Here is a 53,114-nt window from a genome sequence, read left to right as displayed (position 1 = left end):
CTTGACCGGAATCGAACCCGGGGCCCTTCAGGTTCGCAGGCTGATGTTCTATCCCCTGAGCCACACCGGCCAGGGCTTATCTGGGTGTTTTGCACAGTGTCAGGCTGTGCAGCCCGTGGCCCAGGCTGTGCGCACCCATCCAGGTGCGTGGGGCACCCCGCGAGGTGGGCGCGCCTATAGTTCACTTCTCTAGACGCCGGGAACGGATTTTGTTCCCGAAACCATTCCGTCCCCGCGGGGTGCCCGGCGCTGGGGACACAGCGGTACCCGCCCCGCTCACCCTGAACTTTTCCAGCCCCTGGCGGTCCCGCTGCTCCCGCCCCAAAGGCTCCCAGAACCGCGCACAGGAGCGGGCGGGAGCGCGCAGGGGGTCGGGCGCCGGAGGCCGGGAAAGTTCGGGAAAGTGGTCACCTCTGCAGACGCCAGGCCCGGGATGTCAGCCTCCGGCCCCGGCCTTCAGGAAGGGGGGCCGCGCGCCCCGGTAAGAGCCCCCAGGAGGCTGGTGAGCCAGGATGGGTGCCCCAGGGTGGCGGCTCCCAGGGCGCCCCGCCGGCCTGCACAGGGGGCGAGCGCGCCTCCCGCCCGCCCCGCCCTCGCCTTGCAGCCCCCTCCCGCCCCCCACTCACCTGCAGGGGTGCAGCGCAGCCCCTGCCCCGCAGCCAGCCTCCGAGCCCTAAGGCCGCGCGCGCTGATGCCGTCACCACGACCCCCGCCCCCTGAATAAGCCCGCCTTCGCCCCCGCAACCCCGCCTGCCCGGGCTCGTGGGGGCTGAAGCACGAGCGGGGCGGCGCCGCCGAGTCTGTCCGCAGGCGAGACGGGGGCGGGGCGACGGCGCGAGGGGCGGGCAGTGGGCGGGGCGACGGCGCGAGGGGCGGGCAGTGGGCGGGGCGTTGACATGAGGGGCGGACAGTGGGCGGGGCGACGGCGCGAGGGGCGGGCAGTGGGCGGGGCGTTGACATGAGGGGCGGACAGTGGGCGGGGGCGACGGTGTGGTGGGCGGGGCTTGATGGGCGGGGCCGCGCCTGGGGGCGGGGCCACGTGTCCCTGGTACCCAGACGCCGCCTGGGGGTCACAGGCCCTGCGCCCTGATCCCAGCACAGACTCATCGCATTCTGGGGACCCAGCGACCCGCGAAGCCGGCCTGGTTCTCAGGCGGAGCAGCCCAGGGATAAGCTCACCCTATAGATATACACACACGTGTGCACAGCCATGCTGTGTGAGGACATTTATTGCGGTACCATCTGCAGTAGCAAAAAAAACCCGGCGACAACCTCAAAGCCCTTCGTTAGGGAACGAGTTACATCAATGACACGAGGCGCTTACTATGTGGCCATTGAAAGGAGCCAGGGCGACTTCCGATGTCTAAGGTGAACCGTGAGGTGAGAAGAGGGGGTACAGCATCCCACGGCTGGGGGACGCGTGGGAAGGACACACACACGTGCCCGCACATGCACAGCTGGCAGCTGGACAGATACAGGAGGCAGGCACCGAGGCTCTTTGTGAGGGAGAACCCGGGACCTCAAGGGGGTGGGGGGGGACACCCACCCTCTTGCTGTGTTTAAATTTTAAGTTATATGTATGCACTTCTTAGATTTACCAGATATTAACATTTTCAAAACTAGAACTTGGGATGCTCTAATTGTGCAGACTTTGTACGTGAAGGGTCACAGCTGTGGTCCCCACACAGGGTGAATGAATGCGCATGTGCAGGCCAGGCAGGAAGGACGCAAAGGGGTGTTTTGAGCCAGAAGGTGGCGCTACGAGCACGGCTCTGACCCAGTGTGACGCTGGTATTTCATATACACACGAGAGCTTGTACACCTGAAAGGAGCCGACCGGGAAGCTCACACGCAGGGATCTCTGGGCGTAAAACCGTGCCCAGGACTCCCGCCGGTTGGAGCTGCGGGGTCGCGGCATGTAACTCATTGGTGGCGAATATTTGCCTCCAGAGGATGCATCTGAATCTTGGGAGCAGTCTAATGTCATCAGGCTGCAAGTTGGCTTAAAGAGTGAGCCATCAAGTGAGGCAATTCATCTTTTAGCAAGAAAACAAGACAGGCCCGAGCCGGTTCGCTCCGTGGATAGAGCGCCGGCCTGTGGACCAAAGGGTCCCAGGTTCCATTCCGGTCAAGGGCACTTACTTTGGCTGCAGGCTCCTCCCTGGCCCCAGCCCTCATCAGGGTGTGTGCAGGAGGCAACCAACCCATGTGTTTCTCTCACATCTGTCTTTCCCTCTCTCTTCCACTCGCTCTAAAAATCAATGGAAAATATCCTCAGGTGGGGGATAACAAAAACAAACAAAAGAGACAGAATCAAAGCAGGTTGCTGCTCTGATTTTTCTTAAAAATTGGCTGCAGACTGAGCCCCAAAAGGACGCTCAAAAGATCGGGTGCGGGGCTCCGGGTGCCAGGGGCTACTCTGAAGAAGTCCACGCTCTCTCGGACGCGGAGGTTCTTACTCGCCGGCGACACGGGCTCCCCGGTGCGGCGCCGGCGGTGGGCGGACGGGCCGGGCGCTCAGCTCTTCTTGCGCAGCTGGTTGTACTGCGCGCGGCCCAGGATGGGCTCCATGTGGCTGGGCCGGAAGAAGCTGTCGCTGACCCTGCGCGCCTTCTCGCGGGGCACGGCCGGGAACGTGGAGCTCAGCGCCGTGGGCAGGTCCCCTCTGTCCTCCAGGCCCGGCCCCCGGGCGCTGCGCAGGCTGCCCCGGTGCTGCGCCGGGCGCTGTGGGGGCTCCGGGCAGGTGGGCGCCGCCGATGCCCTGCGCTTCAACTCCTCGATTTCCCGGAATTCGCTCTCGGGCTCCATCAGTGACAACCTGGGGAGCTGAGATCAGGCAGCAGCCTCAGGGCCCGGTTTGGTGTGGATTCAGTCTCGCCTTGAGCCTCTGGCCCACCCCCGAGGCCCCGCCTCCCAGGAGCAGCCAGCAGCAGGGCACAGGCTGGGGGTGGGACAGGGCCTGTGGCGCAGCGGGATGGGGTGCGCTGCACCAAGGCAAGGCAGACCCTCCTGCAGTTTCTAGACCCCGGTGCCTCCTCCAGGGCCTCTCAGTGGGAGGCCAGTGGCTCCCTGACCCACCCTGGGGCCCACACACCGCCCCAGCCAAGGTCAGCGGTCCCTGCCTGGTTCTGATCGTGGTTCCAGTGACTGAGTGACCCCAGGTCCTGCAGGTGGGTGCTGAGGGGTGAGGGCCAGGCCACGGGGACCCCCATTCTGACCGGGAGGAGGGAGGTGGGGGAAGGTCTCAGGCCCGGGCACCAGGTCTCTCTATTCCTGGGGCTGGGCAGGGCCCCAGTCAGGGCCACAGTAGGTCAGCCTGTTGCCCAGGCCCCGGGGTCAGGAGGGTCAGCGGGTGCGACTCACCGGCACGTAGTGCACCACCGTGTCCACCACGTTGTCCGTCACCCCCTTCAGGGCGTCTGACAGCGACATGGCCCTGCTCTTGGTCTTGGTCGAGGCGACAGCGGGGGCCGATGTGAGGTGCAGCATCCTCCCTGCCGTGCCCAGCACCGCGGCGGGCGCCCACAGCACGGCCGAGATGGTGCCCTGGACGGCCTTCTGCAGGGTGTGCACCGCGCTGCCCAGGAGGCCCTGTGGGCGCGGCAGGGCTGCTGCCTGGGGACCAGAGCAAGGTCAGGGCCTCCTGCAGCATCCCTGGCCCTCCCCGCCCCCCACCCCAGGCCTAGAGCGGAAAGAACATGGACCCCTGGCTCTGCTGCTGTGTGGCCTCGGGCAGGTCACTTGCCCTCTCTGAACCTGTCTTCATCTGCGACTAGGCTGTTGACTATGCTACGGGCTGTCGAGGGGTCCGCTGCGAGAAGGGCATGGAGGTCCTGGCGGCTGGGCCTCTGCTTCTCACCCCTCTGGGCTGTGCGCCCCTCAGCTCCCTCTCACCTCACTGAGCTGCTCCTCGGCCTCCGAGTTCGAGTCCTCCTCCTTCTCCTTCTCCTTGGCCTCGTCCCCCTCGCTGTCTGTCTGGTCATCGTGGTCCGCCTCGCGGGCGGCGGCGGCGGCGGCGGCCAGGTTGTGCAGCCAGGGCACCCGCACCTCGCTCTGCCGCCGGATCACCACCTGCGAGGCCGCTGACGCTCCCCACTGGGCCAGACTGCTCTGCGGGCGCCAAGGCGGGGGGGGGGAGGAGGGGGCCTCTGGCATCACAGCCCCGGCAGCCAACATGCCTCCCCCACTCCCCTGGGTCAGGGAGGGGAGGTCACAGGGCCTAGCCCCTCATTGCCTCCTGCACGCCCCCTACTGGGGATTGAGCCCACAACCCAGGCATGTGCCCTGACTGGGAATCGAACTATAACCTCCTGGTTCCTAGGTCAGTGCTCAACCACTGAGCCACACTGGCTGGGCTTGGCTGAGCTGGATATTTTCATACGGAACTTTAGTAAGAAACTAAGGCCGAAAAGGAAATAAAGACAATATTAAAGCATCAAGGTCAGCAAACACATTTCAGCCATCATTTGGGTGATGCTTTCCCTCCTTTTTCACTCCCGTGTAATATTCCACCGTGGAAATGGACCACATTTGCCCATTCTGTTGACGGCCATTTGAGCTGTTCTCAGTTCTCGGCCAAGGGGACACCTGAGAGGAACATTCTGACCTGTCGCTTGGGGGACATCAGCTCCCATTCTGCTGGCGGGATCGCCAGGTCACCAGGGAGGTGTGTGTTTAACTCTAGTAAGTGGTTGCAGATCTTTAAAGAGTGACATCAAGTGGGCCAGTGTCCCATGGGAGGAGACCAGCAGGCCCCACTGGTAAATGCCCCCCCCCCCACCATGCCTTCCTACTGGAGCTGCAGAACCCAGCGCACAGTAGGTTCTCAGCTTGAATAAATGGGCCAGGTCTGGCGATGCTTTCAAAAGGATCACCCAAATGATGGCTGAAATGTGTTTGCTGACCTTGATGCTTTAATATTGTCTTTATTTCCTTTTCGGCCTTAGTTTCTTACTAAAGTTCCGTATGAAAATATCCAGCCCAGCCAAGCCCAGCCAGTGTGGCTCAGTGGTTGAGCATTGACCTAGGAACCAGGAGGTCATAGTTCGATTCCCAGTCAGGGCACATGCCCGGGTTGTGGGCTCGATCCCCAGTAGGGGGCATGCAGGAGGCAGCCGATCCATGATTCTCTCTCATCATTGATGTTTCTCTCTCTCTCTCCCTCTCCCTTCCTCTCTGAAAGCAATAAAAATATGTTTTCTAAAAACCCAGCCCATCTCTGCGGAAATAGAGAGATGGGGGGAGAGAGAAGCTGCCCCTCCCCGGCCTAGGAAAGGCGGCTCTACCTCGGGTGCTGGGGGGACAAATCGGAAGCCTCCGGAGGGGAATCAGAGACCTGGGAGCAGGCGGGACACGGCCCTGCTGGAGCTTCCCCTACAGATGGGTGGTGCCTAGTTTATTTACAGGTGACATGCCCTAGCGCCTGGACAGCAGCTGGGTGTGTGTGTGTGTGGGGGGGGGGCGGGCGGGGTCTCTGCTCCCTCACAGGTGGGAGAGCCCACAGCGAGAGCCCCAATTAGGGAAATGAAGGTGGGGTGGGACCCCGTGGGAGAATGGGTGGTGGGGGCCAGGCACCGCCCTCAGCTTGCGTCCTGGCCTTTCCTCTTGTCCTTAGACCGAAAGTCCCAGCCCAGGCTGTGGGGAGCGGGGTGGGGGGGGGCAGTCAGAGCTCAGGGCACACACTCACCAGGGGTGCCACCCCGGGGATCCACATGGCCAGGGCGTGGCCCTGCTTCAGCACCTGCTTCGTGGTCTGGAAGGTGTGCTGAGAGAGGGTGTTGGCCAGGTTCCCCACCCTGCTCAGGAGGCTGCGATCGGCCTTGGGGGGCTTCTGGGCCTGCTGGCGGCCCGGCGCGGGGGCTGGGGAGGAGTTGCGGGGAGAGAAGGGAGAGCGGATCAGAGGTGCAGGGAAAGCTGGGCTGGGTCAGGGTTAGGGCTGCAGCTGCTGTCCCAGCTCCACAGGCTCATGGTGACCTGGGCCCCCACTTTCCCCTGCTTGCAAATGGGAGACCACTCAGAGAGGATGGGTGCATCGGAAACCCCGCGGGGCCTCCCCTGCTCCGGAGCAGGGGCTGGATGAGCCCTTGCCCAGTTTGCTCATTTCCAGGGGCCACCTCACTCCCCAGGGAGGGACTGGCAGCCCCCGCGGGCAGATACCTGACTCGTCCTTGGCTGGCGGGATGAGGAACTCTACCACCTTCTCCATGCCACCCACGGCCAGGTCGGCGCCTCCAGAGGCCAGCCGGCCCACTCGGGTCTTGGCGGCATACTCCGCAGTGTCCTTGGCCACCCCCAAGGCGAGCTCACAGCTGGCCAGGGCGGCCCCCAGGACCTTGTCCGACGTGCTGGAGATGGGCACGCTGATGCTGTTCCGGGCGCTGCGGAGGCGGGTGGAGATGGTGCCCTTCAGCTCAGAGGCGATCTGGGGGAGCGGGGAGGAGGGTCAGGTACGTGCAAGGCCCAGGGGAGCCCGACTGGCGTGGCTCAGTGGTGGAGCATCGACCTAGGAACCAGGAGGTCAGGGTTCGATTCCCGGTCAAGGGCACATGCCCGGGTTGCGGGCTCGATCCCCAGTAGGGGGCATGCAGGAGGCAGCCGATCCATGATTCTCATCATTGATGTTTCTCTCTCTCCCTTCCTCTCTGAAATCAATAAAAAAAATATTTTTTTAAAATTTAAAAAAAAAAAAGGCCCAGGGGCCTGGCACCAATATCTGGGCCCTGGATTAAGCAGGGCTTAAGAGGGAAAGGGCTCGAACCCTCTCGTGCCAACCGCCCCGATCACCAGGCTTCTTTGCACTGGTGCTGCCTACTGAGACCCTAACCCCCCTGGGGTGCCCCAGGGCCGCTGTCCTGATGCCCTGTGCACACAGACGTCTGTCCTTCAAAACGCCCCTGTCTGCTCTGACCTCCCTCAGAGCACTGCGCACAGCCCGGCTGCATCTGCAGGGATTTATGGATGTGGCTGAGCTTCCTGCACGTTCTCAATAAAAAAAACGTGTCTCGCCCTCGCCCAGTTGGCTCAGTGGATAGAGCGTCGGCCTGCGGACTCAAGGGTCCCAGGTTCGATTCCGGTCAAGGGCATGTACCTTGGTTTCGGGCACATCCCCAGTAGGGGGTGTGCAGGAGGCAGCTGATCAATGTTTCTAACTCTCTATCCCTCTCCCTTCCTCTCTGTAAAAAATCAATAAAACATATTAAAAAAAAAAAGAAAAAAAGAATGTGTCTCTCCCATTAGCCGGGGACGTCCTTTGTGACAGATGTTGCCCTTCATCTGGAAAAAAGAACACGGCAGAGCACAGGCCTGGGAGCCAAACAGACCCACTCTCGGGGCCTCCCCTAAGGCTGTGTGACCAGCGGGAAGTCACCAGTTTTCTCATCTGTAAAATGGGGACAACCACCCCATCCCTAGGACTGACAGGAGGGTGACATGAGACAGCTCTAGAAATCATGCATCGCGGCCCTGACATGGGGGTGGGGGGGCAGCGGGGGGGTCAGTAACTGTCACAGACCAACTGATGTGGCGGACATGGGCCTGCAATCCTGGGATCCATGGGTGTGACCAGGATCTTAGGTGGCTGCGGACTCCACGTGGTCCAACGCAGGCCCCCGGGGGGTCTTGGGGGGATGGGGGTGTCAGATCAGGGGACCCACCCTGTACCTGCTGGTGCCAGAAAGCCTGCCTTCCTTTGGCTCCACGGGGACAGGAAGGAGCGCACCGCGTGGCCTGAGGGGCAGGCAGCCGCCACCAGCCTGGGAGGGCGCTCGCCACAGAAATGAATGACTCCCGGTCACGGCACCCAGGGCCTGCACCCCCCCCCCCCTCAAAGAAGAGAGGGGCTCACCTTTTCAGGGGGGTACTGGAGGGCCGGGATCTTTTCCTCCAGGTGGTCCAGGCCTCGGCAGGCCAGCTCATTGGCGGCTGTGACTGGAAGCAAAGGGCCGAGGTGGGCACTGTGACATCCTCACGGCGGCCTCAGTGCCAAGCAAAGCGCCTGGAGCCCTCAGACCCCCCGTCCCTGCTCCTTCCGGAGCATCACGGAGCCCGAGGGCCTCTGCCCTCTCCGCAGTGCGTGGCTCCGGGCAAGTCACAGCCCCCCTGACCCCAGTTTTTTGTTGTTGTTTTTTAATCCTCACCCAAGGACATTTTTCCATTGATCTTTTAGAGAGAGTGGGAGAGAGAGGGAAAGACAGAGAAACATCGATGCGAGAGAAACACATGGATTGGTTGCCTCCTGCATGCGCCCTGACCGGAATCGAACCCAGGATCCTTCGGTCCGCAGGCCGATGCTCTATCCGCTGAGCCACACCGGCCAGGGCTGGAGATGGGTTTTATTTGTACCCTTTCATAGGCTCTTCCGCCAGGTATCTTATTTTTCTTTACAAAACTTTTCGTAGAGAGCCCAGGTGATGTGACCGCCTTCTGACTGGGCAAAATGAGACCAAGGGATTATCTGAGGAGCGTGTAGGGGGGAGGCGGCTGGGGCCTGGGGCCTCCTCACCCCTGTGCTCTCCTGCTTGCTGTGCAGACTCCTCAGACCCTGTGATTCTCTAATCAGGATGGTGGAAAGTTCTAGGCTTCCTGGTATTGCTGGGGTTTCCCTCAACCCCCCCCCCCCACCCCCACCCCAACCCCCGCCCAGGGCTGGGCCTGGGAGGCAGGTTTCCATGGGGGCAGGACACTGATCAGGGGCAGGTCTGGGAAGGCGCAGGGAGGGGTGCCCTGCCCCTCCAGGGCCCTGGCCGGCAGCTCTCTGCTGCCCCCACGTGTCACGAGCTGGTACCACCAGCGGCTGGGCCCCGAGGGCTTCCCTGGCCTCCGCTCTCCACAGCCCTGGCAGGCCAGCCTGGTGCCCGCCGCCCCTGCCTCTGTGCCGGGCTCTGCCGGTTCCTGTGGCTGCATCTGGAGCTGAAGTGGGTGTCTGACCTGCCACGGGGCCCACTCCCACCACCGCCCACAGCTCTGCCCACGCCTCCTGCCAATTGCTTGGCCCATCACTGTGACCCTAGGAAAAGGCCAGCTGGGCATCTATGGACAAGAAGAGCAGTATCTATACCCAGCTCTGCTTCTCCATAGCTCTGTCATCCATGTCTACAGGTGAGAAGGCTCTGCAGTGAGTCAGACACACATATAAGCAGCCAGCTGGGAGGCGATCAGACAGACGGACGGGCGGACACACAGACTGGCAGGCGGGCAGGCAGGGAGCACGCGTGAGGAGGCGGGCGGCCCACGTGCCACGGGGACTCACACTGGGTGGACAGCCTGCGGACCACGGGCTCCATGCTCCAGGCGGCCAGGCTGCTGGCGCCCTGCACGCCCTTCTCGTAGGCGTTGCACACCGAGGCCACCAGCGGGTGGGCCTCCTTGGTGCTGGTGTAGGTCTTCTGGACGCACTCGCAGGTGCCGCTCACCACGGGCAGCTGCAGCACCCGCTGCAGCACGTTCTCCTGCTCCTGGCGTGGGAGGGAGACAGGCCAAGGCGTGGGAGTCAGCCTACCTCCCTCTCCTGCCCCCGCATCCCCCTACGGCGGCCCCAGGGCCACAGCGCCCACGGGTGAGGCCGGCCTGGGTCCGGTGACCTAGCAGGAAGCCAGGTCTCAGTGGTCTCTGCACCCCCGACAGGGAAACGGGCCACAGCCCAGCCCCCCGGGCTCCAGCCCACCCACTGACACCGTCGGGCGCAGAGCTTCTGTCCATCTCGGCTTGGGGGCTTTATCTAAACACTAGAGGCCTGGTGCACGAAATTCGTGCACTCGGCAGGCGGGGGCGGTGGGGAGGGGTCCCTCAGCCTGGCCTGCACCCTCTCGCAGTCCGGAGCCCTTGGGGGCAGTCGGATATCCTTAGCGCTGCCACGGAGGCGGGGAGAGGCTCCTGCCACCGCCGTTGCGCTCGCCAGCCATGCGCCGGCTCAGGGCTTTTGGCTGAGCCCTGCTCACCAGGGGCAGCTCCTGTGTTGCGCATCTGCCCCCCTGGTGAGCGTCATAGCAACTGGTCGTTCCGCCGTTTGGTCGGTTTGCATATTAGCCTTTTATTTGATAGGCTTTCTCACCCTCGCTGGTTTGGCTCAGTGGATAGAGCAGACTGAAGGGTCCCGGGTTCAATTCCCGGCCAAGGGCACATGCCCAGATTGCATGCTCAATCCCCAGTAGGGGGCGTGCAGGAGGCAGCCAATCAATGATTCTCTCTCATCATTGATGTTTCTATCTCTCTCTCTCCCTCTCCTTTCCTCTCTGAAATAAATAAACATATGTTTTTTTAAAAAAGGAAAAGTAGAAAGGTCCCCAGCTCTGACTCGCTTTGAATTTGCCACCGGTACATGGTTCTGCGGGGGAGGCGAGCTCCCAGCTGTGTCCGCGGGTAGGAGGCTGAGCTAGAGACCCTCCAAGGAGGTGTGTGTGTCCACTAGACCCAGGCTACAGCATCTGAGCCTCCTGTCTTGCAGATGAGTTTGAAATCTGAACCAGAAAAAGATTATGACTATAAACAATGAACATCTTCTTTAATGCTTTGGACAGAGTCCTCAGGGGGTCTTTTAGGCCAGTGGTGGGCAAACTCATTAGTCCACAGAGCCAAATATCAACAGGACAACGATGGAAATTTCTTTGGAGAGCCAAATTTTTTAAACTTAAACTTCTTCTAACGCCACTTCTTCAACATAGACTCGCCCAGGCCGTGGTATTTTGTGGAAGAGCCACACTCAAGGGGCCAAAGAGCCGCATGTGGCTCGCGAGCCGCAGTTTGCCAACCACGGTTTTAGGCAAAGCCAAGGAAGAGAGAGGTCCTGGGGGGGAAATACCACCCCCTCCCCCCCATTAGGATGGCTTCAGTGTGCACCTGTCCAGCTTGAGCCTCTGTGTGCTCTGCGATCAACACAGAACTGAACACGGCGATTCCCAGGGCAAAGGGTAATCCAAGCTAACGTGGGACAAGGTGAGTTTTGTGTGGCTTCATCATTTTTTGTTTCAATATATTTTTTAAATATATTTTATTGATTTATTACAGTGAGGAAGAGAGAGGGATAGAGAGTTAGAAACATCGATGAGAGAGAAACATCGACCAGCTGCCTCCTGCACACCCCCCTACTGGGGATGTGCCCGCAACCAAGGTACATGCCCTTGATCGGAATCGAACCTGGGACCTTTCAGTCCGCAGGCCGACGCTCTATCCACTGAGCCAAACCGGTTTCGGCTGTTTCAATATTTTTTAAAAATATATTTTAATTGATTTCAGAGAGGAAGGGAGAGGGAGAGAGAGATAGAAACATCAATGATGAGTAACTATCAATCATTGATCGGCTGCCTCCTGCACGCCCCACACTGGGGATGGAGCCCGCAACCCGGGCTTGTGCCCTGACCGGGAATCAATCCATAACCCACCCCACCCCCCGGGCTCATAGGTCGGCGCTCAGTCACTGAGCCACGCTAGGTGGGCAGTTTCACTATTTGAACTGTGTGTAAATCAGAGAGGCTTGGCCAGGAGGTTCCCAGGTACATCCAAACATGTCAAACCATCCCAAATCACGTGGGAAACAGCTGGACACAGCCCTGGGCACGCACCCCTCCTCTGTGCCCTGTGTGACTGCGGGGCGCAACGGTCACAGACCACGGCAGGAACAACGCCTGGTTACACAGTGCAGCGGCCCCTACTGCAGGGACCTCCACCTGGGCGGGCAGAGCGTGGCCCTCGTGCCGGGGTTTAGAATACAGTAGTTCTGTCCGGCCGGTGTGGCTCAGTGGTTGAGCATCAACCTATGAACCAGGAGGTCACGGTTCGATTCCCGTCCAAGGGCCCATGCCCGGGTTGCAGGCTCGATCCCCAGTGTGGGGCGTGCAGGAGGCAGCCCATCGATGATTCTCTCTCATCACTGATGTTTCTATGTCTCTCTCCCTCTCCCTTCCTCTCTGAAATCAATTAAAATATTAAAAAACAAAAGAAAGAATACAGCAGGTCCCTTCTCCTCTCCCTCCCAGCCGACATTTCTGTCCTTTTTCTCCAAAGTCCTTCGTTTTGAATGAGCATCTTCTCTACCCCCTGCCCCGCCCTCCCCTCCCCTCGCGGCTCCTTCCTCGGCCCGGGGTCCACCCCACCGCATGCATCCAGGCTACTTACAGGGCAGTCTCCGTCCATCAAGGTGGGACTCTTGTTCACGGCCATCGTAGCTCTTCACGCTGCAAAGCAGATGGTCCCGGTGCGTCAGCAAACCCTCAGCTGCAGACTCACAGGGTCAGTCCCTCCCTCTCGGGCCTCCAGCTGGGCCCAGGCTGCCTGGGAGCCGGGGTGCCCTGAGCAGGAGGCACTAGGCTGGCGGGCGGATGACACAGACAAGCAGCCACTCCTGGGGGGGTCCCACCGGGATGAGGTGCCCACAGCCTGCTTGTCAAGACTGGTGTTTCTGCCTGGCTGTGGTGGCTCAGTGGATTGAGTGTCGTCCCATGGACCAAGAGGTCCCGGGTTCGATTCCCAGTCAGGGCACATGCCCGGGTTGCGGGCTCGATCCGAAGGAGGGGGCGTGCAGGAGGCAGCCGATCCATGAGTCTCTTTCATTATTGATGTTTCTATCTCTCTCCCTCTCCCTTCCTCTCTAAAAATCAGTAAAAATATTTTTTTAAAAAAAGAAAAAGATTGGTGCTTCTTACAAGGATGCGGGATAAGAAGTAAAAAAAATGAAGGTCACTTTAAGAGTTAAGAGGTTCTGCCCTGGCCGAGTGACTCGGTTGGTTGGGCATCATCCCATATATCCGAAGGTTGCTGGTTCGATTCCTGGTCAGGGCACATGCCCGGGTTGCGGGCTTGATCCCCACTAGGGGTGTGCAGGAGGCAGCCGATCTCCCTCTAACATGAATAAAAACGTATTTCTTAACAAAGGGAAAGTCTTGCACTCATTCTTTTTAAGAAGGCCAATCTGCCAGTCCTCCCCTCTGTACTCAGCCAGGCGAGAAAGTAGTCACTCTTAAAACCAGCTACTTTCGACCGCGTTCTGGAAAAGCTAGTGGCCCCAGACTATCGAATCTACGCTCTTGGTCATTCACCCGGCAAATTCCCAGGAGACCCCCGACCCTCCACTTCTTTCCGTGGACTCTCAGAGACCCACCAGGTAAGGCAGGTAGGGCAGGTGTCCCGGGACCCCCACACTCACTCCAGCTGACGCCTCCTCTGTCCCAGAGCCCGGGCTGGAGTGTCTCCGCCGACAGAAACAATCCCGGTCGCTCCAAGGAGTCTTGGGCAATGCCACTGACACCTCCCAGCTAGAGGAGGGCAGAGACGAGAAAGCTTAGTCAGTCCGTTGCCATGGTTACTTGACCCCCGGGCCCCCCCGGGGAATACCCTAACTTCTGTAAGATGTAGCCAACTAGGAGGGAGGTAGATGGCGGAGCTGCAGGGGACCCAGGCTCAGGGCAGTCATTATTCCAGAGCTTTCCATCAGTTCCGTAACAGGTTTCTGGCCCCCCAGTTCTCAAAATCCGGTTTTTCCAGAAGGAAGGTGTGGGGGTACGTGTCATTAAACGTGGGAGCTCTGAAGTTCTACAACCTTCCGCTCCTCTTCCACAGAGGGTCCTGCAGGGCTGTTTTCAACTCATTTTCCAACCCCTTATTATTACTATGAGAGGGAATTTCTTTAAAAATTTGTATTGATTTCAGAGTGGGAGAGGAAGAGAGATAGAAACAACAATGATGAGATTCATGGATGGGCTGCCTCCTGCACATCCCCCACTGGGGATCGAGTCCGCAATCTGGGCATGAGCCCTTGACCGGAATCGAACCTGGGACCCTTCAGTCCGCAGGCCGACGCTCTACCCACTGAGCCACACCAGCCAGGGCTCTCAGTGAGATAGGGAACCCAAGCCGGGGTGGACTCCCTGACAGTCCAGCCTTTGCGGGAGCAGCTTCAACCTCTGTCCATTCCTACATTTCAAGGAAATTTTTTTCTTTTTTTAAATATATTTTATTGATTTTTTACAGAGAGAAGAAGGGAGAGGAATAGAGAGTTAGAAACATCGATGAGAGAGAAACATCCATCAGCTGCCTCCTGCACACCCCCTACTGGGGATGTGCCTGCAACCAAGGTATGTGCCCTTGACTGGAATCGAACCTGGGACCTTTCAGTCTGCAGGCCGACGCTCTATCCACTGAGCCAAACCGGTTTCAGCTCAAGGATATTTCTTGAACTCCACCTGCTCTAAGATGCCACCAGAACATGCCGATAGAGCCACCTGGATTCACCCAAGATTCTGTCACTGATCAGCAACCAAGAACTATGGCCTCGCACCCCTGCCTTAGCCACGGGTCAGGCTGAGCCCGAGGCCCGGTTCCTGGCTGCAAATGATGGAGGGCTCCGGTGCGAGCCCCGGTGTTCAGGCTGAGGAGGGCCTCTTAATGAAAACGGACGGGAGCAGGACAACGCTGACTTCCCTGCTGTTGGTGGAACTGGATCTACTGCTGACTCTCTAGGTTGTGTGCTGTGGGCAGTGGAGGAGGAGGCGGAGGGTGGGGCCCGGCCTGCGTGGCTCAGGGAGCATCAACCTATGAACCAGGAGGTCACAGGTTTGTTTCCCTGTCATGGCACATGGCTGGGTTCCATCCCCAGTGAGGGGCGCGCAGGAGGCAGCCAATCGATGATTCTCTCTCATCATTGATGTTTCTATCTCTCCCACCCTCTCTGAAATAAATAAAAGTATTTTAAAAAAAGAGAGAGGCAGAGGGTGGGGGAAAACTGAGCTCTATGATAGGTCCTTATTATCCAGTCTGTACCTGTGAGACAATAAAGCAGGAACTGGGAGGTAAAGAAAGGGAGAGTCCAATGGGGAGTCGTATCTGATACGTTCACTACTTATGGGTCCGACCCAGACTTCAAGAACGAAATGGGTAATGGCGGGGGGTTGGGGGGGGAGAGGGGGAGTGTCTAAGGCATGCCCTCTGCCCTCGGGCGGGCTCAGGACGCATAGCCAGGGGCTGTGTCTGGAGAGCAAGCCGGCCAAAGGGCAGCTCAGCCCTCGGAGGAGTGGCTGTGGGCCAGAGGGAGGAGAGGGCGCTGGGCCCGCAGCGCTGCTGACATAGCCGGTCCTCTGGCCGAGCTGCCGGGGAGCCAGGATGTGGGGGAGAGGTGAGGGAGGTGAAAGGGCCAGGGGAGTCCCTTGGGAAGGGTCCGCGTTCCGGCAGCAGCTTCAAGGACACGGTTACCTTCCTCCCCCATCTCTGTCCGCCAGCACCCCCCATGCCCACCACACACACCACCACACACAGGGACCTTGCCATCTGTGCACAGCGGGTCCCAGAACTACGCAAGGCACTGACCTCATCCCTGAGTGCATCTCTCGGGCAGTGGGTTCAGCGGTGAAGGTGCTGGCTTGTACATTTGTTAGGAGGGTCTTGCTTTTTGAATCACTCCTGCACGTGGAGGCTCGGAGGTGGGGGTGTTAGTTAAAAAGGTGCACAGGGAGGGAGGTACCGGGGCACACACATTCTAGCGCTTCACATATTCTGGAAGAGGCGCACCCTCCAGACTCCCCACCACCTACTCTAACTTGGCGAGGACAAAAGTACCACTATGAGCCCGGCCGGTGTGGCTCAGTGGTTGAACTAGGAGGTCACAGTTCAATTCCCAGTCAGGGCACATGCCTGGGTTGGGGGCTCGATCCCCAGTGTGGGGCGTGCAGGAGGCAGCTGATCAATGATTCTCTCTCATCACTGATGTGTCTCTCTCTCTCTCTCTCTTCCTCTCTGAAATCAATTAAAAAATATATTTGAAAAAGGAAGAAAAAAAAAGTACCACCACGATACCACTGTAACGTGCCTCCAGAAGCAAAATCCCACCTTCGGGCTGACAGAGGACCTCGCCTGGGTAGCAGCCGGATGAGAGCATCGTAGAGCCTCTAGCGACCCAGGTGTTCACATCTAAGTCCCTCTTCATCCTCCTCCTCAGCGGGGGTTCCAGGGTAGAGCTCACGCCGCCCTGTGCAGACTCTGCTGAAGGTCATCTCGGGATCGCCTTCCTTTAAAAGCCTTCGCCATGCCCACAAAACACTCACAGATACAGAGTCAATTTTGTCTAGAAATTTAATTAGACATATTTAATCTATCACAGTAAAGGATCTGGACAAAGTATCAGGAGTTGTTTAAACATTTTATGTGCCCTGATCTAGCAGCTTTCATGTCTCTTAAAATTCCCAGAAGGTTTCTTCTCAAATCCTGAGTCTTGATCGCTTTAAAAATAAAAAGCCAAGGACCCGAGCTTGCTTTCTAAGCAGCTCAATCACACGTTGGGGAAGCTCAGCTCTGTGATCACAAAAGGACCCGACCCTCAAGATGGGAGGTGGGAACACGAGTGAAGTGGCCTCTGCTCCACACTGAACATCTCCTTCACTAATGCCTACGCTCCTTCCACCTCCCAACCCCCACACATACGGGGTGTGACTGATCACAGAAAACTGCAACCCCCCGACATTCAGAGCACTTGTGACACTTAATTGCATAAATTTATGTGGAAATGCCCAAACTGTCATATGGCTTTAAATAAAACAATCTTGCTGACAAGTCTAAATATACAGGGAGCCCCTCCCCCCAAAATGCATATACACACTAACAGCTCAATTTTGAAAATAAGATGAATTTTAATAAACACGGCTTTTGTAATTATTCAAAGTGTGTGTATACATTTTTTTGGGGGGAGGGGCACCCTATAATTTTAATTTTTGGAGAAAATAGAAACCACTGACCAACACAGATTCTCAGAAAGGCTTCTTGCACCGAATTCCGAGTCTCCCACTCGCCTCCACCAGACGGCAGTGAGCTATCACAGAGGCGGGGCAATGAATAATGCTGAGTCCCGGCTCCGGCTCTTGAACTCAGGACTGAGCGACCTTGGACTGGCAGTCAGAGGAATGAGGTTCTGGCCTCGGCCTTCTTTAAACCCCGTGTCCTCCTCTGTCACGGCTACCCCGTGGTGACCTTCCACGTTCTTTTTGCCTCAAGTTCTTTCTAAGTGCCTGGTCACTGCACTACCTCGGACACAACTGATACCTTGGAGGTGCCCGATGCCTTTCTGATCCCACTTCCGGACAGAAGGACAGGAGTGCAGTGATGTCAGGGGGAGCGATTCCCGAGGCTGTAAGCCCAGCTCCCACCATCCGCATGGGCCTGTGGGGGAAGGGGCCTCTGCTGATCTGAGGGCTGTGAGTCAGACCAGCCGTAGGTGAACAAAAGCAGTGAGGCGGCACAGCCCAAACACTGCTGTGTGTTAGCGTCCACTTATTAGTTTTCTTTGTTTAGTTCACTTGTTTTCTTTCCATGTTTATTCAGCAAACACCAAGCTCCCACTATGTGCAGAAGAGAGGCTCAATGAATGTTAGACGGAGGGAAAATACTCAGAAATTCAGAAGTAATCGCAGCACTCCAAACAACATGTAAATCTTCATGCTCTCCCTCCTCCATCCTTGGCCCGACCTCTGCTCACGCACCAGGCCCCTGAATGCTCATGGGAACAAGTCGTTAAGCACAGACTGACCCAAGCATGGTCCGTGCCCCACGCAAATGTCCATCCCCCCCAGGAGCTGCGCGTTGTCAGCCTGGAGCCGCCTCAGTGGATCTTCAGCTTCAGGTGAGGCCAGGCCACCGTGATGATCCCAGCCACCGAGGACACGAGCCCCCCGAGTCCAATGATGCCGGGGTTGGACTTATAGATGCCCAACTGGTCCAGAGGGTTCAGGATGTCACAGAGGTTCTTCACCGTGTCCAGGAGCAAGGGAGGGTGCCGTCGCAGCGATCGGAACAGGAGCAGGAGGAAGGACTGGAGCCATTCTGTTTCCTCATCGGCCACGCTGTACCCCAGAGGATCCTGGGAGAGCGACTTGGCCCTCTTGGCCTTGTCCTGTGCGGCCCGTTCCATCTGCAGGGAGATTTCGTACAGATCCCTGAGCAGGCTCAGCAGGAGGGAATAGCAGTAGTGGCGTGCGGCCCACATTCGCCATTTCTCCTTGTTAATGCTGGAGGCGAGCCCTACACTCCTCACCCAGAGGACGGCGTCACAGATGAAGTAGACCACACGGTTCAGGTTGGCGAGGGTCAGGCAGAAGCGGGCCACCAGGTCCGTGGCGTGAATGCTCTGCTGAGTGGCCTGCACAGCGTGGACCACGTTGCCCAGCCTGAACCCTGCAAGAACCCACGGCAGCAAACGGTTATTTAACGGGGCGACAGGGAGGCAGGGCCCCGCACCAGGGAGAGGCCAGCGCCGGTCCTTGGCCACTGTCACTGAGGCTCTGTCCTTGCTCAGGAAAGGAGAAAGACTACACCTCACAGCAGGTCTCGGACACCTAACATGACCCCAGCCCTGGCCGGTTTGGCTCAGTGAACAGAGCGTCGGCCTGCGGACCAAAGGGCTGGGTTTGATTCCGGTCAAGGGCACGTACCTCGGTTGTAGGCTCCTCCCCGGCCCGGGCCCTGGTCGGGGCTCATGCAGGAGGCAACCAATCCATGTGTTTCTCTCTGTCTTTCTCTCTCTTTTCTACTCTCCCTAAAAATCAATGGAAAAATATCCTCGGGTGAGGATTAACACAGATAGACAGTGCCCTTGACCAGAATCGAACCTGGGACCCTTCAGTCTGCAGGCCGACGCTCTATCCACTGAGCCAAACCGGTCAGGGCGGCTTACACTTCTTTACAAGGAAGGCTCTATGGTAACGTGAACTCCAGATGCAGCATCCTTCTGGAGTCTGATGCCCTACATTTTATTTCCTTACCACGCAAAAGATTGCTTTGAAAACAACACCATTATCAATTTGCCATTTCTCTGGCCCAACCCCCTTTGGCTCCTACTGTCAAGACAAATAACTGGCTCAGTGGCTGAGTGTTGACCTATGCACCAGGAGGTCAGAGTTCAGGGCATATGTCCGAGTTGCTGGCTTGATCCCCAGTGGGGGGCGTGCAGGAGGCAGCTGATCAATGATTCTCTTTCATCATTGATGTTTCTATCTCTCCTTCTCCTTTCCTCTCTGAATAAAAATATATTTTTTAAAAAAAGAATTAAAAAAAAAGAAGTGAAAGTGGTAGGATTTAGTGTATAGGACAACTAGTAATATTGTCATATATGACTAGTGAATTAAATCAACCACTGTAGGACATGCGTTTATCTGAGCCTGTAATTCCATTAGTCAGGGATTTATCAATCAAATATTTATGCATCAGTCAAATACTCAGTATGCGTTACTGTCCTAAACACTACGGAGGGTAACCAAAGAAGTACTTTCCTTAAAGAACTGTATCTTAGACTCAGCAAATGCTCGGAAGTAGCTTCCCCGAGGAAACTTATAATCTCAGAAGAATGTTTGGTATCACCTTATCAAAGGGAACGCAGGACACAGAACTCAACGAATAATCCTGGGTTCCATTCTGCCTCTTGCACTAATGACTGAGTGACCTTGGACAAGTCCTTTCTGGACTTCAGAGACAGGTGACCTGCAAAGGGCCTCTGAGCGCCAACATTCTGAAGAACCTGAGAACGTCCATCTTGTTCTTCCAAAGCCATCCAGAAAAGCTCACCCTGCCCTTCCCGCTTGACAACGTTAAGTCTTCTCTTGTCAAACCAGTTTTCTCACAGGTCCTCCAACACAACTGTTTGCTCTTAAGAGTCTGAGTCTTCCCTGGAGGAAACCACCCCAAGACGCTCTCCTTCCTCCTCTTGCTAGCCACGCCTCCAGCCCACCGCCTCAGAACGCCTTCTTTGTCCTCCATCAACGTATCTGGCACTAAATCTAATAGCGTTATTATACACCATGTGCTCTCAGATCTCCCACAAAGTTCGGGACTATGCCTCCAGGAGGTCTGTGCTCACAAATAATTGCCCAACATCTGATTTCCACATTTCCTCCAGGTCCCTGCTCACCTGCTGTAGCAACTCCTGGCTCTCCTCAGACAACTGGGAGTCGGGCACAGGACTGCTACTGGAAGGACAGGTTCCCACTATGCCTTATTGGTCAAGTGAACTAAGTGAGCGTAAAACACTTGACTTCACTTTGTGCCTTTAACGTGAAACCATGCCACCATTGGTCTAAGAAAATGTATCCGCCCCTACTGGTTTGGCTCAGTGGACAGAGCGTTAGCCTGTGGACTGGAGGGTCCCAGGTTCGATTCCGGTCAAGGACACATGCCCAGGTTGTGGGCTTGATCCCCAGTAGGAGGCGGGAAGGAGGCAGCCAATCAATAATTCTCTCTCATCATTGATGTTTCTATCTCTCTGTCCCTCTCCCTTCCTCTCTGAAATCAATATATATACACACACACACATATATACACACACACACACACATATGTATGTACATATATGTACATACATATATACATATATATATGTGTATGTATGTACATATATATGTATATAGAACGACTCTGTCCATTTCCTCTAGCAATCCCTCAGAGAAGAAGAGGAGAGGCAGGGGGCCCAGGATACAGCTATTCTGTTCTTCCCGAGAATACAAGGGGCTGCCAGGAGGCCGGAGCTCATGTCGGGGACTGCCCAAGCATGTGGTCATTCTAAGAACCAAAGGTGAACCAGCCCCAGCTGGTTTGATTCAGTGGATAGAGCGTTGGCCTGTGGACTGATGGGTTCTGGGTTCGATTCCAGTCAAGAGCACATGCTCGATCCCCCTCGCCAGTAGGGGGTGTGCAGGAGGCAGGTTCTCTCTCATCATTGATGTGTGTCTCTCTCTCTCTGTCTCTCTCTCTCTCCTCTCTCCCTTCCTCTCTGAAATCAATAAAAATATATCTGAAAAATAAATAAATAAAGGTGAGCTAACACGGTGTGTGCGCCACGGGTTGTGACTGGAAAGATGTGGAACAGCACCGACTGGGAGCACTGCAGGTGTTTGTGAATGGTCTGAGGCAGCAAAACAGTCCCCTTGTGGGGCCTGTCATTCCATGAGGGCAGATTGACCGGCTGGCTTCATCAGCGAACCTGACTAGAAAGGAATGTTCTAGAAAGTGTTGTGTGAATTACAGAGCCCGAGGATCCAAACCAGGGCCCACTGGCCCTTGGGAAACAGGGTACTTACATTTGCGGCCAGAGCTCACACTAGACTCCAATTTCTTGAGCTTCATTACCACCTTCTCTTTGTCAGCTTTAGGCTCTAACAAATACCTAAGCAACATGCATGTGTACTGAGTGGCTCTGAAACGGAAAAATAAAAATAAAAATAAAAATGAGGAGGAGGATTGACAAACCAAATGACACTGGATCCATGAAGTAAGGGAAGGAGGAACATGTCTCGCTAGAGGCAAAGCTTCCAAGACAATTTCTCACGCAAGCAGCTCTCCCAAGAGCAGGATTCTGCAACAGGCACTGCACGGGGCCAAAGGGGAGGACGCACGATGGAAATGCAACTCAAAGGTGATGCAGGAGATCTCGCGATGATACAGAGAGCAGCCCCTCCGAGGGCCTTTTGCTGGCACGGCGGTAAACTGCACAGAAGCCTCCCTCATGCTAAGTCTGCAAAGACCCACCGTCTTTATTTTCTCAAGTGCAGAATGGCTCTGCAGATTTCTAAAGGGAACTTTTTGCCACAGAGTTAACCGAGCACTTATGTGGCAGGAGTGGCTCAAACTAGAAGCCAATGAAAAGTCCACAGTGTGACTATTGTTTGATTTTTTTTTTTTAATGACAAGCAAATACACACCCATACATATCTAGATATGTCTTTCCAAACTAATTAGTATTGTATATAAAATACAGCCAGACCCGTTTAAGAATACCAAACGTTCAATGAAGTGAATATTGTCATGCCTACAAATATCAATGCCTTACTAACAGAAATAAAGCACATGAGCAATTTTATGCCCCATAATGGAACATCCAAATGCACTTGGCAGTCTATTTATACAGTACATGTCTGTTTCCCGCTGTCCTGTCACTGTATTTGAATCCCTTTGTGCTACAAATATTACTCTACCTCTGGTCTAATAATTAAATCTATATGAGACAAATTAACCAGAGAAAATAATCAAATGTAATTGCATGTGTTCCCATGGGAACCCCACGTACATGAGGGGTTCAGACACAGGAAGGGAAACTGAGGTATCCGACATTCTGAGCTAAGGATGAGGTAAGGCGCCTTGGGGCTTGAGGGAAGGAAGGTCATTTGAAGGACAATAAGATGCACAGATGTTCAATAATTAGAAGTTTGCTCTGCCCTACAGATATGTCATAAAAAGTTATTTCTGGTGACAACTCTTAGTATGGGCAAGGCCCCTAATTTATGAATTCTTCTAGGTAGTTAAGGGGGTGGGGCAGAAATTTTTCTTGAGCCTGAGGGGGTCTCGGTTGCCTTTAGCTCAAAATAATCCACATATCACAGAGGAACATCTTGGGGTGACTCATTCTGAACCCCTACACTCTCAATTACAATGTAACACGTTGCCCTAGCCAGTTTGGCTCAGTGGATAGAGTGTCAGCCTGTGGACTGAAGGGTCCTCGATTTGATACGGGTCAGGGCACTTGCCCGGGTTGCGGGCTTGATCCCCAGTAGGGGGTGTGCAGCAGGCAGCCGATCAATGATTCTCTCATTATTGATGTCTCTCCCTCTCCTTTCCTCTCTGGAATCAATAAAAATATATTTAAAAAATAAAAATAAAATGTAGCACGTTTTCCAAAGTGATGAAATATAAAATAATCACACACACACACACACACACACGCCCCTTAGTATGCTTCGTGGCTAGAGGGCTCAAGCTGTTCACATTCTCAGATTTGGTCAAGTATCAGGAATGCGTCCAAAAAACAAGGCATTCTTTTATGAATGCCAGTTTGTTCTTAGAAGCTGGAGTTGACCAAGAGGATTGGGAAATGAATAGGAGAGATTTCAGACCTTGCTGAGTAAGTATATCCTAAGCGATTATTTCATTAGCCAGCCTCACTGATGACCCTCTGGGGGTACAGTCTCAGCCCGCTGACTGCAGGCTTCCGTCTGCACGAAGCTTGTACACAATACAACCATTCTTCAAATCTCCCCAATTCATGAGGAAGGTGGTTTGGCGTGGTGGGTAGAGAGGTGGGCACTGGAGTCAACTGTGAAAGTTGCAATCTTTCAGCTCTGCCGCTTAAACCTGCTTGTTTCTCCCTCTGCAGCCGGCTCCTAGGGCTGTGATGGGGGTCCATGAGCCCTGATCCACTCTGGACAATAAGTCTCCTTACCCGGGCCATGCTCACTGGCTTGCTGGTGTCAGTACTTTACACCCGAAAGAGAGGAAAAGCTGTTCAATCAAACTGCAGCCGTAACTAATTATTTTTTTTCTTTTAAAATAAATGCACAAGAATCAAAAGAATTCCTAAAAGTACATCAGGAGCTGCCGGACCCGCGTGGCTCAGTGGTTGAGCTGGGACCTATAAACCAGGAGGTCACGGTTCGATTCCCGGTCAAGGGCACATGCCGGGGCTGTGGGCTCGATCCCCAGCGTGGGGCGTGCAGGAGGCAGCCGCTCCATGATTCCCTCTCATCGTTGATGTTTCTCTCTCTCTCCCTCTCCCTTCCTTTCTTAAATCAATAAAAATAAATAAGTAAATAAAATAAAAACATCAGGGGGAGGGTGGGGGTAAAAGGGAGAGATCAACCAAAGGACTTGTGTGCATGCATACGAGCCTAATCAGTGGTTAAGGACAACAGGGGGGTTGGGGCATGCGTGGGGAGGGGGGTGGGATGGGAATGGGGGGATGAGGACAAATATGTGATACCTTAATAAATAAATTAATTTTAAAAAATAAATAAAAACATCAGGAGCTCATTGGCATGGAAACCACCTCGTGTACGGAATGTTTCTGGCAGCACAGCGTGCGCCTCGGATGGGCGGGGAGGCCCTTCCAGGCTTGGGCGCCGCGATCGGTTCCCGGTTCCCAGGGCGGTCCGCCGCGGCGGACGGGACCGCACGGAAGGCGGAGAAGGTAACTCAGGTTCCCGTCTCTCCATGTGCCTTCGTGCGCGGTGTGAGGCCACCCCAAGGGCTCGGCTCCCTGGCCACATAAGTCACCCCAACGTTTCTTTAAAAATCAATGCTCGCGGCAGGCGGGGCGGAGAACCGTGTCCCCAGGCTGGGAGAAGGGGGCGCGCCGACCGGCGTGACAGGCGCGGGCTCGCGGCCCCGCCCCGCCGAGTTGGGGATGACAGGCTGGACCCCAGCCCCCCCCCCCCCCCCAGAGCCGGCGGCCTGCCCTCCTTCCCGGGGTGCGGGTCGGAGGAGAGGGCGGAGGGGGCGGAGGCGGCCGGCACCTGCCTCACCTGAAGAGCCGGTCGCGGCCCTGGGTCTGGTTGGTGAAGCGGATGAAGGCCTCCATGGCGCCGGCCACCGGCCACCGGGAGCCTGACCCGGCCGCGAGTCCTCAGGGCGCCACGGGTCCCGCGGGAGGTCGGCCTCGGACGCCGGAGGGGCAGAGTCTCTGGGCCAGCGGGGCGGGCAGGCGGGCGGGCGGGTGGGCGTCGCGAAGCGCGACTTCTCGGGCTTCCGGTCGGGACCGGAAGTTGTGGTTACTAAGGCGACGCCAAGCCGCCGGCCAGGTGAGCGGAAACCCCCGCTTCCGCTCTGCGGTGCGAGCGCTTCCCACGTGCCCTTGGGCTCCCTCCACGGCCCGGATCTCATCGAGGGGCTCCAAGGGGTCCGTCTCCCGGTCTCAGGCAATTCCCGGGCCCCCAGGAACCCCAGGTAGGATCCGAATGGAGGTTCCCCTGAGCTTCCGCTTGGGGACTGCAAGGCTCAACATTCCCAGACCTGTGCCTGGGTGATCCTGGAGCCACACCGGCCCCAGCTCTGCGGGAGCACAGGGTTGGAGCAGAGATAAGCCGATTGGGGGAGTGTATGCCTAGCAGGAGGGCCGGGTCCAGTGGGGGAATTTTCTGTTAGGATTACTGAATGACGATTGCTACTTGAGGAAATCCTAAAATGGTTACCATGAACAAAGTGGGGGCAAAAATAGATTACAATGAAATTGCACCAATGAACGGTCCTCCTGGGGGGCTTGAAGACATGGAACCCCATCCATTCCGTAGCAATTTTTAAATTTTTGATTGATTGATCGATCTTAGAGAAAGAGAGGGAGGGAGAGAGAAACATGGACCTGTTGTTCCACCCATATATGCATTTACTGGTTGACTCCTGTATGTGCGCTGATCAGGGATCAAACCCACAACCTTGGAGTATCCGGATGACGCTCTAACGGTTAGTCTAACCAACTGTGCTACCTGGCCAGGGCCACAGCAGCAATTTTGTAAAATGCCCCCCCCCACCCCGCTATAATTACAAGTTAAGGTCGCCTATTTTTTAAATGTTTAGTCCCTTGTTCAGACCTACCCCTAACACTTGCAGGCCCTGGGGGTAGCAGTACAAATAAGAGACCCACATACCATACATTTAAATATTTAAAAGTTTTAAATCAAAGTAACACATTGTTAAATATGTTCTATTCTCTTCTACCTTGACAAATATCTATATACACTGAGTGGCCAGATTATTATGATCTCTGAATGCATTATAATCTGGCCACTCAGTGTATATCCTATATAATAAGAGGCTAATATGCAAATTGTCCCCTCGACCAGGAGTTTGACCAGCAGGCAGGCCAGCCAACCGCCCATGTCCCCTCCCCCTGGCCAGGCTGGCCAGACCCCACCCATGCACGAATTCATGCACCGAGCTATACACACACACACATACACACACACACACCCCGAGTGGCCAGATTATTATGCGTTCAGTGTATATAAAAGCCTAAGCGACTGAACGACCAAATGACCAGTTGTCCGGTCGCTATGATGCGCACTGACCACCAGGGGGCAGATGCTCAACACACAGGATTGGGGTCCCTCCTGTCTTGATCGGACCTGTGGGGATCGGGCCGAAACCAACTCTCCGACATCCCCCGAGGGGTCCCGGATTGCGAGAGGGCGCAGGCCAGGCCGAGTGACTCCTCTGGGGCACGAATCCGTGCACCGGGCCTCTAGTACTTTCATAATGATCGAGAAGTCATCTCACATTCAGAATTCTTGGGCTCTTTGGAATACCTGGAAACACAGCCAGAATATTGTACTCTGGGGAGAGCCGGCCCCAGTCCCTTCCCACCGCTTCTCTTCCCGTTTCTGGCTCCCACCCACATCACCGAGAGGGGCCTTGCGTCCAGTGTGTGGATACTCCAAGCCACATCCAAGTTCTGCCCATACCCCTTCGATCAGCCATGCCTTGGTTGGTCACCTTTCGGGTCTAGGGGTGCACACATTAGCAGCTGCGGGAGAAAAGCCAGGAAGAGACTCTTGCAGGTACCATTTGGGCAGTAAATTTCAGGGATATAGGTGCCCTGAACATGGTCGAGACTCCAGAAGGAGGCATCTGGACTTTGAGGTGGTATATCCTCTTGGACCCACAAATTTACTCCTTGCACAGACAAGTGCCTGGAAGAGCCAGAAGTATTCAAGCTCATATCCCAGGGCAGGGCATTCCTGCAAGAAAAGGAGAATTTGCTGAATGCTGGCCAGGTACCCACCACTTAAGCTCTGGGCCTCAGGTTTTAGGTTACTGAGGGACACAAGTAAATAGCTAAGCACAACACAAGTTCGACAGCAGTTATTGGAAGTGCTTGGAATGCCTCTGGTCGGAGGGGAGGGGAGGGGAGGAAAGGGGGAAAAGTCACGGCTCAGTATCCAGCTGGCTGGAGCACAGCCATTTGCGGAGATGGAAGAACCAGGAGAAGACATGAGTGGAGGGGTTGGGGGGAGCGGGGGGAGAAGGTGAATTCTCTTTGGGATAGAAAGACAGCCTCTCCTTTAGCAGAAGCGAAGAAAGGCAACACGGTTTCCAGATTCCTGTTTCCACCCCAGCACACCTCATCTTTGGCTGGCCTGTCCTGCTGACGTCCTTACTAACACGAAGAGCGTATCTGAGTAATGTGATAACCATCCCGTAATTAGCATGGAAAGTGCCAGCCTCTAGAATAAATAGTCCCCATCGACTGTTATGCTTGTGCTAGAATGATAGGAACTTCACCATTTATTTTTAAATATATATATATTTGAAAATGTATTTTTATTGATTTTAGAGAGGGACAGAGAGATAGAAACATCAGTGATGAGAGAGAATCACTGATCAGCTGCCTCCTGCACGCCCCCCACTGGGGATTGAGCCCACAACCTAGGCATGTGCCCTTGACCGAATCAAACCTGGGACCCTTCAGTCTGCAGGCTGAGCTCTATCCACTGAGCCAAACCAGCTAGGGGTGAATATATTTTTATTGATTTCAGAGGGGAAGGAAGAGGGAGAGACATATCAATGATGAGAGAGAATCATTGATCGGCTGCCTCCTGCACGCCCCCCACTGGGGATCGGGGACCCTTCAGTCCGCAGGCAGATGCTCTATCCCCTGAGCTAACCCGGCTAGGTCTGAACTTCCCTATTTTTCTCCCATATCTTTATTTCCTTCCTTAGTCAGCTCCCCGGTTTCAGAGCCGTTCCCAGCGCCGCCTTCTGTGATGTCATCCCCCAACGGGAGCCGCGCCCAGAAGATGCGGCTGCCTTTGTTTACACAGAAGGGACAGCTGGAGGTGCCCACCCCTTCGGAGAAGGACTGGTCCAAGGATGACGAAGAGGGCTACGTCTTCAAGGACCCACACCAGGAGCTGGATTCCCTGCCGCAGCCGTTCCGAATGATCAACAAGCTGGTGAACCTGCTGTTCGACCGGGCGTGGGAAATTGTTGAGGAGAGGGACTCGCTGAGGGAAGTGGAGCTCAGCCGGATCCGGCCGACCCTCTACCCTCCAGTTTTGGAAAGCAAGGTACGGAGACGCTGACCAGGGTCCCTGTTTCTCGGCTGAGTTGTTAGTAAATGAAAACACGGCCCGGCTGGTGTGGCTCAGTGGTTGAGCGTCGACCTAGGAACCAGGAGGTCTCGGTTTGATTCCCGGTCAGGGCACATGCCCGGGTTGTGGGCTTGATCCCCGGTGTGGGGCGTGCAGGAGGCAGCCGATCCCTGATTCTCTCTCATTATTGATGTTTCTCTCTCTCTCTCCCCATCTCTATATTCTATATAATAAAGAGCTAATATGCTAATTAGACCGAACAGCAGAACGACCATCCGAATGACCTCCAGGACAAAGCCAGGGCTGCGAGGGCATACCCTTTGCACAAATTTCGTGCACTGGGCCTCTAGTAAATAATAAATGAAAACACCTCATCCAGGGAAGGATTTCCTACCAGGAACCTTCATTCAATAAGACAGCTGCATTTTTTTTTTTTAAAGATTCTAGGCATGCTGGTGTTGCCTGGGATGGATTTGGTCCTTGTCTGTGGAAACGGGTGTTCTGGCTAATCGAGGATGACACAGAAGGTCTTTTATGTTCAGCTGCTGTTACTTTGATATCTTTCTTTTAAAATATAAATATATATTATTGATTTTTTACAGAGAGGAAGGGAGAGGGAGAGAGAGTTAGAAACATTGATGAGAGAGAAACATCGATCCGCTGCCTCCTGCACACCCCCTACTGGGTACGTGCCCGCAACCAAGGTACATGCTCTTGACTGGAATCGAACCTGGAACCCTTGAGTCTGCAGGCCGACGCTCTAGCTACTGAGTCCAACAGGTTAGGGCTCCACAGTGTTTTTTTTGTTTTGTTTTAAAATAGATTTTTATTGATTTCAGAGAGGAAGGAAGAAGGAGAGATAGAAACATCAATGATGAGAGAGAATCGTTGATCGGCTGCCTCCTACACGCCCCACACTGGGGATCGAGCCCGCTACCCGGGCATGTGTCCTGACTGGGAATCGAACTATGACCTCTTGGTTCATAGGTCAACGCTCAAACCACTGAGCCACACTGATTGGGCCACAATGTCATAGATGAATGTGGTACAGGGGATGTGACCACGCTTAGTGTAGTGACTAAATGTTTACTCTCCACTTCTTAGTTTTTTCTGGCCCCGGTCCCCTAAAAGTGGAGTGCTATGACTTCCTTTATTTTCCTTTTTTTTTTTTGTTAATCCTCACCCGAGGGTATTTTTCCATTGATTTTTAGGGAGAGTGGAAGAGAGAGGGAAAGACAGAGAGAAACATCCATGTGAGAGAAACACATCAATTGGTTGCCTCCTGCCCTAGCCCCGACCAGGGCCTGGGCCGGGGAGGATCCTGCAACCAAGGTACGTGCCCTTGACCGGAATCGGACCCTTTGGTCTGCAGGCCGATGCTCTATCCACTGAGCCACACCGGCTAGGGCGGCTATGATTTCTTGATACGTGGGCAAAATATGGAAATGAGCCCTGTGTTTGGGGATGATATTATATCTAGGAAGGGCCTACATCCCTCTTTGAAATGTCAACTTATGTTGCTTGCAGAAAGTGACAGCTGAAAAAATCATTCTTTTTTTTTTTTTTTCTTTCTCTTTGTTCTTTGTTTTCCCAGCTCAGCAAAAGGCCAAGATGCATAGCGGTTTCCCAAGACTATGTGTTTATTGCAGGAGCCAAAGGCTTCTCCATCTATAATCTGCACGATGCTAGACAAATCTATGTTTACGAGAAATTTAAGGTTGAGGTCATGTCCATCTGGGCCACAGATTTGGGGAACGAAACGCTTATGGCTCCTGTGGATGAAATGGGTACTTGTTCTTCATCTTCCTTTAGCCTCATATATGTGCACCTGTAGACCAAGCATGTCCAACTCAAAGGCTAACCCGGGCCCAATGAACAAGGTTTACGTTCACGTGGGCCACAAAAAAACAAAAGCTTCCATTCTCATAGAAACGTAGGTTTATTTCGAAAAGTATCATATTAAAAAAAAGCACAGGAGCCACGATAAAATTCATGTTTTCTTCCTAACACTTGGCATCTCCTCTCTGCTACTGCCTTTCCTACTTCGGGGGAAATCTTGTTCGCAGCGATTACGTTCAAAACTGACCCACGGTGAATGTCAGTAATTCTGGATCTGACAGGAGACTTATTTCCTTTCATAATCCTATATAATAAAAGCCTAATATGCAAATCGACCAAACGGCAGAATGACCGGTGGAACGACCAGTTGCTATGACGCACACTGACCACCAGGGGGAAGACGCTCAACGCAGGAGCTGCCCCCAGCCCGCAGGCCCCAGGCCAGCCAAGGCAGGTGCCAGTGGGGGCCCCCCAATCGCCCTGCTGTCAGCCCACAGATCAGCCCTGATCGCCGGCCAGGCCTAGGGACCCTACCTGTGCATGGATTTCGTGCACCAGGCCTCTAGTTGTACCGGTAAATAACTGCTCACACTGTTATATTGGCTGGGCTGCAAAAATATTCGTTGTGGGCTGCATGTGGCCCGTGGGCCGTGAGTTTGACATGCTTGCCGTAGACCATTGTTCGTTTCCTTCCCAGGGGTGGGCGGGGCCAGACATTGGCAAGTTCTCCCTGGTCATGTACGGTGTGCCAGGCACTCTCCCAACATTTCACACACTGGCCCTAACCGGTTTGGCTCAGTGGATAGAGCGTCGGCCTGTGGACTGAAGGGTCCCAGGTTCAATTCCGGTCAAGGGCACATACCGGGGTTGTGGGCACGATCCCCAGTAGGGGGTGTGCAGGAGGCAGCTGATCGATGTTTCTAACTCTCTATCCCTCTCCCTTCCTCTCTGTAAAAAAGTCAATAAAATATATTTTTTTAAAAGAAAGAAAGAAAGAAGCGAGAAGTCATGGGGGATGTGGATCCTCTACTGGAGGGAGCCCGCAGGTTACACAATAATTGGAATGACACAGATTTCTTATGAAATCAACAAAATCAACTGCCTGAGGAGCTTGTTGGGGCTTGATAGGTGAGGCACATAGAAGAGTGAGATATGACCTTTCCCTCAAAGAACCTATGACCTCGCTAGAGGAATAAAACACACCCACAAGCCTGGCCGGCGTGGCTCAGTGGTTGAGCGTCGACCTATGAACCAGGAGGTCACGGTTCCATTCCGGGCGGGGCACAGGCCCAGGTTGCAGGCTCGATCCCCAGTAGGGGGCGTGCAGGAGGCAGCTGATCAATGATTCTCTCTCACCATTGCTGTTTCTATCTCTCTCTTTCTCTCCCTCTCTGAAATCAATAAAAATATATTCAAAACAAAAAAAACAAAACAAAAACACACCCACAGGACACAGGTGGAAAACCATGTGAGACAGTATGGGATGATGACTAACACGGGGGACAGGAGTCAAGGAGAGGGGGCCGGTGTGGCCAGAGGGCCCGTGGGAGGCCCCTAGGAGAAGAGGGTGGGGCTGGGGTGGGCGGGTGCCGGGCGGCAGAAGACAGGGAGACCCAGGCCCTCACAGCGGTGGAGGGCGGGTAGGAGGCCCCAGCGTGCACGAGCTGCCGATACCAATCTCAGGAAGTTCGAGAGAAAGTTCCAGGTGTCTTCGGGCTCACTCATCCGTCTTACATGCTTACCCGTTTTTCCCTTTCAGGTGTCGTCAGACTGTTTTATCTCTGTAAGGACGGTCTTTTCTTCATCAAAACCATCAACGAAGTGGTAAGTTCCTAGAACTGGGCCTCACACGGTAGCAAATCAAGTTCACTTTTAAGATGGAGGCGAGGAGACAGTATTGCTCAGGGTAGATTTCTAATTGCAGTTTATCTTGTAAAAAATGTTACCGATGGGCCCCAGGGCAAAGAAAGAATCCTATCCATCTTAGCTCAGTGGGTTAGCCCCGTGGTCGGCAAACCGCGGCTCGCGAGCCACATGCGGCTCTTTGGCCCCTGGAGTGCGGCTCTTCCACAAAATACCACGGCCTGGGTGAGTCTATTTTGAAGAAGTGGCGTTAGAAGAAGTTTAAGTTTAAAAAATGTGGCTCTCCAAAGAAATTTCAATCGTCGTCCTGTTGATGTTTGGCTCTGCTGACTAATGAGTTTGCCGACCACTGGGCTAGAGTGTCGGGCGATACACCAAGGTTGAGGGTGTGGTCCCCCCCGATCAGGGCACATACAAGGATCAACCAAAGAATGGAATGCATACCTAAGTGGGACAAAAGCGATGTTGCGCTCTCCTTTCCTCTCCAAGGTATCCAAGGAGCTGGATACCTTGGACTTACCACGTGGTTGAGAGAAGAGAATTATGAAGGAACTCCGGTCCAGGTTGAGCACCAGCCCAACATATCTGATAACTCCTTCCGAGTCCCTAAAATTTCCCGACTGCCTCACATCCTGTTCCCTGGCCCATGCTGTTCCCTGTGCTTGGAGGACTCTCCCTGCCTCCCTCCCGCTGTGCGTGCCCCTTAAATGTCTCCCGTGCCTCCAGGCCAGCTCAAACGCCTGCTTCTCTGACATATCTCCCTCCTCTGTGCCACCACCATACAGAACAGGATTTCCTTCACATTTCTCCCCCCTCATCCTCACTTGTTTACACGATGGCTTCTTCCCTGGCATGTACGCTCCCCGAGGGCAGGGGTGCATCCCTGGTTCCCACCCACTGCCTGCATGTTGCTATAGGTTCTCAGAATGTGGGCTCTTTTTATTTTTTACATGAATGAATCCCAAAAGGAGACAGTATTGCTCAGGGTAGATTTCTAATTGTAGTTTATCTTGTAAAAAATGTTACCGATGGGCCCCAGGGCAAAGAAAGAATCCTATGTGATAAAAGCCCAATATGCTAAGTGTCCAGTCACCCGTTCAACCAATCAAAGCGTAATATGCTAATGATATACTAAGGCCACTCAACTGCTCGCTGTGACGTGCACTGACCACCAGGGGGAAGAAGCTTGCTGCTGGGGTCCAGCTGATCAGGACTGAGCAAGATGGGCCGGACACACCCAATAAAAATGTATTTAAAAAAAAAAAGAAAATAAAGAATCCACAGACAGACTGGGAAACATCTGAGATATAAAGTTGAGCCGATCGCTCATCAATCGCACTCCTAGGCTTTGACCCAAGAGAAATAAAAACACGTGTCCGCAGAGAGGCATCTCTCCGTGCCCCACGCTTCGAAGGGTTTCTGTGAACGCGGGCGGGAACACGCTCTGCCCCCACAGGCACCCTCTCTGTCAGCGGGCGGCCTGGCTCCGGCAGCTTCTCTCTCCGTTTCAGGATGACACCAGCAAGCAAACCATCTGTGTGAGGATGGACATCTCTCACGGAGGGGACTTTGCAGCCTTCCTCATACAAGGCAAGACTAACCGGGGCCGTGAGGGAAGTCCAGATGTGCAGTCTCTTCTAGATAATCACCTTTCCCCTCGAGGAATTACAGAAGAACTGCAGGGACAGGGCAGAGTCCTCTTAGACCCTTCACTCAGCTTCCCCAGTAACCTGTCAAACTTAAGCCAATAACATGGGTATAATACTATTTTTTAAAGGTAATATTCTTTTGTAACATTGAATTGATTTTCCTTTTTTTTTTTTTTTAATATTTTATTGATTTTTTACAGAGAGGAAGAGAGAGGGATAGAGAGCTAGAAACATCGATGATAGAGAAACATCGATCAGCTGCCTCTTGCACAACCCCCACTGGGGATGTGCCCGCAACCAAGGTACATGCCCTTGACCGGAATCGAACCCGGGACCCTTCAGTCCACAGGCCGACGCTCTATCCACTGAGCCAAACCGGTTTTGGCAAGATTTTCCTTTTTTTAAAATATTTTTTAATTGATTTCAGAGAGGAAGGGAGAGGGAGGGAAATAGAAACATCAATGATGAGAGAGAGTCATTGACTGGCTGCCTCCTGCGTGCTCCCTACTAGGGATTGAGGCCGAAACCCGGGCACGTGTCCTTGACTGGAATTGAACCTAGGACCCTTCAGTCTGCGGGCCGAAGCTCTATCCACTGAGCCAAACCAGCTAGGGCTATAACACTATTTTTTAAAAATATTTTTTTATTGATTTCAGAGAGGAAAGGAGAGGGAGAGAGAGATAGAAACATCCATGATGAGAGAGAATCATTGATCGGCTGCCTCCTGCACGCCCCCCACTGGGGATCAAGCCTGCAACTTGGGCGTGTGCCCTGATCAGGAATGGAACCATGACCTCCTGGTTCATAGGTAGATGCTCAACCACGGAGCCATACCGGCCAGGCAGTATAATACTGTTAACTACATATTCCCTCCCCCCGCACGCCCCCCCCCCCCAATTTCACCAGTTTTCCCACTAATCTATTTTTTTTGCTCTGAGGTTCAAGCAGGATATACCACGTTGCATCTAGTCTCCCGTCTCCGTGGTCTACTCCTGACTGACAGACAGTGTCTTGGTCTTTCTTGTTTTTCGTGACCTTGACATTTCTGAAGAGCACCAGTGAGATGTTTTGTGCAACGTCCCTCAATTTCATGGTTTGAATGTTTCCCCTGGGGTTAAGGGTTTGGGGGAAGATACGCAGAGGTGAAGGGCTTTTTTTCACTGCCTCGTACCAGGGCGTGTGTGACAGCAATGTGACTCTCTGCTGCCCATGTTAACCTTGACATTTAGTTAAAGTGGCATCTGCCAGGCTCCCTCCCCTCCTCCCCCCGGTTGAGCCACTGTGCTGCCCTGTCCAAACTCTGTTAGAAGCGGGTTACCAAGTCCAGACCACACTGAAGGGATCGGCTGCCTCCTGCTCGCCCCCTACTGGGGATCGAGCCCACAACCTCGGCAAGTGCCCTGACCGGAATCGAACCGTGACCTCCTGGTTCATAGGTTGATGCTCAACCTCTGAGCCACACGCAGGGCTGGGTCTCTACTGATATTCTTGCCTGGGTCCCTCCCATGTCAAGTGCTTGAGGAAGATGTGTATTTATAACAGTTTATGCATCAAAGGAGACCTTGATTCTGCAGCCGTTTCCTAGGGCGGCCCAAACAGTGCCACACTGGATGGCTTAAAGCAACAGATCACTATTTTCTCCCAGGACTGGAGGCCAGAATGCTGAAGTCAAGGTGACCAGATGATCACCTTTTTGTTTTTTTGTTAATCCTCACCTGAGGATATCTTTCCATTGATTTTTTTAGCGAGAGTGGAAGGGAGGAGAGACAGAAACATTGATGTGGGACAGACACATCGATTGGTTGCCTCCCGTATGCACCCTGACCAAGATCAGGGATGGAGCCTGCAACCGAGGTACGTGCCCTCGACCGGAATCGAACCCGGGACCCCTTCAGTCCGCAGGCCTTCGCTCTATCCACTGAGCCAAACTGGCCAGGGCGACGAGCACTTTTCTAAGGAAACCGTTAGCCAGGATCCCATCCCACGAGGAAGCAGCCCCTCCCCATGTGGGCAGGTACTCGGTACAGAAGCTGAGCACATTTCTGTGACGAGATAGAGTCCCTCCACCCCCACAGGTTGTCACCTGCCCCAACACTGGTCAGAAGGATTCTCTTGAGGCGTCGCTCCCAGTTCTAGTCCCTTCTCGGCCTAGCCCTGTCCGTTGCTGGTTCCATACGAGCCACCCCCCTCCCCCAGAGAGGAATCGCTGAGACACGATGTCAGTGGGGCTTACCATGTGCAAGCTGGAACACCTGGGGATGGGCCCAGCAGAGTCTGGTTAGAAACTCTTAGGGCTCACCCTCGCCGGTGTGCTCAGTGGTTAGAGCGTCGGCCTGTGGACGGAAGGGTCAGGGTTCGATTCCGGTCAAGGGCACATGCCCGGGTTGCGGGCTCGATCCCTAGTGTGGGGCGTGCAGGAGGCAGCCGATCCATGATTCTCTCTCATCATTGATGTTTCTCTCTCTCTCTCTCTCCCTCCCTCTCCCTTCCTCTCTGAAACCAATCAATCAACCAATAGAAGAAGCTGCTGGGGCGGAGCAGGCGCGGTGGCTTCCGGGGAGCGGCCCAGCTCTCCGGGGCGTGAGGACCCTGCTGTTCGGGGGTGTCTGCCGGGCTCCGTGTCAGGGGTTCTGAGGAGACAGGCCGTCCGCAGAGGACACGTGCGCCTGCCTGCGGTTGCTCAACAGACTTTCCCAACGCAGGGGCTGGAGACACTTGGCTGGACGTGTACAAGTTGCCCAAGGAGTCTTGGGCCAAGGAGGTGGAGCACCCCCAGCTGGCTGTGAACCCAAAGAAAAAAGCCAAACAGCCCCAAATGGTAGGGAGCCTGCTTTGAACCGCTGCGTTTCTCCCTCCCCTGGCCCGACCTCCGGCATGACCCTCCGTGGAGTGTGGCGATGAATGGGGGCTGGGAGGGGGGCCAGGCACCCTGGCCATGTCTCCCAAACCGATTTGCTCTGGTTAAAACCAGACTGAACGGGCAGAGTGGCTGCGGGAGCAGGACTCTTAGTGCCCCCCCGCCCCCCTCCCGGGCCTGGGAGTCGCCTCTCCCCCCAGGACTCCCCGGCATTTCTCGGGGGGTGGGGTGGGGGGGGGCTTTCCTTCTGCTTCCCAGGCAACTCGTCTTCCTCCCTTCGGGGCTGATGTAACCCCTTCATACCTCGCACTCCCCTCGATTTCCCAGACTCTGGCATAAACAGCTTGTTCTCAGTACACAGGAATGCAGGAGTTTTTAAAAAAATGTATTTGTATTGATTTCAGAGAGGAAAGGAGAGGGAGAGAGACATCAGTGATGAGAGAGAATCATGGATCGGCTGCCTCCTGCACGCCCCACTCTGTGGATCCAGCCTGCAATCCCGGGCATGTGCCCTGACCGGGAATCGAACCATGACCTCCTGGTTCAGAGGTCGATGTTCAACCACTGAGCCACGCCGGCCAGGTATGGATTTAAATCTACCACTTGGCACCCTTACTGGTTTGGCTCAGTGGATAGAGCGTCGGCCTGCGGACTGAAGGGTCCCAGGTTCGATTCTGGTCAAGGGCATGTACCTTGGTTGCGGGCACATCCCCAGTGGGAGGTGTGCAGGAGGCAGCTGATCAATGTTTCTAACTCTCTATCCCTCTCTGTAAAAAATAAAATATATTAAAAAGAAATAAATCTACCACTTTGCTATTTACTCTCTATTGTTCTGATTTTCTTCCTCTTGCCTCTTTGCCTGCCATCTTGGAATTATTCTATTTTGTTTTGTTTTTTTCTCCTTTGTGGTCTTATTAGCTGTGCCTTTCCTTATTGTAGGATGTAAGCATCTGTTACCTGGGAGAGGTTAAGTTGAGTCTTCCAGTCCAGATAATGAAGATCAAACCACCCAAACCAATTACAGGTCAGTCTGATTCAACTAATACTCTCCTTTGGCCATTGATTCCGCTTTTATTTTCTTTCGTTGCCTTTTCCCACCGTCCCCACCTTTTCTATTTATTGGCAGCAATATCTAAATGACAAGTACAGTTCTGAAGAGAAAATGTTCTTTAAGTGATAAACTCTGGGACGTAAAGACAAATGTTATAAATGTTACGGGGATACAGTTAACTAACAGAATGGGAGACCAGGAAAGAGAGAGGTCTCTCCTGCTTCTGTAGGAATTCATTCATTTAACAAAACTTTTTTTAAAGGTCTTTTTTTTTTTTTTACATTGGTTTGTTTGAATCAAAATCCAAACATATGAATTGAGTTGTCATGTCTTTTATTTTTTTGTTTGTTTTTTAAATATATTTTATTGATTTTAGAGAGGAAGGGAGAGGGAGAGAGATAGAAACATCAATGATGAGAGAGAATCATTGATCGGCCACCTCCTGCACGCCCCCTACTGGGGATGGAGCCTGTAACCTGGGCATGTGCCCTTGGCCGGAATTGAATCCGGGACCCTTCAGTCCACAGGCCGACGCTCTAGCCACTGAGCCACACCGGCTAGTGCTGGAGTTCATTCATTGCTACCCCCCGTGTTCGTTCACTCATCAGTACAGTCAGCAGTAGGTTCTGCCCATGGAAGCGAAACGATGTACAAGGAAACCAGTTAGAGCAGTGGTCGGCAAACTGCGGCTCGCGAGCCACATGCGGCTCTCTGGCCCCTTGTGTGTGGCTCTTCCACAAAATACCACGGTCTGGGCGGGTCTATTTTGAAGAAGTGGCGTTAGAAGAAGTTTAGGTTTAAAAAATTTGGCTCTCCAAAGAAATTTTAATCGTTGTCCTGTTGATATTTGGCTCTGTGGACTAATGAGTTTGCCGACCACTGAGTTAGAGCATCCACGGATGGAATAGGCTACGTGAGTTTATCAACGAGGAGCCTGCTGTGGAGAGCCACGCAGCCGACTGTAACAGTGGTCGCCTGGGGAAGGGCATCCGGCCACCCTGGGACCTGCCAGGCAACTTGAGGGGCCTGGGCACATTCCAAAGAGTAGAGTTCTGAGAGTTGGGGGGGTGCGAACCCAGAAACGAAATCGCCCAGTTTTCCTGTGGTTGTAGGGACAGGTGATAGGAAGGAAATGAAAGGCTATGGGACGGGGAGTGATGAAGAGGGTGACAGACAGAGGGAGAAGGCCTTAAAGAGGAAGGTAGTTGGAGGAGACTGAACAGGAAGAGACAGGACTGCCTGCTGAGCTGGTGGGGCAGCGACAGTGACCTCAGGTGTCTGGTGACATGGGGACATCCTCGGGGCCGCCTCTGGCGATGGTGCAATCCGGAGTGAGGCCCGGCGGTGGGAGGGAGACGCGGAAGGAAGCTCGTGGCCCATAATCACCGAACTCGAGGGGTAGCAGAGAGGCCCGGGAAAGAGGGGTGCAGGCGAGACTGGGTTTCTGAGGAGCCGGGATTCTGCAGGGCGCTGGGAAGCGTGGAGGCAGGAGGGGCCCCTCGGGAAGGGGGAGCCAGACGGTCTGACGGCTTCTGGAACATTCCCCACCCAGGTTCCCCATTTAAAAGCCCCCTGGAAGTGTTTGCGAAGATAGAGGGCTGCTACGGGCTGGGCTCGGGCCAGAACCACGTCATCAAGGACAGTCAGTGGGAGCAGCAGACCGCCATCTTCAACGCCACGTACAGGAAGTACCTGGATGGGGAGTGGGAGGAGGAGCCGCTCAGGTGAGCCCGCGCCCTGCGCCCCGGACCCCCAGAGCTTCTCCCCAAGGGCCTGAATCCATCCGGGGCCTAAAAGCTTCTGGTTTGGGGGACCTTTCTGATCTGAGAACTCCAGCAGATCTTTGGAGAAGTCATATATTTTTTTAAATATATATATATATATATATATATATATATATGTATATATACTGAGTGGCCAGATTATTATGATCTCTGAACGCATAATAATCTGGCCACTCAGTGTGTGTGTGTGTGTGTGTGTGTGTGTGTGTGTATATATGTATATATATATATGTATATATATATGTATATATATATACACACACACACACACACACACATATATATATATATATATATATATATATATGAGGCCCGGTGCATGAATTCGTGCATGGGTGGGGTCCGGCCAGCCTGGCCAGGGGGAGGGGACATGGGCAGTTGACTGGCCTGCCTGCTGGTTCTAACTCCTGGTCGAGGGGACAATTTACATATTATCCTTTTATTATATAGGATTTTATTATATAGGATATACACTGAATAGCCAGATTATTATGTGTTCAGAGATCATCATAATCTGGCCACTCAGTTTGTATATTTTTTATTGATTTCAGAGAGAGAGGGAGCGGGAGAGATAGAAATATCCATGATGAGAGAGAATCATTCATTGATCGGCTGCCTCCTGCGTGCTCCCCTACTGGGGATCAAACCCACAACCCGGGCACGTGCCCTGACTGGGAATCGAACCGTGACCTCCTGGTTCAGAGGTGGATGCTCACCCACTGGGCCACGCCGGCCGGGCATGAACGCTCTCACCTTGCCCTCATTGGGCCTTGAGTTTGCTCCGTCAGGACACAGCCCCAGGGCTAAGCCCCGAGGGCACCCAGCGGCACCCTGGGCCGGAATGAGTGAGGTCTGGGGGAGCGCTGCCTGGCGAGGCGTTTAGGAGCCTGCGGGCCAGCTGTTAAACCGCTGGTCACTGTCCCTCATGAGGCTGTTCACACCACAGAAAGCCACAGCCTATAAACCAGGAATTGGGCTTACAAAAAACAATAGCCAGTTTTTCTGCACAGCACTGGTGGTCTCGCCCCCAGGATGAGAGCGCATTCGTGCACACGGCCCCCCCCAGCCCGGGCCTGAAGGGGTCCTCTGGGGTCAGAGGGGCCTGAAGGGGTCCTCCGGGGTCAGAGAGGGAGGGCGCTGTTCCCGCCCCCCCCCCCCCCCCGCCCTCACCAACGTCCACGGGCTGCACCCACCAGGACCCGCACACACAATGCCACGTGCCTCGGGCTCTGGACCCCATTTCTGGTCCTGGTCCCGAGACTACCAGCCTTGCTCCTTGCCAAGGAGGCTGCCATGGCTCTGACGAGTCTCTCTCTCTCTCTCTCTCTCTCTCTCTCTCTCTCCCTCCCTCCAGTATGGCCACGTTCCACTTCCTTTTCCCTAGCTGCCTAACGATGATGCCAACAGAGGTGAAGAGCCCCCCAGGTAAGTGGCCGTGAGGGAGTGGCTGTCCTGGGCACGTGGCCAGTCACCTCGGGGCAATGCCTCAGCAAGCCCCCCCCACCCCCGAGGGGTCCCCACAGCACACCCTGCGTAGGGGGAGGGGACCAGGAGGAAGCCGGCGCCGGGCTGGGCTGCGGCCCAGAGGCCCCGAGAACGGGGCTGGCACTGTCTCCCCGGAGTGACCTGCCTCAGGGGAGGTGCCAGGCTGCTCTGGATACGACTTCACTTCGTACAGGATGTTATTTAAAAACTGACGGCCAGCCCGGCCCAGCCCACGTGACTCCGCGGTTGAGCGTCGACCTAGGAACCAGGAGATCATGGTTCGATTCCCAGGCAGGGCTCATGCCAGGGTTGCGGGCTCGATCCCCAGTGGGGGGCGTGCAGGAGGCAGCTGATCCATGATTCTCTCTCATCATTGATGTTTCTATCTCTTTCTCCCTCTCCCTTCCTCTCTGAAATCAATAAAAATATATTTTTAGAAATATAAGTAAAACACTGACAGCCGGATGGACACGAATGACCTCGAAGCTGTGAAAGCAGCCGAGGGCAGCTGCGGCCACTGTCCCTCCCGGGCCGGTGAGCGGGTCCAGGAGCAGCCCTCCTGCGTGCCCAGCCCCTGCTCTCCGGGACGCTCACCCTTGTGGTGGGTCTGCCCATTGGAACAAGCCACTTTTTAAAAATTGTTTATGGTTTCAGAGAGGAAGGGAGAGGGAGAGAGAGAGAAGCATCCATGATGAGAGAGAATCACGGATCGGCTGCCTCCTGCACGCCCCACACTGGGGATCGAGCCTGCAACCCGGGCCTGTGCCCTGACCGGGAATCGAACCGTGACCTCCTGGTTCCTAGGTCGACGCTCAACCACTGAGCCACGCCGGCCCGACAGAACAAACCATTTTTTATTTCAAACCGACTTCCTCTTGGGCAGAGGCCATCCACCCCGACCAAAGGCCACCCGCTCCTCACTGACCCCCCTCCTCTCCTTTCCCAGGGGTAGCCAGTGTCCTTGGCGTGCACTGGACGGGACGGCACAACTTCTTCCTCTATTCCCTCAACCGCACCCTGAAGGACAAAGTTGGTACTTGGCTGCCTGGGCTCGGGGCCCCGGGAACATGTCCTGCTCCAGCTTCGCTGAGAGCACGCGGCCGCACAGTGTGGCTTCAGGGACTAGAGCTGGGCGGGCGGACGTGGGGGCGCTGGGCGGTGGTGTGGCCTGAGGCTCTGTCTCAGAACTCCTGCTTCTTTAAAAAAAAAATTTTTTTTTTATTGATTTCAGAGAAGAAGGGAGGAGAAAGAGATAGAAACATCAGTGATGAGAGAGAATCATGGATCAGCTGCCTCCTGCACGCCCCACACTGGGGATCGAGCCTGCAACCCCGGGCATGTGCCCTTGACCGGGAATCGAACCGTGACCTCCTGGTTCATAGGTCGATGCTCAACCCCTGAGCCACGCCGGCCGGGCCTGTCCCGCTTCTTATAGACAACAGGTCAACAGGGACAAAGCCCAGTCAGGTCCCCAGAGCAGCTGGGCAGCGAAGGTCAGAAGAAGGTGGCCTTGACCTCAGAGGGCCCGAGCCAGTCCCGGCCCAAGTGCCTGCGAACTGTGTGGCCTCAGGCCAGTCACCTGCCGCCCCAATCCCCCGACTTCTCATCCGAACCCAGAGCTGGCTAATCACCATCCTGCCTACTGCTCACATGGGCTGTGAATAGCAAAACCCAGAGTTCCCGTATGTGACAGCTATTTGGCATTGACAGCCCTTAGGAAATACATTGGTTGTTTTTTCACAAGTTCACGGGGACCGGTTACACGAGTAAGTTCACTCTGTGGTATTTCCTTGAGCGGGACACTTAGGTTGTACTTTAGAGTTATACTTCCCCAGCACATTTCAGCATTCACATAGGCAGCCTGGCTTCTAACCTGGGCTTCGGTGCTGACTGCCTAGCCCAGTGGTCGGCAAACTGCGGCTCGCGAGCCACATGCGGCTCTTTTGCCCTTGAGTTTTTAGCAAAGGCCAGCTTAGGAGTGCCCTAATGAAGTTAATAACAATGTACCTACCTATATAGTTGAAGTTTAAAAAATGTGGCTCTCCAAAGAAATTTCAATCGTTGTCCTGTAGATATTTGGCTCTGTTGGCTCCTGAGTTTGCCGACCACTGGCCTAGGTGACCGTGGGGAAATCAGCCACTTCTGTGCCTCAGTCTCCTCATCTGTAAAATGGGAGCTAGCGGGACCCACCTCCTAAGACCCTGCGGGAGTTCAATGGAGCGATGCGTGAAAGTGCTCCCCACAGTGTCTGCGCTCCCTGATCGTGAGCGGCAGCCTCACAGGCGGGTGACACGTTCTATCATCCTGAGCAAGGAGCTCGCGCTGCACGGACGGGGGAGGGAGGGGAATCCACACACGGGCAGGCCAGCCTGGTCTCAGGTGGTGCAGGTGGAGGGGATGGCGGGTGTGAGGCCTGCGGGGGGGGCAGCCCGGTGAGCGTGTCCCTCCCGCTAGACCCCGAGGGCGTGTGGCCTTGTGCTGCGCCCATTGCTGTGTCTCAGCTCAGCGACTGCGGCTCCTACCTGGTGCTGGCCTGCGAGGACGGGGTGCTCACGCTGTGGGACCTGGCTGAAGGTGAGCCCCACCCCTGCCCGGCCCCCGGATGTGTCTCCGGGGACCGAGACTCCAGGGGCCCTGAATTCCTGCTGTTCTTCAAGGCCCCTCGGGTGTCATTCAACAGACACCATTGAACACAATGTGTGCGGACACTTCCCCTTCCCCACGTGGTATCCGGGTGCCTGCTCTGTGCCCCGCCCTGTGCCCGGTCCCAGAAGTCCGACCAGCACCACGTGCCTTAGCCCTCCGCCCCGCCCCCACGCTCCCAGAACAAGCACATCTTCCTTCCTGCTCTCCCAGCCCCCACTGACAGCAGGCACCTCCTTGGGGGTGAGGCTGAGAGACCTGGACAGCGATCTGCTCGAGACCAGCAGCCACTGTGGGTGGGCGGAACGATCACCGTTTCCCAGTCCCTTCCAACAGCTTGTTTCCATCTTCCTGGATATTGATAAGTCCTTCTCAGGGGTACTTAGAAGGGGCCCCCTGAAGGGGGCGCTCATTGCTGGATTTTTGTCCTCATGTCCCTCAGGTCCTTGCTGGCTGCAGTCCCGCACCAGGGCTGCATCCCTTTGTCCCCCTTTTTTATTTTTTTAAGTATTTTTTAATATATATTTTATTGGTTTTTTACAGAGAGGAAGGGAGAGGGATAGAGTGTTAGAAACATCAATGAGAGAGAATCATCCATCAGCTGCCTCCTGCACACCTCCTACTGGGGACGTGCCCGCAACCAAGGTACATGCCCCTGACCGGAATCGAACCCGGGACCCTTCAGTCCGCAGGCTGACCCTCTATCCACTGAGCCAAACCGGTTAGGGCTGTCCCCCTTTTTAAAAATATATTTTTATTGATTTCAGAGAGGAAGGGAGAGGGAGAGAGAGAGAGAAACATCAATGATGAGAGAGAATCACTGATCAGCTGCCTCCTGCACTGGGGATTGAGCCCATAACCCGGGCATGTGCCCTGACTGGGAATCGAACCGTGACCTCCTGGTTCCTTGGTTGATGCTCAACCACTGAGCCACACCAGCCGGGCCTTTTGTCTCCTTTCCGACCTGCACGCCTGGCTTCTCTCTCCAGGACTGCCTCTTGGGGTCATCGCTCTTCCTGAGGGGTGTTCCTGCCAAAGCATTCACTTCCTGAAATACTTCTTAGTCCACGACGGGCGGAACGTGTATCCCGAGGGTCCGGTGAAATCCCAGATGAGCTGTGTGGTGCTGTGCACGGACACGTCCCTGCACCTGGTGACCGCCACGGGGACCCAAGGCCCCACCGTCAGCATGCTGGTGGAGAGGTGGGTGGCTCTGAGGGGAAGGCGGGGGAATGATCTGCCAGGGATGGTAGCGAAACTGCGACCACCTCCCAGGCCGGAGCCCACTGGCCCCCAGTCACCCCTCTCTCCCGATGAGCTTCTCAACAGCACGTCTTCCGTATGTGGGGGTGTGTGTGCAACACGGTCCCAGCAAAATGGATGATGGCACACACAACCCCGTTCACCTCCCACGCGGCCAAGAAGAGGGTCATTTCTGCCGAAATAGCCTTTTATCCGTTTCCCCACGGGGCCCTCTCCCTTTTTTAAAATATATTTTTTATTGATTTCAGAGAGGAAGGGAGAGGGAGGGAGAGAGAGAAACATCAATGATGAGAGAGAATCACCCACTGGCTGCCTCCTGCACGCCCCACACTGCGGATGGAGCCCACAACTCGGGCATGAGCCCTGACCGGGAATCGAACCGTGACCTCCTGGTTCATAGGTCAATGCTCAATCACTGAGCCACGCCAGCTGGGTGGGCGAGGGAGTCCACCTTTTGATGGGAGTTGGTGTCAAACATTGTGGCCAATTTTTTTTTTTAATCCACCACATCCTTTTCCTAAATTCCTCCCGTTGCTTTCCTTTAAGAATTAACCACGGGTGCATGTGAATGGCGCCACAGTCTATGCATCCTCCCACTGACATTTCAGTGCTATTTGTTCTGTAACTGGCTCTGCAACCTTGCTCGTGAGAGTGCCCTGGGGGCCGCCCTCGGCTGCAGGTCTCATCGGCACCTCTGCGCTGCATTCCCGTGCACACACCAGTTTTTTTTTTGTTTTTTTTTTTAATATATATTATTGATTTTTACAGAGAGGAAGGGAGATGGATAGAGAGTTAGAAACATCGATCAGCTGCCTCCTGCACACTCCCTACCGGGGATGTGCCTGCAACCAAGGTACATGCCCTTGACCGGAATCGCACCTGGGACCCTTGAGTCCGCAGGCCGAAGCTCTATCCACTGAGCCAAACCGGTCAGGGCCACACACCAGTTCTTACGCGTTCTCCCACCAATGGAGACCTGCGTTGCTCCCAGTTCCTGCTGCTGTGAAGAGTCCCCAGCATCTCTCTCGATGCTTATACACAAGTTTATTCAGGGTGGACGCCTGGGAGAGGAGAGGAGAGGATGAGTGTCTGTCCGTCCTGGTGCCCACAGGCCTGTCAAGCACCTGGAGGAGGCTCTCTGCGCGGTGGCCCCCGTCCCGGCCTTGCCTGGCATGGTAGGTTCCTCGTGCCTCTCACGCCGCCTCCTCTCTGCCGAGGCCGTCCGGTGCCGGAGCTCGCAGCTCGGTGGGGACGGCAGACGAGTCACCAGGCAGCTGCTCCAGGACGCGGGCAGGGTCCGAGGCCGCGTGCCCCGGCGCACGTCGGTTCTGTTTCCCCGTCTCCTGCCCTGCTCCCGTGCCCCACGCTGGGGCGAGGGCCCCGTGGAGAACCCGCGCCCATCCCGCCGCCCCAGGTGCTGACCTTCGCCAGGAACAGCTCCGTGCGCCTGCTGGACGTGGCCCGGCTGCACGTGGTCTGTGCCTTTGCGCCCCCCGAGCCTTACCACCTGGCGGTGCCCTGGAAGCCAGTGTTCGCCGTGTCTTTGCATCACCCGTTTTTCCTGCTCCGAGGTAGGGGGGGGGGACCGGGGGCCGGCTGACCGCTTCCCTGACTTCCTCAGTCCCTTCCCGAAGCCGAGGGCGACCCCGTCCAGTCTGCTCCCCCACTCTTTTTTTAAATATGTCATTTTATTGATTTTAGAGAGGAAGGGAGAGGGAGATACATCAACGCCGAGAGAAAATCATCCATCGGCTGCCTCCCGCACGCCCCCTACTGGGGTTGGAGCCTGCAACCCGGACACGTGCCCTTGACCGGGAATCGAACCGGGACTTCCTGGTTCATAGGTCGATGCTCAACCACTGAGCCACGCCGGCTGGGCTGCTCCCCACTTTTTGTCCCCCACCCCCTCAGCCCCAGAGTCCTCACCAGACACTCAGAAGGGACGCCAGGCAGGCCTCTCTGGACCCCCGTTCCTCCAGACCAAGTGGGCCCTCGGGCTCAGCCCCGATGACCCGGCCCCACGTGGGCCACAGAGACCCCAGAGGAGGTGATGCTGACACAAACACGCACCCTCGGCTCCTCTCAGGAGACCATCCAGATGGGGACAGTGACACCCCGAGTTCCGTCTTCTACTTCGATTTCGACTCCTGCTCCCTCCTGGAGGACGTCTCGAAGAGCTGCTTCATTCCCCAAGCGGACTTGAACTTGAACGACCTGACCGCCGCGGGCTTCCCCCAGGCGCTGCCCCTGGAGAGGAGATGCGAGAGCGTCCTCCAGAAGAGGTAGGGTCCCGGGCTCTCCACCCCTGCCCCGGGCCTGGCCTGGGCGGGAACAGTGGAGCTGGTTTGAGGGTCAGACCCCTCCGGCATTTGAATCCTCCCCTCGCACTCCGATTCCCGCTCTGATTGGTAGAAGAGGAGGAATGAGCTCAGGCTGATGGGGAGGGAGGGCGTTCTTCCTGTTAAGACAGGTTTTCCTTTTGTGTGCTCTCTCTCTCTCTCTCTCTCTCTCTCTCTCTCTCTCTCTCAAATATATTTTTATTGATGTCAGAGAGGAAGGGAGAAGGAGAGAGAGATAGAAACATCCAGTGATGAGAGAGAATCACTGGTCGGCTGCCTCCCGCACGCCCCCTACTGGGGATCGAGCCCGCAACCCGGGCCTGTGCCCTGACCCGGAATGGAACCGTGACCTCCTGGTTCATAGGTCGATGCTCAACCCCTGAGCCACGTCGGCTCCTTGTGCTCCCTTAACTTTTGAAGGCACATCTGGGTTATTAGACACGGTCAGGGCTGGCCAATGAGGGCCTGCGGACCAAATCCAGCCACGGCCGCCCGGGTGAAGGGAGCTCCCCGGGACGCGGTCACGCTCAGCAGCCGAGTGGACAGCCCCCCCAGAGCCTGTAGGACCCGCAGAGCCCGCGGCCCGAGACCCCTTTCCTTCACCCACCGTCCGGATGTGCGAGCATCAGGCCTCTGCCTCCGCCCCCCCCCGCCCGCCCCCCAGCCCCGCCCGGGTTCCTGTCCGCCGGGAAAGCACAGGGAGGGCCTGGCCCACTGGAGAAGCAGGTGTCTCTTTCACCCCCACCCCGATCTCTGGGGGCTGCACGTGCTTGTTGAGATTTCTTGCCGGGGTCTGACGGTACGTTTTCGGTGGAATGGTCATCGCTGGAGCCCTGGGTTCTCGGGCCAGACCGGCCACGGAACGTCGGGGACTTGGGCAGGTCCCCGCCCTTCCAGGTACGCGAGGTCCTCCTGCCGCCTGAGCCCCGAGTCTGTGACCCTCCTCTCCCCACAACGTCCGCTTGTCCCTTTCTCTACTGTTTCCTCAAGAGGGTGAAGGAGGTTGGCTAAGAGACTCAGGGTTGAATCTGACTCCATCCCTTACTAACTGTGGGTGAGACCTGGGGTGGGTTCCTCAACCTCACAGAGCCGCTGTGCCCTCATTCACTCAAAAAAATGGTTACTGAGCACCTACGATGTGCTAGGCGGTGTTCTGGAGGTTTCCATGATGCCTGAGCTCCAGGCTTTATACATGCAGAGGGCGCCCTGGCTGGTGTGGCTCAGTGGATAGAGCGTCAGCCTGCGGACTGAAGGGTCCCAGGTTCAATTCCGGTCAAGGGTATGTACCTTGGTTGCGGGCACATCCCCAGTAGGGGGTGTGCAGGAGGCAGCTGATCGATGTTTCTCTCTCATCGATGTTTCTAACTCTCTATCCCTCTCCCTTCCTCTCTGTAAGAAATCAATAAAACATATTTAAAAAGTAATAATAAATAAAATAAGTCGTTTAAAAAATATACATGCAGAGTGCTAGGCACAGGGCGGTCGCTCAATAAGTGGTAGATACAAGCCGTTGATGATGATGGTTCTCGGCATTAACCCAAGCTCACGCCAGGGGAAAGTCTACACGTCACCACCAGGGGGCGCCGCGGCACCTCCTCCCTGAATGCCGCTCCTCCCTGGGCTGTGGTGGGTGGCTCAGGTGGCTTTCAGTATCTCCTGGAGGGAAGCGTGCGATTCATCAGGAGAGGAATATGGCCCAAGGGTCTTGGGCCAGATGGACAATGAAGCGAGGGACAGCTGGCGTTTCCCCGGTTAAAAGGGCCAGGTCAGCGGGGCACTGGGGGCCAGGGGCACACGGCTTGGAGCTAACGGAGCAGTGGGAACTTAGGGGAGTGCTCCCGGGTCCAGGGACCCAGCAGGAGCTGGGCGGGGTGCACTGTGTGGTTGTGGTACCCCTGCTGGAAGGAACCTTTCCTTGGACCTAATCATGGTGTCCCAGTCACACCCATTTTCCGATCTGGTCCCAGCAATAAAGTGGGTAACACTACGATTGAAAGAAGGCTTTCCTGTTCTGTTTGCTCCGAGTTAGATATCTGGGGCTTTTGCACCCCGTTTTATCACAATTTTCAAACACACAGCAGCTTTGGAAACAGTTTCCGCTAACACCCACATACTCACAACCTAGGTCTGTCGTTGACACGTTACCCTCGCCGTTAATCACCCATATCCATGTGCCTCTATTTAATCCCGTCTTATTTGTTTCTATTTATAGCCGGTGTCTGGAAGTTTCCATTGGCCCTAAAACTAGGTGAAACTTGAAGGCAATGGGTTTGTGAGGCAACAGAGTCAAAGTTTCGGGCCTGGAATAGTCTGTCCAAACTGCTTTTACCAAATCCGCCCTGCGGCTTTCGCAAGCAGCAGTGTGGAACGAAGCCCGCCTTCGGGGCTCGGAAAGGGTGCCAACCCCCTCCCGCTCCGCCCCCGGCCTGGCCTCTGCCCCATCCGGCCGGGGCCTCAGGGGCACCGTTCCCATCTGCTTCCCCTCCCTGTCTGTCCCAGCGTCTGCCATCTCCGACTGGGCCAGACATTTGACCACAGAAATTTCCGGACGCCAGGAAGCAGACAGAAACAGTCTGTCCCTGTCCCTTTAATCCCCGTGGGATACAGAACACGGGCCAAGCACGGGCCAGGTTCCACCCGCCCATCTTTCTGCCTTAAGTGGGCTTCTGGGTGACCCAACGGACCCGGAGCCCACAGGGCACGGGGCTCCCTTGGCGAGGGACTGGGCACGCCCTGTGTGGCCACGGGGTGACATCGCCCTCGAGGCTGGAGGAGGAGGGGAAGGGATGGTGTGCGACCCCCTCTGTTACTATCCTTGGGGAGGAAAGGGTGGGCCTAGCCTAACTTTCCTTGGCCTTCCTTGAGAAACAAGGGGTGACTCCCTGGAAAATTACCTATAGACACACAGGCCCCCCCCCCTCCCCACCCCGTAACGCGCAGCCAGGCAAGCTCCTGGAAATCAAAGCCTTTGCAAGGGACCGCAGGCATCCTGTGCACTTGAAATGAACATGAACATGCTCTCATTTGTTATTAAAACCAAACAAAACACTAAAGCCCTAGCTGGTTTGGTTCAATGGATAGAGCCTTGGCCTGAGGACTGAAGGGTCCCCAGTTCGATTCCCGGTCAGGGCACGTGCCCAGGTTGCGGGCTCCATCCCCAGGGTGAGGCGTGCAGGAGGCAGCCGGTCGATAATTCTCTCTCATCACTGATGCTTCTCTCTCTCTCACCCTCTCCCTTCCTCTCTGAAATCAATACAAATATATTTTAAAAAACTAAAAACCAAACAAAAACCAACCCCGCCTCACTTTTTGGAAACCCCCACTCAAACCCGTCATCTGGGAGCACCCCGGGCGGCGGCCCCTTCCTCCTCTCGGCGCGTGACCGCTGTGGCGCTCAGACGCCTCCTGTCACAGTGCTCTCTCACTCTGTCACCCCTGCTCCCTGGGGACAGGGACGTGCTGTGTGGTCACTCTGGCCTGCCCAGCGCTGGCACCAGTGCCTGCCACTGGCCGGCGCTCCAGAAACGCTTACGAAACGGCGTGTTGGCATCCCGGGGTGTGCAACGCGGGTCCGCGCTCGCAGACCTCCGTGCCGGAGTTCAGTTCGCTGTGCCGCCCGTCACTCTCCGCCTCACGCTTTGCAGTGTCGCCCGCATTCCCCCAAAGGTGTGTCGGGCTGCCCGGCCGGCGTGGCTCAGCGGTTGAGCATCGACCTATGACCCAGGAGGTCACGGTTCGATTCCCGGTCAGGGCACATGCCCGGGTTGCGGGCTTGATCCCTCTTGTGGGGCGTGCAGGAGGCAGCCGATCAGTGATTCTCTCTCATCACTGATGTTTCTACCTCTTTCCTCCCTTCCTCTCTGAAATCAATAAAAATTATATATATATTTTTAAAAGGAGTTTCAGGTGCCCGCTGTGCACCAGGCCGAGTCCTGAGGGCACAGAAATGAAGCAGCTTTTGGGGCGTGCCTGATCCTGGCACAGGCTGGTCAAGGCCCGCCCCGGGACCTGGGCCGGGCTGGGGACGCGGCACCAAGCACGCCCTCCTCATCTCCATCCCCAGGTTCCAGAAGCTGGAGAACAAGGTGAAGGAGCAGGAGCACTGGACCCGGCTGCGGAGGTACTCGCTGCTTCTGCAGAGAGAGAACGTCCGGAAGTGAGGGGGCCACCGCCCGGCTCCCGGGGGAGGTGTCGGCGGCAGGCGGGCTGGCTTCGCCCAGGAGGCCCCGAGGTGAAGAGACGCGGCGGCAAGGGGGTGCGGCTCAGTAGGTCCCAGGGGCTTGCACTTGCAGTCCGGGCCCCCCGCAGAGCCAGCAGGGGGAGCGGGACTATTTTGGGGGGGTTTCGATCACTATGCCGATGGTCAGAGCCCGCAGGCAGACAGCTGTGTCACCCAAATAAACAGCGATATTGTTTCCAGGTTCCAGAGTGGTGTGTGTGGGGGGGGTATAGCCCTTTGCTCCCACCCAAGCCGGGCCCAGGCCTTGTGAGGACCCCGGCCCACGGGCCCAGGACAGCCACTCTGCTGAATGAGCAAGACACCCAGCCCGCCCCAGCTGCTTGTGGCCCCTTTTCCTCCACCCGCTTCTCTTCCCACTAACGTCATGGAACCGCCTTGGAGAGTGGTGAGGTGACTGCCTGGGGTCACACAGGCGTGAGAGGCAGAGGTGCCAGGCGAGGTGGCAGGCAGGAACCGTGCCATGCTGCTGCCCCTTGCCTGCTGGCCCAGGACCCGGGAGGCACAGGAGAGGGGCAAAGGGGCACCTTTCTCTTCTCTAAGAAACTGGCCTTCCCAGGAAAACTGGATGGGGGGTGCCCGCCGCTCAAGGGCTACGCCCGCCTCTCTGAGGACACCGTGTGGTGCCTTTGAGAACTGCAGGGGTTCAGGAGTCCCAGTCTCCATGATAATCTGCCCACAGACTGCAAGCAGGTTGCTTGTTTTTTTAAAAATATATTTTTTTATTTATTTCAGAGAGGAAGAGAGACATAGAAACATCAATGATGAGAGGGAATCATCGATCAGCTGCCTCCTGCACGCCCCCTACTGGGATCGAGCCCACAACCTGGGCATGTTGCCTTGATCAGAATCGAACCTGGGACCAGTCAGTCCACAGGCTGACTCTATCCACTGAGCAAAACCGGCTATAGCAAGCAGGGTTTTAAAAATATATATATGTTCTTGCCCTAACCGGTTTGGCTCAGTGATGGAGCGTCGGCCTGCAGACTGAAGGGTCCCAGGTTTGATTCAGGTCAAGGGCATGTACCTTGGTTGCGGGCACATCCCCAGTGGGGGGTGTGCAGGAGGCAGCTGATCGACGTTTCTCTCTCATCGATGTTTCTAACTCTCTATCCCTCTCCCTTCCTCTCTAAAAAAAAATCAATGAAATATATTTAAAATACATACTGAGTGGCCAGATTATTATGACCTCTGAACACATAATAATCTGGCCACTCCGTGTATTTGTATCTCAAATGGGTACCAAAAGGATTCTAGACTTTTGCTGGAGATCAACCACCTGTTTGCCCTGAGCTTTCTATCAGCCGGTGCAAAGGGGAAAACTGATCAGGTGCACGATTTATAGCATCTTTGATATCAAATAAATGAGGTGCTCAAGAGAAGTATATGTTCTTATTGATTTTGAGAGGGAGAGGGAGAGAGAGAGAGAGAAAGAGAGAGAGAGAGAGAGAGAAACATCAATATGAGAGAAACATCCATCGGTTGCCTCCTGCACGCACCCTGACCAGGGATCGAGTCTGAAACCTGTGCCCTGACGAGGAATTGAACCGCGACCTCTCAGTGCACGGGATGATGCCCACCCCGCTGTGCCACACCGGCCAGGGCGTGACAGCAACTTCTCATGTGTCCCCTCCTCCTTCCTCCCCGGGGTCACACACTTGCTTCTTGCTGGTGGGACACCTCCCCACGATGCTGGCACTGACTAGCTGGATGCCCCACTTCCTCTGCACCCCGACCAGGTTCCTGGTGTGACCCTGGTATGTCCTTGAGTATGATCCATCGGCTTAGCTGCCCCTCCTTACAACACCGGCCCACCCAGCCAGCGTGGCGCAGTGGTTGAGCGTCGACCTATGAACCAGGAGGTCACTCGGTCAGGGCACATGCCCGGATTGCGGGCTCAGACCCCAATGTGGGAGCCGATCAATGGTTCTCTCTCATCATTGATGTTTCTATCTCTCTCTCCCTCTCTGAAATCAATAAAAATATTTTTTATTTTATTTTTATTTTTTTATATTTTATTGACTTTTTACAGAGAGGAAGGGAGAGGGATAGAGAGCTAGAAACATCGATGAGAGAGAAACATCGATCAGCTGCCTCCTGCACACCCTCCTACTGGGGATGTGCCCGCAACCAAGGTACATGCCCTTGACCGGAATCGAACCTGGGACCCTTCAGTCCGCAGGCCGACGCTCTATCCACTGAGCCAAACCGGTTTCGGCTAAAAATATATTTTAAAAAAACAAAACAGCAACACTGGCCCATCCAGCACCAGCATCTACACGGCACAGCTGT

At 55.2% G+C, this 53,114-nt stretch overlaps 3 protein-coding genes across 6 annotated transcripts; 1 reads left to right on the top strand and 2 right to left on the bottom strand.

Annotated features, from left to right (window-relative positions):
- Positions 1-2,302: 2,302 nt before the first annotated feature.
- Positions 2,303-13,195, bottom strand: PLIN1 (perilipin 1). The gene is made up of 9 exons (XM_008161294.3): positions 13,136-13,195; positions 12,109-12,167; positions 9,248-9,452; positions 7,844-7,926; positions 6,157-6,421; positions 5,687-5,859; positions 3,895-4,110; positions 3,364-3,615; positions 2,303-2,826 (listed from the first exon to the last, which is right to left on the bottom strand). Exons 2-9 carry the CDS (start codon positions 12,151-12,153, stop codon positions 2,518-2,520), a joined length of 1,548 nt encoding a protein of 515 aa, XP_008159516.1. The 5' UTR covers positions 12,154-12,167; positions 13,136-13,195; the 3' UTR covers positions 2,303-2,517.
- A 3,388-nt stretch (positions 13,196-16,583) lies between these two features.
- PEX11A (peroxisomal biogenesis factor 11 alpha) lies at positions 16,584-24,426 on the bottom strand. 3 transcript variants are annotated; one of them, XM_054713410.1, is made up of 4 exons: positions 24,252-24,426; positions 21,039-21,154; positions 18,005-18,144; positions 16,584-17,881 (listed from the first exon to the last, which is right to left on the bottom strand). In XM_054713410.1, exons 1-4 carry the CDS (start codon positions 24,305-24,307, stop codon positions 17,573-17,575), a joined length of 621 nt encoding a protein of 206 aa, XP_054569385.1. In that variant the 5' UTR covers positions 24,308-24,426; the 3' UTR covers positions 16,584-17,572. The 3 variants fall into 3 exon arrangements, with proteins under 3 accessions (XP_054569385.1, XP_008159517.2, XP_054569384.1); XM_008161295.3 differs by having other exon boundaries at positions 16,584-18,144; XM_054713409.1 differs by lacking the exon at positions 24,252-24,426 and adding an exon at positions 22,848-22,875 and having other exon boundaries at positions 16,584-18,144.
- A 153-nt stretch (positions 24,427-24,579) lies between these two features.
- Positions 24,580-50,985, top strand: WDR93 (WD repeat domain 93). 2 transcript variants are annotated; one of them, XM_054713309.1, is made up of 16 exons: positions 24,580-24,672; positions 27,442-27,788; positions 29,407-29,599; positions 31,411-31,475; positions 33,026-33,104; positions 35,866-35,981; positions 36,960-37,044; positions 38,624-38,795; positions 40,210-40,280; positions 41,287-41,373; positions 42,795-42,914; positions 43,973-44,186; positions 45,358-45,421; positions 45,661-45,817; positions 46,333-46,528; positions 50,649-50,985. In XM_054713309.1, exons 2-16 carry the CDS (start codon positions 27,486-27,488, stop codon positions 50,743-50,745), a joined length of 2,019 nt encoding a protein of 672 aa, XP_054569284.1. In that variant the 5' UTR covers positions 24,580-24,672; positions 27,442-27,485; the 3' UTR covers positions 50,746-50,985. The 2 variants fall into 2 exon arrangements, with proteins under 2 accessions (XP_054569284.1, XP_054569283.1); XM_054713308.1 differs by having other exon boundaries at positions 24,592-24,672; positions 40,240-40,280.
- Positions 50,986-53,114: the final 2,129 nt, after the last annotated feature.

This window comes from Eptesicus fuscus, chromosome 25 (assembly GCF_027574615.1).
Source record: "Eptesicus fuscus isolate TK198812 chromosome 25, DD_ASM_mEF_20220401, whole genome shotgun sequence".
Taxonomy (NCBI): domain Eukaryota; kingdom Metazoa; phylum Chordata; class Mammalia; order Chiroptera; family Vespertilionidae; genus Eptesicus; species Eptesicus fuscus.
This window is presented reverse-complemented; position numbering and strand designations above follow the sequence as displayed.

Excerpts from the sequence above, each read along its gene's own strand:
- WDR93 (XM_054713309.1), top strand. The coding sequence starts at position 27,486 with ATGTCATCCCCCAACGGGAGCCGCGCCCAGAAGATGCGGCTGCCTTTG. Across the intron at positions 38,796-40,209 it reads TGGGAGGAGGAGCCGCTCAG|TATGGCCACGTTCCACTTCC; the intron begins GTGAGCCCGCGC and ends CCCTCCCTCCAG. Across the intron at positions 41,374-42,794 it reads CACCCTGAAGGACAAAGTTG|ACCCCGAGGGCGTGTGGCCT; the intron begins GTACTTGGCTGC and ends CCCTCCCGCTAG.
- PLIN1 (XM_008161294.3), bottom strand. The coding sequence starts at position 12,153 with ATGGCCGTGAACAAGAGTCCCACCTTGATGGACGGAGACTGCCCT. Across the intron at positions 9,453-12,108 it reads TGATGGACGGAGACTGCCCT|GAGCAGGAGAACGTGCTGCA; the intron begins GTAAGTAGCCTG and ends CTCCCACGCCAG. Across the intron at positions 3,616-3,894 it reads CCGAGGAGCAGCTCAGTGAG|GCAGCAGCCCTGCCGCGCCC; the intron begins GTGAGAGGGAGC and ends TCTGGTCCCCAG.
- PEX11A (XM_008161295.3), bottom strand. The coding sequence starts at position 24,307 with ATGGAGGCCTTCATCCGCTTCACCAACCAGACCCAGGGCCGCGACCGG. Across the intron at positions 21,155-24,251 it reads GGCCGCGACCGGCTCTTCAG|AGCCACTCAGTACACATGCA; the intron begins GTGAGGCAGGTG and ends TTTCCGTTTCAG. Across the intron at positions 18,145-21,038 it reads TGTGAGCTCTGGCCGCAAAT|GGTTCAGGCTGGGCAACGTG; the intron begins GTAAGTACCCTG and ends GGGTTCTTGCAG.